Source organism: Vidua macroura, chromosome 12, assembly GCF_024509145.1.
Source record: "Vidua macroura isolate BioBank_ID:100142 chromosome 12, ASM2450914v1, whole genome shotgun sequence".
Lineage (NCBI taxonomy): Eukaryota > Metazoa > Chordata > Aves > Passeriformes > Viduidae > Vidua > Vidua macroura.
Window position 1 is genome coordinate 14174481 of NC_071582.1, and position 71558 is coordinate 14246038.

Here is a 71558-nt window from a genome sequence, read left to right on the forward strand (position 1 = left end):
TTTAAATTTTAATTTAAAAAGGAGGCTGCAAGCAGTAGGCACCAGCACCACGACATTTTCATGCAAATACACATTTGAAAAGGTAATAAAACTGTAGTAAAATTACTGAATTAGGGTTCAGAAACATGTTTTAATATCAATATTTATTGTGAACATATGAAAATTACTGAAATCCCATTACACATTCATTTCCCAATCATAATTTCCATCCAAAGATCTGGACTGCTTATAAATGAGGAAGCTATCGATATGCTGTACATTTGTATTTTTGTCTATTTTATAACTTTAAATATTTCAAAACAATTTGAAAGGGGAATAAAAACAAAAGTGCTCCCAGACCAGAACCCTGCATGTAAAACAAACTAAAGATGAGTTATTAACCTCCATGAAGAAGAATTTATAGTAGAAATACCAGTGTCCCTGCAGCCCTCTTTTATAGGATCATCAACAGAGGGGATATGGAAAAAGGGGGGTAAAATGATTTATTAAGAGAATACATTATCTTCTAAAGGAAAGGTATTTAATCTGTGGATCACAAACACCTGACCCAAGGCAAAGGTTACCAGCAGTACCATAAGAAGATACAGCCTTGATTTAAATAATGGAGAAGTCTAGGAGCAGATGCAGGGCTGATTTAAAAGATGGAGAAGCACAGAGGCAAGCACGCTCCTGGGAGAGCTGATGTAGAGGACTGCAAAGCTCCAAGGCACCCAGGTAACTTGTAACTGGTAAAGTGAGCTTGAATTTTGAAGTGATTTATTTTAAAAACATGAGATACATAAGCTTCTCTTGGAAAATCAAACAGCAAAGAATTTAAAAGCATACCTGTCTTTAAACTATTAATATCTTTAATGAATAGCTGCTTTTTTTTTGTTTGTTTGTTTTTTTTTAAGACACCTGAAGGAACTGGGCACCTATATCTCATCCATGCTCAGTAGAAACTCTCTACCTAAATCTTGTTCATATTTTGGAGTCATCAAGTGGGACTCTGGATGCTAAGCAAGGCTCAGATATGCCACTGAAATGCTGTCTCACCACATTTTGAGTATCGCCAGTGTCTAAAATAGGTTTAGGTGTTGAATGCCTGTCTCTCCTAGCAGCATTATGTTCGTGAAAAACACAGATCTGAACTAAAGCTGCTGGTCAATCATAAATGACTGTGCACATGTTCATCTGCCCCAGGAGAATGAACCAACACTCCAGACCACCCTTGACTTGTGACACTCTTGACTTGTGGGTGCCAGGGACATACAAAGTTTTGGTTATCATTTTGAGGCATGAGCTCTTGACTTCTTATTTCATGAATACTTAACAGCAGATTTTCATTTTTTCCCCTTCTGGGAGTATTTTCAGCCATAAAGGTGACTCCAGTGTTTCTGCTGGCATCTGCAAGAACTTACTAAGCTTCTACCAAGAATTGTTCACACTCCATTGTCTGGGAAGCTTAGGGACCTTTACATTTCTGTGGCTCACTGCTGACAATGATGACTATGTGTTCAAATTCTCATAATCCAAGATAAACATTTAGAAAGGCTTAGGAGAATGTAGAGCATGTGTCTGCACACATGCACGTGATGACACATGACACATGCACAGTGGAGAAGTATGTTTGGCTGCTCCTTGACTTATGGTGATGTCAGAGCCAGGGATTCAGAAGAAAACAGCCTCTGACTTGAGATGAGTTACCAGGGGAAGTGATGAGGCAGCAGCTGAATCCTGAATAACACAGCCAAAGCTGGCTGTTCCTACAGTTTCCTTGGGTCTCTGGAATGCTACAGAGGAGTCATAATGGGAGTTGAATGACCATCTTCTCATGTTTGAGCAATGGAGAACCATGCTACACCTCCATTTGATCCATCCCCTCAGCCTTTCCCGTGTGGTATTTTGGGAGCAGGAGAGAGCTTATGCCAAATTGTGCAGCCCTCAGTCATTCTAGATGTCACTGCAGCCCAACGGTGAGCTGGAACAGTTACTTGCTTTAGTTTATGCTGGGGACCACTTTGGCTTTAGCCCAGAATGCCTCAGTTGGCCCAAGAGGGTGCAAAACCAGCTGCATCCTCTCATCCTTTCTGGAGCTTGCCTTCAGTGCATGTCTGACACACAGAATGCAAGCTGGGTCACAGTCTCTCAGTTGCCACAGAATTTGAGATTCACGATCCTGATATTTTATCTTTATTCTAGAAACATTAGGAGATGGTCTTAAATGTTTTAAAGTTAACTGCTCCCCTAATTAATGGAGATGACCTTTCCATGCTTTGGACAGGAGACTTTGGTGCTTCCTGGGTGGCAGAATTCATAGAACCAGATAATCTGAATGGTCTGGGTTGGAAAGAACCTTAAAGATCACAAAGTCCCAACCCCCCTGATGTTGGCAAGAGCACCTTCTACTGGAACAGGCTGCTCAGAGCCCCATCCAACCTGGCCTTGAACACTTCCAGCGATGGAGCAGCCACAAGTTCTCTGGACAACTTGTTCCAGTGCCTCACCACGCTCACAGTAAAGATTTTTTACCTAATATCTAATCTACACCTACCCTCTTTCCATTCGAAGCCATCCCCCCTTGTCCTGTCACCCATGCCCCTGTAAACAGTGTCCCTCCACTTTTCCTGTAGGCACCCCTCAGGCTCTGCAAGGATGGAATTAGGTCAACCTGAAGCCTTCTCTTTTCCAGGCTGAACAATCCCGATTATCCCAGCCTTTCCTCATAGGAAAGATGATCCATCCATTTAATCAACTTAGTGGCTTCCTCTGGACCTGATCCAACAGGTCCATGTCCTTCCTGGGCTGGGGACCCCAGGGATGGACACAGCACTGCAGTGGGGTCCCAAGAGGGAGAATCCCTCCCTCACTCTGCTGCCCACGCTGCTTTGGCTGCAGCCCAGGGCTTCGGGAAACACAACATCACTTATTAACTTGGCTCATTAGCCGGGCTGCGTCCCAGTGCCAGGGGACTTCAGGTGTTCGCTGCAGAGAGAACCCCAAATCAGGGATGTGCGGCACAGCTCCCCGGGCGCTGCAGCGCGGCCGGCTGCGACTAGATGTCAGCACTCCACTGGGCAAGCGGCCCCAGCGCAGCGCCGCCGAGCGCAGCGGCATCCCTGGCAAGTGAAGGCCATCAAACCTGCCCAGGTCTCGTACCAGGCTGTGCGGGACAGCTGCAAAGCTACAAGTGAACCGAGCTGTTCTTTCGCAATGAAATCCAATACCACCCCCCCCCCAAAAAAAACCAAAAAAAAAACCAAAAAAAAAAAAAAAAATCACCGCGGTGCACACCTCAAAAAGAGAAGAAAAGGAGGGGGGGAAAAAAAATCTTCAATCATTTTCTTAAGGCCTTGGATTGTTCTTCCAGACCAAAAAAAAAAAAAAAAAAAAAAAAAAAAAAAACACCCAAAAAAAAAAAAAAAAAAAAAACCACAGTTCCCACAATCACCTGGAACTCTGGCACGGCAGATGCAGCACGGATAGCTCAGCAAAGCTTTTGTTATTTGGCTTGGTTTTGTCTCAAATGAGATGAGATAACATCGTCTCTCACAAGTCAGTTTTATGAGGATCTGTCAACTCAGTCCCCATCTGTTCTGGAAAAATAAGCCCTTTCAGGTTAGAGTACGATGTGGATTCAAATCCACCGGGCACAGATTTAAATCAAAGCATCTGAAGCCCCTTCTAATTGACAAGTAGTGAGGGGAGGGCTTGCATTTGAGCTTCTCTGTCAAGCTGGTTTCTGTTTCAAGCCTTTTATTAACAATTAACACTTAAAGTATATCCAGCAAAGAGGAAAACAAGGAAGAAGCAGTGCAGTCTATGGGAATGCAATCTATGCAGCACTGGGGAGACAGAGCAGGTAGGAAACAAGGTAGAGTTTCATTAATTCAGAGGTATTCACTTACAACTACAAAATGAGAATAAAGTCTGCTAGAAGCAAGCAAGACACTACCTAATGTAGAAAATGAGAATCAAAGCATTAGAGTGGCATGATACAAGAGATCCCAAAGCTGATTTCTTAGAGTGCTCAGAGTTGACCATTATCAACTTGTGTGTGTATATACATAAACTGTCATTGCTACTGAACATCCAACACTTGGAATGACACCCTGCACTGCACACTATTATAAACTTTGAAGGAGAGAGACCTGGGCCATTTTCAACAGCTCCATCCTGAGCTCTGGTCACCAGTGTCACAGCTGGCTGTTAGAGATCTCTGCTCAGAGCTGCCACTCCATTCTGGGAGCTGAGCCCTCAGCTTCACCTCAGAGCCCTTTAAGAAATCAAGAGTAAGTAGCAGCATTTGCGCTGAAATTGCCAAGGTATTACATTGATTTCTTTCAATAATGGTGACATATTCATAATCTTATTTCATCACCCTCCTCAGAATCCTAAACGCTCCACTAATGAAGAAACAGCTGCATCTGCTTGTGCTCTGCTACTGTCAATGATGAAGAAAACAAAACTGGTCTCCTTAGGTATTGTTCACTGTTCTCATATTCAACTATTTATTCTCAGAGAATACCAAAAACTTTTCATTAATCAATTACTAAGAAATTCAGGAGTGATCTATAATTTCACAGACTGTGCTATATTGGAAGAGGATTCTTGTGATGTCTGCTCTAGTACCTCTCTCAGCCTTGTTTACAGCAAAGCATCTGACAGGAGGAGAGCTGGCTGGGTGAACAATGACTTTCCTCTGCACCAAAAATTCCTGTCCAGTTGGAAAGAGTTAGGGACTGTTACATCCTTTTTTCCCCCTTTCCCCCCTCATTTGCATTCTTCATAAAATGATAGCATTTTGCTGAAATCACTGAACATAACAAAGGCAAAGTCAGCCTGACAGCTCTGCCAAAGCAACAGCTGCAGGTACTGGATAGGAAACACCTCTGAACTTTCAAAATGAGCTTTGGTAAGAACATGGGTGTATGAAAGAGGGGAGATCCAGCTTCCCATGCCCAGCTTGTTCCCAGTTCTGGCATCACATCCTTCCCTGGGGGTAACATCTAACACCGGAGCTTTTCAGCTTGCACTGCCCTCTGAAACACATTCTCTCCCAAAGGTGAACACAACACCAAGCTCCCTCTCTCTCTGCTTCCAAGAGAAAGTGAGGGATATAATCCTGAAGTGCTGGATGCTGTGCTGTGCTGGCTCCAGCTCGAGGTTTCAAGCCCTGCTATGATGGAAGATGACTGTGTCAGTCTCAGCCAGACTCACCACGTACAGAAATAACCTGAGCAGGAAGTGGAAACTACCCTGGTCTAGTCAATGGGTTTCTGCAAAAACTGTGATGTCAGAGCAGCAGCACATGCATTTTGGGCAGCTGGCTAGGGTTAGCAGTGTGTGACACCAGAGCTGTTTCACAGTCCAGACAGGCTTTCCCCAGTGCAATTAGGTGCCAGTGCTATCCTGACATCTGAGACTGCAGCTCTGCTCCTCTTCCATAAGTCTGAGCATCAGGGAGTGCCCAGGACTGGAAACAGGTTTACAGCCACTCCTGGGACAAAGAAAAGATGTTGGTGTGGGGTGCTGGGAGTGCCTTTTGCTTTCAAAGGAGGAAGAGCAGTGAAAGAAAGGTGGGTAAGAAGTAGAAGGATAAAGAAAGAAGGAGAAAGAGAGGGGTCTCCAGACATCAAACTGCTTGCTGCTCTTTGAAGCCTTTGCAATGGGGTGAAGTTCTCTATGGACATGTCCTGGCCCTTTAGCAAGATCAGATTGCCTCAGGAGAAGATGTTTGTAAGGAAAAAGCTGGCTAGATACCCCTGCCTCTTCTCCCAAAAATAACAGCTTGACAGAAGATTTGAATCTAAGAGCAATTGTAGGTCATGATATTTCTTTTTTACCTGTCCTAAAAGATTCAGGTGGTATCACACATCACTGACCCCATATTTTCCATCCCATGTTCTGACATGCTGCCTGCATTAGCATTGGCATTGTCTTTCATACTTATAACATCTTTTACAGCAGAGCTCCCCATGGGGGAAAGAAATCTTTGAAGCTTCCCATTCGAATCTTCAAAGAAGGACCTTGAGGAGCACTCAGAGAGATTGTGGGAAAGTCTGGAACAGGGATAATGCCATAAAGCTGACTTTCCCCTTTGTCCATCCACCATTGTACCACTGTTGTGCTCCCACTTTTTGCTCTTCTGTAAAACTCCCTGAGTGCTGAAGAAAATTTATCCATTCTTTCATCCTATTGGGAATGTCTGCCAGTTTCTTCATGAAGTGACCAGGAATAACCCATAAACCTGTAATACAGATTGCAGCCTTAACCCTAGCAATGAGGAGATTGGACTGGGGGTGCTCGGCGTCTGCATCTCCAGCAGCATGCACTTCTTGGGCATGTTTTTTCAAGCCAAATGCCTAACCTTTGCTAGCACACACCATTCTTGGAATTTTGCAAGCCAAATGCCAAACCTTTGCTAGTGGTATGTAGCAGAAGTCCCTAGAAAATGCCAAGTTATGCTGCTAAAGAATGTGGTAAAATCTGGTCGATTTTAGTTGCAGAATCACTCTATTTGGAGAAATAAATCACTCAAGACATAAAAGGAGATGCTTTTTCTTTCATTTCCTCTATGACATATTCCCCAACGCATGCCATTAAGTCACTACCTTTTACAGGAAATTCTGTGGTAAAACCAGAAAAGATTCCATCAAAACTGACAAAACAAAACTGTGTGCATGTCCTGTGGCTGCTCATTGCCGACCCTGACTGCGAGCAGTGAACTGCTCTCTGCATTTTGTATTGAATGGAAACTGCTGAGTTCTATTACGTTTATTACTTAGCTCAGGATTATCTGCAGTATGTGCTCCAGGAATCACACCTTGGGCCAGCCCAGACCAGGGTTGCTCATGTCTTGAGAACCATGGCATCCTCTCTGCAAGACCAAACCGAGGAGGCTGTCAGGCCACTCCTGGACAGGATTGACATCACCTCTGTAGCTGTTGCCAAGAGAATTTTCAATGGAGTCATGGATGAAAAGTTTGCTGATGGAAATACTAACTGGGGACGAATTATGACCATCTTTACGTTTGGAGGTCTTCTCACCAAGAAGCTTCAAGAGCATGGGGTTCAGCTGACTGCAGAGGAGAAGGAGGAGATCTCTTATTTCATTACAGAGTACATCATAAACAACAAAGCCGAATGGATTGATGCGAATGGTGGCTGGGTGAGTTTCTCATTTTCCACCAAAGTCTACATTAGGAGATTTCATTAATTATTGCTATAGACACTGTCAAAACCATTTTAGTCAGGGTTTCATTTGGTGGTTTAATATTTGGTGTCTGGAATGTCTCATTGAGACTTACAGTGTGAGTTTTGCTTCTGCTTTAAACAGAACAGTGATAAAAGACAACTTTATTTTTAAAAGGCACTTGCCAATTTTGAATGACAGGATCATACCATAATTCAGGTTGAGAATGACCTTAGAAAAGCATTTGGTCCAGCCTCCCACTCAAAGCAGGTTAAACCACAGATACCCTGAAATTTCCATTATTAAATCTAAAATTAAGTGGCATCCTAAGGTCAGTACAGTAATTTTGCTTTCATAGAGAAGTTGGTCCAAAAATACTTAAGTTCAAGGTAAGGAAAGAATGCACAGGTGTGATCCTCACAAATGAAGTCAGCGCTTTTGCTGTGGATTTCAACAAAGCCATTATTTAATCCCCCAAATCAGTTTTACTTACAACAAATGTACTGTTAAGTACAACTGGCATTAAATCTTTTCTGTTTGGACTGAGATAATACTAGAACGTCCATCTATGAATGGTCAGTGCTGAGAAAAATACTTGTTACTAAGTGGACTGTTTTGCCAAGCTGCTGAAATTCCCATTCTGCCAGTGAAAGGAAATATCATTTTGCTCTGCAAGGTTTCATCACACCAATACTTTTTTTTTTTTTTTTTCCCCAGTTGGGGGAATTTGAGAATCAGATTCCAGTGTCAGTTATTTCCTTGGTACTTTTTTCCTTTACTTATATGTAAATGTTACTGTCTCTTTCCACCCCCTCTCATCCCACTTCTCTCATACTTCCTACTACTTTTACACCCCTGATTTATTTTCTAGTGTCTTGCTTTTCCTTTTCTTACCTTTTTTTTTTCCTTTCTGCTTTTTTTTAATCCTTCTCTGTCTGTAGCAGCAAAAAAAGGTGATAGTGACTCTTGGCCCCTTGCATTGGATTTATTATAAAGGCTTATCTTTCCATCTCTTTCAAATAGATTCAATTTTATTTCAGAGAAGTATCAACTCCTGGCAACATTCTGTCATAATAGGTGGCTCATCACAGTAGAATCAGGAAGCTTAAAGGAAGATATTTCTGGGTGTATTACTACATCAGAAATATAGTACTTGTACCTTCCTGGAAGATGTGGGCTTAGATGATAGAGTTCATGTTTGTTTTTTTCTATTTACACAGGGAGGGCATAGCCTTGACTTGGAGATAAAACAAACATTCAGCAAGGTGCAGCTATTTTAAGCTACTATTTTTAAAGAGCTATTCATCTTTTGGAGGTAGAGCTCTGAAAAGCTGTCCCTCACTGCACAGTGCTGCAGCACTCTTAATCTGACTCTGAGAGTGCTGTGGTTTCCCTACCTGTTGTTTTTAAGCTGCCTCTAACTGTGTGTGTTCTTTTCCACAGGAAAATGGCTTCCTAACAAAGTTTGAAAGAAGATCACTACTGTCATTCTCCAAAATTACAGCCCTGTTCATAGCTCTTGTTTCCTTGTTCAGAGAGTACTACTGAAGTAAAAGGATCTGCCATTCATGTGTAATCCAGATATTGCCACAAACTTCACTTCTCAGCCTTCCTCCAAGCAATATCAACAAGAGTATAATTTCCTTCCATAATTTGTTTTTAATTTATTTGTATTTATTTTGACTAAATACAATGTTTAACATGCTATCCTAATTACCAAATCCAAAGATGAGATCCTTCCAAAGGGGAATCTGCACAACATCATGCAGCAATTCAAGTCCACCTTTCCAGGCAAGATTGCTTTGAGATCATTTTCCACATCCAGACAGCTCTTGGAATCTCTCTTGCATCTCCATGAAAGGACATTGTTTTAGTGAAATACAATCCAATGGGTTAAGAAACAAGTTTTTGTGTCATTTGTTTTGTAAATGAAATACTACTGTAATGCATTTTATTGCAACCTCTCTATGAGAAAAAGGGGGGGATTTTTGTGAAGAAAAAAGAAATGGGAACTCCAATATAGAAGTGGGTAGAAGTTACTGACACAGACTAAGCAATTTCTATGAGAAGAACTGTTTGTGAAAGCTAGCAACTTAAAAATGTGCACTCACTTACTGTTATAGCAATGGTATGTGTTTCTGTGCTGTATTTTTTAATAGCTCTCATCTACAATGAATGTTCTTTCATATTTGTGTGATGTAGTCATCTGGCTGAATGGTTTTTAAACTAGATGTTTAAAAATAGGCAAGTAAAAATATTTTTAAATGAGAAATTTGTGTAAATACACTAATATTTTGAGAAAATATTTTAAAGCCTGAAGATTGGTCTCATTTTTTCCAGAAAAATGGAGCATGGGAAAAGATCTGTCTGAGTAAGATAATCTTAAAAGAGCTATCAAAATGCTGCTGGAAAATCCAAGTAGTTTATGGATTTGACCTGAGGTCCATGGATGTCAAGACTTTCATTTTCTGTGGTACTTTTTAGGTACTATCTGATAGCTTGCATAAGAAACAGATATCTTGTGGCAAAATAAATGAACTGGATCAGTTCTGATGACAGTAGTGTTTTGGGATACATCATAAAACTCAGCAAATTCATAGAGCTTCCAGGCTTTTACAGTCTTGGGCAATTCATGTTTTTACTCAAACTCCATTTGCTTTCCAAGGCTAAACAGTAGTTGTTCAAGAATTCATTCTAGAAGAGTTTTCTTCAGCTGTAGTGATTTTCCATTAGGAAACTAAGGCTGGGTCTAAACACCCTTCCTTTTTTAAACATGTTGGGAGGTGAACCAAACTGAGCCAGCAGCTGCCTGTGGCACACAACACCACTGTTCTCTGAGACAGATCCTCTAGAAAATCCAGCTTTGTGACACTGAGAGAACACATCAGCCTCTTCTGGTAAAGGGCTCTCCATACTTCATCTCAACATAAGACTTTTGTTTGCAGCAAGAACAATTGTTTACTAGAACAACCTGCCCAGGGATGTGGTAGATTCCCCCTCCCTGGCAGTTTTCAGGATACAACTGAATAGGGCAGTAGATAGTTTCATCTAGGCTCCCTTTTCCGGGAAAGGTTAGACCACACAAGCTTTCAATGTCCCTTCCAGCCTGGATTGTTCTGTGATTCCATGGTCTATTTTGGTGGGTTTAACCACAGAACACAAACAGATGTTAATGTTTGTTAAAGCATGTATTTCTCCCTCTCCCTCCCCAGTGAAAACAAGAAATATTATTTAACATGCAGGCAGAATTTGTAGCAGGCAGAACTTTGTTGCTGTTGAAGAAAAGATGGCAGCGTTCAAAGGGCAAGGGGCAGCTAAAGGAAAATGCCCACCTCCAGAACACCTATGGCAGCACCTGTCAGAAATGACATTTTAAAACATGTTATGACATATGTCTTTATTAGTAGTCTAAGTCTTCATAGTAAGAAAAGTCATTCTTAGTCAGTTCCTTTTTGAGCATTACTGCAAGCCCCACACTATAGTGGCTAACACCAATCTATTAATACCACATCCACTTCCTTTTACACTGATCTAGTAACCTATTTTATACTCAGAAGTACAATTTTTTAGTTAAATATAAAGGATAACTGTGTCTTTTCAAAATGTAGGTGATACAATAATTTTAGAACTTGTCTTCGTGGTAAGGGCAGGTTTTAAACAAAAGAAGCCTGGATGGATCATTAACGGTCCAGTGGGTTCCTGGTTAACTTCAGTGGGACAAAACCTCCTTTTTTCAGTGCAGAGCAAGAAAAGCAGTGATGAGACATACCACCCCAATTCTCAGCACAGTAAAACACCTGAAAAGAGCAGGGCTAAGTTTTATAAAATAGTGTCCATGTAACTGTCATGAAGCTATCCATCCACGACACTGAGTAGTGCCAGGTCCTGGGGCACCGCTGCTTAAGGGATCCTTGGACCTGTCAGGGGAGAACAACGAGCTGCTTCTAGAGCAAAAGGTGAGGTCAAAGAGCTGCACAGGGGGACAGCTGATGACTTCATCCAGGCACGCAGCAGCTAAACTGAGATGTCATCAAAAGCCACACAGATTTATGAAAGCAGCTGTTCTCCTATAAAAATGTATCTTTCTGTGCTTAAAATCACAGAATCAGTTAGACTGGACAAAACCTCTGGCATCATCGAGTCCAACCTTCGACTAGTCACCACCTTGTACACTGGACCATGGCACTAAGTGCCACATCCAGTCATTTCCTGAACACTTCCAGGGACGGTGACTCCACCACCTGCCCGGGCAGTTACAGGTGTGCTGGACGCTGAGGCCTCCCGTGGGACGTGGCCGGCACATGTTCCCTGTGGGCACGGCTCCTGGGCTGGACACAGTGACCACCTGAGCCCGGGCACGGGGCCATCCTTCACACCATCCCCAGAGCGCACGGCCACCGCCAGATGCCACAGGGATATGAAACTGCTTGGCAGACGGGGCTACAGCATCCCGCCGAAATGTACTTTCCCTTCCTGCAGAAAAATTAGAGAAGGGGAAATTCTTTGCGATCTGCGCCAGAGGGGGGGAAAAAAAACCCAAAAAAACCCACAACCCTCAGCACGCGGGTGTTGGCAGGGGCCCTCCAGCACGGTGGGGCCGGTGCCAGCCGGGCTCGGAGCGGCGAGCGGGCGGTCCCGGGCCGCCCCCACGGCCCTGCCCGGCTCCGCCGCGGGCCCGCCCGGCGCACTCGCGCATGGAGCGGGCCGGGGACGGCGGCGCGATGGCGGCGGCGCTGAGGGCGGCCAAGCGGCAGCTGCGGGCGGAGCTGCGGCAGCGCCTGCGGGCGCTCGGCGCGGCCGAGAAGCAGCGCCAGTCCCGCCTGCTCGGGCGCAAGGTGGGTGCGGACACCCGGGCACCGCCGGGGCCGGGCCCGGCTCGCCGGGAAGCACGGCCGGGACTTTCCAGGCCCCGCCGGTGATCGAAACCGTGACTCAGGGGCCCTTCCGCCGAGCGGGGGTGAGCTCCGCCTCGGAACCTTCCCTCGTCCCTTCCTCGGCAGCGCCGGGGAGCGGGGCCGGTGGCGCCGGAACTGCTGGTGCTGGGGACACTTCACCCCGGAGCGGTGGTCACACATCGGCCCTGGGTGCTGGGGACACTTCACCCTGGAGCGGTGGTCACACATCGGCCCTGGGTGCTGGGGACACTTCACCCTGGAGCGGTGGTCACACATCGGCCCTAGAGTGGCATGGTGGTCACCCTTTGCCCCTGGGGTGCTGGGGACACTTCTCCCGTGGGTGAACACACTTCACCCGTGGATTTTGGGGACAATGGGGTAGACTGCCCCAAGCGTGGCTCCTTGAGGGTGGTGGCAGGTGTTTATCTCAGACATTTCACACCAGCCTGGTTCTGGCCATACATACAAAGCCCAGCCACTGGCCTCTTGTTTTACATGCTGTCATCCCCCTTCTGTATCATCCAGCGGTGTTTCTTCCGCACAGTTTTATTTTAATATAATTTTTACACTCTTTTAAAAGATATCAAGCAGGGTTTGCCTAACTGATATAGCACAGAGTGATATGCGTATGTACTTTTGAAATGTCCTGTTTGTGTTTGGATTACACAGTTTTTATATAGATGTATTTTATCATTTTAATAAACATAATAAAATTTTATTTTGCAGTCACTGCATGTAATGGAGCACAGTCCTCATTTTTTTTGCAGCACTAGCGGGTACTTCTAGATGATCTACATTTATATGGTTATTTTCCTGCCAGAGGCTCTCAAATCATTTTATAGACTTCATTTACTACTAATGTGTAGCCACTTCATGAGTGGGATGTGGCAGCACAGAAACTTTAAGTTGTAGGAAGTTTTAACTGGAATTTACATAACTTTTTTTTTTTTTCCTTGGGAATGCTTTTTAAAAACATATCTATATGCAGTGTCCTGCTCTCATGATAATGCATTTTAGTAATCAAGCATCCTAGACTTAAATCTCTTGAATTTTAGAAAATACAAGCATGCATGCCCTTCAAAAATTCAGAGTCCTCAGCCAACTTTTAAGCACCTAGCCCATGTAGTACTGAATTTTTAGGAGCCCTCAGCCTTTGTCTAACTGCTGCTGCTAAACACAGCAACAGAGCACTCATTTCTTCTAGTGAGAGCACTCTAAAAGAGACAGCCTTTGTTTTGCTTAAAAGAAGGTATCAGGAAATATGACATAAATGGATATTATCTTGCCATTTTCTTAATCTGACACAAATTGAAAATCTTGACCTTGCTTGAGACAGAGTGGCTCTGTGCAAGTTGCAGAAAGTAGAGTTGGCTTCCTCATGGGGGGTGGCTGATACATCAGGCAGGGAGGAATTTTGGAACAGACTGAGGAAATATTTGGAATTATATAAGGCCAAAAATGTAGCTTTGTAACATACATCAGTGCTTGTAGCTAATAAAAGTGAGCAGGTTATTTTATAACACCTAAGTAATATTTTTAGTGGAAAAATCTCATTTCAAAATAATCTTTAAATTCAAAATGAAATAGCTTCACAGGCTGACCTAGCCACCAGTATTTAATTAGTTTCTGGATGATTATTCTTTTTTAATGCTTATGTTCATCATTAAAGTCATACTATTTGCATGCTCTGATTCTGAAAAAATTGCCATCAGCTGGTGAACAAAGGACAGATAATATATATTAAGTGTGGAAATTTTTTCAGTTTTCTCAGAAACTGAGCATCTACACAATTCTGAGAACATCTGAAATTGTGTCTTCCTGCTGACATGTGAGTTCACATCTTCAACCTCATTTTTGTTCCTATACAGCCTAATTAATGTGTTACTGGATACATCAGAGCAGATGGGACCTCTGTGGTGCCCACAGCACACAGCCCTTGTCTCAAAGTGTCTCAGTTTCTCAGTTTCTCTCTTCACCAAACCCATGAGAGGTTTTGGCTCAACATGAGCCACAGCTATTTTCTGGAGTCTGCAGTTGGACTAAAGAGTCTGCTTTTTGCAGCAAAAGCAACAATGGAAATTTTGTTCTTTAAGAGCTTAATCGTGTGGAAAAATCCATGTGTAGGGTTAGGCAGATAGAAAAGGAAATAAAATATGGTTTGGAATTGTTAAGATGTTTCTGTGGCCAAGCAACACATACACCATTATTTAGTCTGGAGTGTTTCTCCTTTTTTCCCTTACAAAATTGCATCTGTCTTCTGAGTATTTCACCTGGGTTTTTAACTGCTGTGATGGAAAGAAAATAGAAAATGTAGTGGGAACCATATCTTGACTCAGATGTGGACATTTGTGTCTCAAAACAAGGCCAGGGCAAGGGCTAAACCTCGTAACAGTGAGTTACCCTGCAGCTATAGAAATGTTGAGCAGGGCATCTGGTGATCTCTGTTCTGTAGAGAGTTTCTCAATTGTCTGATATTTTAAACAGATTTTGTCCAAGTGTGTAAAATAAATCACATTTAAATTAGTAGGGGCACATTTATAATGTTTTATCCAAATGTAAGTGACAAAATATACAAGGTGCTAGAAAATGAGAAGACAAGCTTTTCAAAGCCTCCTTTCAGATTTGAATGTGGAATTCAGTCTAGAATGGGCAGAGCAAAGTGAGGTATGAGTCTGCTAACACTTTTTCACCATATAAGCATTTTTATTTTCCCTCCTATATTCAGCCTTTTATAAACCCAGCACAGAGTCTCATGAAAAGTAAAAAATGGCAAGGCCATCCTTCCTTCGAGCTTTGAAAAACATGCAGTAATAAGATCGCCTGTTAGAAGCAGGTGATGTTTGAAGTCATGTATCTCATCCTGCTGGAGGGATGACATTCAGGTTAACAAAAGAAAGAGGGGCCTGTTCTTGGAAGACTTTGTGCTCTGCAGTCATCTGCTCTGGTGCTGATTTTCCTTTGAGTTATTATCATTGAGGCGCTTCCTGTTCTGCCAGGCCCAGATGAGAGGTGCAGTCTGTAAAAAGGATGGAAGAAAAGGAATGCTAAACCCTCATGGCTTGCATAAGCTGTTAGTTCTGGCCTGCTGTATCTTTCTGCAGTAGGGCATTTGAGGATGTCTGCACTGTATGGTGCAGATCTTTAGGGGATTGGAAGATTGTCTGCAAAATTTTGTTTTGCTGGCCCAAACTTAGTTCACTAGATGCAAAAATTTGCCTATTTTGACTTTGCTGATGGTAGAAATGTTGGAGTAGGCAACAAAGTCAATTTATTCTGTTTATGATCCATCAAAGTTTGTATCTCTACCCTTCAATGAATATTTTGCTCCAGTTTTGTGTTAAATGAAAGTAAGTTGATCTTTCAAAAAACTTTTCATAAACCAATTGTGTCAATTTCCCATGTAGGTGATTGACCATCCCAAGTACCAAGAATCCAAAAGAATTGCAATCTTCCTGAGCATGCCAGATGAAGTCCAGACAGAAGAAATCATTAAGGACATTTTTAAGCAAGGCAAGGAGTGTTTCATCCCCCGTTACAAACCTCAGAGCAATCACATGGACATGCTGAAATTATCATCTGCTGAAGACATTTCTTCACTTGCTTTGACATCCTGGAATATTCTTCAGCCCAGTGATGATGACATTGCAAGAGAGGAAGCTCTTGCTGGTGGTGAGTATTTTCTTGCTGCATCATAGGATTGTTGAGCAGGAGTAGCCTGGAGGCCGGTAGGAAATACTTTGATAGCAAGAATGAAATTAAATGTTACACCTTCTTTTTATACATTGTAGAGAGATGCTCCTTTCTCTTGCCTGTTTTTCTCTACCCTGATGCCACCCCAATGACATGCCAGCAGAGCAGGAACACAACTGCACTGATCCAGCTGAAAGAAAACTCAGCCCTCCACATAAATCATCTTTTTGGTCAGATCCATGAACATCCTCAGCACAGTCTCAGCCGGCGTCATGTGGAGGCTTGTAAAACAAAGAGGGGCTTGCTGGGGGTAGCTTAAGCTGTCACTGGAAGTCACAGGGATTCACAGGTTTAGAATGTACCCTGAGAACTTTGGTTTATACTGCCTGAAAGGTTGGGAGCTTCTCAGGTGATGCCCATAGACTGAGAATTTTCTGAAATCTTTGATCCTGCAAATTGTGTTGAATGGATGAATCACAGTGCTGATATGGAGCCTGCCCTTGTAGAACAGCTCTCTGGACAGAGACCTTAGACTGAAAAGAAAAGGAATTTCTTGGTCTGCAGTCTTTTCTAGCATCATTCTCTCACATTTTTATTTTGGCCTTATAATGCTGTCTCAGACACTGGATTCTTCATAGGGTTGAGAAGGTACAAGTTAATTAGGATCAAACTTGTGTGTGTATGTTTTTATCCCCAAATAATGTCTCTCTTAACCTAAAGTTCTCCAACTCCTACTTGTAAACTAAGCTTGCTTTTTGTGTATTTGCATTCATTATTCATATTCTTTTTGTAAACACTTTAATGTCTTCTTGAATCATCTGCAGAATTGTTTAATCTTATAAATGGAAAATTCATATTGAGCTCATGCTTTAAACCTCAGCCTGGGAAGATTTTCTCCAGGTTGAAATTGACCATGCAGACAGCTCCCACACCTCACACACTTGCCAGCTTTTTAGTGCTTGATAAAGGAACATAGCATTTCTGTGACTTTGTTTGATTGAACTTGGGCTTGTATTTGCTTTGGGATGCCAATGTACTTTTCCAGAGCGCTTCACCGTGTTTGTTTCTCTTATTTTCGGTCATTACCTCTTTCCTAATTCAGAATCCTTTCTGTGTCTGCATATTAGCTAGCAAGGGATTTCACTGCTTCATACGATCATTCTTTACATTTAATATTTAGCACTGTTTGATGTTTTTCTAATGTTTGTCAAAAAATTGTGTATATTGGTGGGATTTAGGGACTTTTGAAGGTAAGCTAAAAAATATCCAGTGTTCTGTTGACTGAGCTTAGTTCAGGCACTCTGGACAAACTTTTGTACTACTGGTGAACTGCTGAATTTAGCAAGTCTGTTGTAGACATCACAGAGTAAACCCACAATTTGAGGTATGATGGGAGCAAGGACTTCCAGGTATCGAGTGCATTGAGATGTACCTGGGTGCCAGACAGTGAAATGGGGAGGGCAGGAACACATTTTGGTACCTGGCTAGTTCTGGAACTGCTGCTTCCTTCCTTCCACCAGGCTTTGGGCAGAGAGCAATGCCAGAAAAGCTCCTGTGCTCTACAGAGAGGTGCCAGAGGTGCCAGGAGACCAGCTGTAAGAACTGATGTATGTCCATGTCAGACTTGTTCTCCCTGAAACTCAGTATTAGTCTGTTTGTACTGTTTGTACAGTAATTTTGGAATAATGCCATTTGGATTGGGAGTCAAACCTTGGTCCTTTATCCTAGAACAGTTTTTGTAAATTAGAGAATTAGTTTCATTTTTTTCCACTGTTGCAGCATCAGACACACACTACTAATTTGTCCCCACAGAAACACACACTTAATCTCAGCATGTCTTTATATTCCTTTTGCTATATTTTTGTCACCTATTAAATTTTTTGAACTTTGGTACATTTGCAAGAATGCTAATTGCCTTGCTGCTACATCCATCCTCAATTGTTGGAATGATGCATGTATGGCACGTTTATCTCAGAGATGTTATCAAATACTTTGGTGATCTGAGGCATTTACATTGTTATAAGGAGATAACATAGTGTTACATTAGTAATGTTCCCATGGCTGGCATAAATTACTATGTAATTTCCAAGAAATAGCCTGCAGGTACATAAATAAGCCATGTCATTTTTGAGTGTATTCATTTTGCATGATAAAAAGCTTAAATTCACACTGTCCTTAAGACTTCAGGCATAGTTACTGTTAAGAATAGCTCAAATACAAGACTAGGTATAATGTTTGCATATTTTCCCAGTCTTTGGTAGCACTCATGGGCAGTGTTCAATAGACACAAACCCTCCTTTTTTCTCTTGGACCAGGGTTTACCTCTTTTCATCTTGGCAGTACTCACACACACCATGTTGGCATAAACAAAGATCACTGCTTTTGTGGTATGAGAAAGTCTGTCATCTTCTCTACCATGTGTGGGTGACTTATTGGCATGTGAAAATTTGCTTTTGTTAGGCTATATGGACACAATAACAGAAAGAACAAAGAAAGAAGTAGTTCAGATATTTTGGAGTAGGGGTGTGTGTAGGTGCATGACTTGGTTCATTTCCAGCTGTATCTATTGAAAAGACTTAGGCAACTTCTGGGGCAAGCCAGTGGTACATTCTCCTAATAGGTACCAATTCCCATTTTTATCCTTGCCCATCAGCAGTATACATGTGCACTGGTACTGGGTTTTGCCCAAGGTGATACTGCTGATGAAAGTCCAGGCAGGTTGCAGTATTTGTTTACAGAAGTACAGAAACCTTGCACAACTTTGGAAGGAGTAAATCAGATAAAACTGTATTCTGTGTTTGCTTTTTATCAGTACTCCTACAGAAGTTTAAAGAACATTTTGCCAGCAGCTTCATTTTCAGTGTGGTTTAGGGAGGTGTTGTGATTCACCAAGCTGGACATGGGTTTTCTCATTTGCAATGTTATTTATTATTACCTAGACCCACTCTGAGAACTGTGAAGGAAAAGCTAAGTTATTCCTCTGAAACAGAGATTATTCTTACTGGGACACACAAAACAAAACAAAACAAAACAAAACAAAACAAAACAAAACAAAAAAACCACAAAAAAAAAAAAAACACAACCAAAAAAAAAAAACCAAAAAAAAAAAAAAACCCAAAAAAAAACTAAGTTGACTGTTTCCATATGGTAAAATAATTCTTGGAGGCTTCTTTGAAGGGAGGCGTGTGGCCAGGGATCTCAGCTGGAAGGCTTGGACCTGAGCAAATATGCTTAAGTGTTCATAACTTAACTACTGACTGGTAGCTGAAGATGTGCAATAAATTATAAACATCTTTTCTAACATTCACCTGCATGGTGGAGAGAAGGGGGTTTGGCCTAGTTTTCTTGGCCAACAAATGAAATGTGATTAGAAATGATGGCTCTAAATTTGTTTACTTGAATGGATTGGGATGTGCTTTTCTAAGAAATGCAAGAAATGGGATTATGTGTCCAGACTTAATTCAGCCTCTTAATCTCTGTCAATTCTGCCCTGGTGTCACAGTACATTATGACACAGTCCTTGTCCCTCAGGTGTGAATTCCCTCAAAGATGTACCCAGGTGAAATGGTCTGGACTCTTTCAAAGAGGCAGAAGATGAACTCTGCTTGCATTAGAATGATTGTTCTAATGAGTATCTGCTCAGTGGTTTGTTTTCTCCCTGCCCAGGTTAGAGCTGCAGGCCTCTTTACTGTGCATTATTCAAACCTTGGGATGGAGATGGAGATCTGCATTTCTGTATGGGCTCTTCATCACTGCACCATTCAGTGACTCAAAGATATTAAGTGGTTTTGCTGATGGAGAAGCAGCAGCAGAGGTTCAGGATCCTGTTGCAGTCTGAGTTGTGCAGAGGAGCTGCCCCCAGTGAATACAGACTCTTTTGCTTGTTTTTCCAACATTAAGTTTTCTTCTCTCTTCCCTCCAAAACAATAATTTCCCAGATTTGTCTCAGCCTTGAACTAAACCTCTTTTTTCAAGCTTTAATTTCTCTACCACTATAATGTCACTTTCCATCCTTCTGCTCTTTGCTTGGCTTCTCTGAAACTCCCTCCTCAAGTGTCCTTCTCTGGCCTTTCTCACTGTGTTCCCCACTTCCTCCTGCTCTCAGTCCCAGCCTGTCATTTCAGGGACAGCTGGGCCAGCATAAATAGCTTATCCCTGCCAAAAGGGAGGAGGGTGTTTTGTCTTCTGTAACTTGTCTGCTTCCAGACATATAAGATTCTCTGTCCCAGTTTACTAATTTCCTTCCCCACTGTGCTGGTTTCCTTCTCTTTTGCCTTGTCTTAGAAAAACTTGTTTTATAGTACTTTCCCCACTAAATAGTACAAAAGACAGAGTTTTGTGATTGTTGCTTTTGGGCAGTGCCTGATTAAATAAGCTGCTGCCCTTTCTCCTCCTCTTGGTCCCCACCTGTCCTCTCCTGTGCTAGCACAGATGTCCCTGCAGCCACGTTGGGACCTATACTGGGAAGCCAGTCTTGGTTAGGAGTAACCCAGCACCAGCAGAAGTCTCTTCTCAGATAGAACCACCACACGAGTTTGGGCTGACGCAATTGAAGGAAGCTGATGGTGAGGGGTTGTGAAAATGGGTGCCATGCCAAAAAAAGTCTCAGTGAAACTTCAGTCATCATTTCCTTCTATGTTTCAGTTCCCAGTCTTGCCCCAGACAGCAGGAATAGCAGCAGTCAGTGAAATGAAAGTCCTTTGGAGTCCTCAGAGCTGAGATGGGTCTGGCAGGAAGAGCTGAGCCTGCAGCTCCATGTGCTCCATCTGTGCACCAATACCAGCTTAAGGAGTCTTCCCTCCTTGTGGTTTCAGCCTATTCTGCCTCTCTCTGGTGAGCTGGATCAACCTGCTGCTCTGGGTGAAGATTATTTCCCTCCTTTCCCCTCTCCTGTTTTTGCTGGGATTTTCTGAACCCAAATGAGTGGATCCAGTTTACCTTGTGGCCAGATCAGTGCCATGTGTGTGGGGAGGGTGGAATGAGGAGCCAGGATGGAGGGAATGTCTCCTGTGGCACAGGTTCCTAGAGAGAATCACCCATGGGGCCACCCATGCAGGTATGACTCCAGTAGTGATACGGGGAGGGGGCATCTTCAGAGAGCCCCAGAACTCACCCTGACACGTCTCTCCTAAGCCTGTGCCTATGGCAGCTTTTCACACATCTGCAGCATTGCATAAACCTGCCTCAAATGGGTTTGAACTGTGCTAAAGCCACATCATCACCAGTGAGGGTGCTACAAGCAAGATTTCAAGTTCTTGCTACAAGTCATGGAGCAACCGAGCTTCTCTCCTCTCCTTTTTCTTTTCTTTGTTTTTTGGTTTTTTTTTTTTTTTTGGTTTTTTTTTGTTTGTTTGTTTGTTTTTGTTTTTTTGTTTTTTTTTTTTTTTTTTTTTTTTGTTTGTTTGTTTGTTTTTTTACTAGCTGTGATCTTGGAAACCAGTGAACCATTTTGCTGGAATAAAACAAACATAACCCCTGCCTGTCACCCCGCCCCCATCTCAGTTTGGCCTAAGTACCCAAGCTGAAAAATGTCAGCTTTTGACAATATAGCATCTTATATGTAATGGGGAATGCTGAATTATCTGTTACTACTCAACTACAGCAGAATGCATTTTTGCTTTAAGAAATGAATGTATTAAGAACTTGAGTTGTATTTTTTAATTTAGTTTGGAGACTTCTGGCATTTTCAGCACTGAAAACTTTGGTGGCCTACTGATCACAGCATTTATGTTATAACTTCAAGATAATTAGTGAAATATTAACTAATTAATCAATGCTTTCAATGACAGTAAAAAAATCATTATTAATAAAAAGAAAAGATCCGAATTTGAAATAAAATAAGTACTGACATATGTCTAGCAGCAACTTCTTTTCAGCCTTGTTTTCATATAACCTTTTGAATGTTGGCTTTTAAGGTTAAGGTAGTTTTATCTTTCTGCCCTTTTAACTTCCAGAACACTGTGAGACTTGCTGTAGCATAAATTACAACAACATGCTGGTAGCAGAAACAGACAGGGACAGCTTACCTGTGTGGTGGCATTTAGTTTATAAGGGTTTATGCCAGGGAACATGATTCTCTTGCAAGGAAACTGCTGCCTACCTCTAGGCTACAGTTCCAAACCTCGAGTAGTTTGAAATTATTCCTGAGTGACCATTAACCCTATTTGAAACTTTGCCATTGGAATTTGCCCTGCAGAAGCATTTTTGTCTTCAGAAACTCTTTTTCACCTGTCTAAATTCCTGCTATTTATTCATGCATTCAAAGATTCTGCATTTGCTGCCAGGACTGATGGCCCTGTGATGCCATCAGTATTCTTAGTTATTCCAAATTTTAGCACAGTTCTTGAGAAGTGTGACTGAATTGATGGCAGCACAGTCTTAAGCGGAATAGGTTTGACTTAAAACTGCAAAATAAAATGGGATTTTAAAAAGGATAATGGGTTCCTCCCCCACCCCCCCAGAAATCATGCACCAGAAGTGAGAGGATTTTGAAAGATGAGGCACATTATAGAGTTTAGAAATAAAAAATACTTGTGAGTAGAAAATGCTGTGGCTTGAAGCATAGGGAAGGTCTATTATCCTACTTCAGCTGTCCATGAAGGCATAATGGGACCATACAAAATGATGCTAATCATTCTGAAAAAAGATATGTAGTAAACAATGCTCAGAGGTAACTGAGAATATTTAAATGAGCTATATGCAGATAGGAATGTATCAAGAATAAATGAAATATGGGTACATGAAAAGCAGAGATGTTAAATGTTTCTGCTTAGGAAAAAAAAAAAAAAACAAAAAAAATACTCTAAACAAGATTGTAAAGTGATTGAAGGTACTGTTAGATTTTCTTTTCCTCTGGGAGACTTGATTAAAACTTGCAGTACAAAATATGTCAAGGGACAGATTATAATTTAAAATCTTTTTACACTGGTCATAAAAAGAAAACCTGTGAGCATGGCACAATACAAAATTGAAAATCGAGGCTTAGCTGCTAATGTAATTTATTTTTTAATGAAATGATTTAAAGTTTGGAATGAACTTCTGTTTGGAGACAATGATCCATAGTATTTGTGATATGCAAAAGAAGAACAAAATTCAGTGCAAATGAGGCATTAACATTCTGGTCATGAATCTTGCTGTGGAGAGAGGATCCTTCCCCTCACAGTGCAAGATCTGGACATGCAATACTGCATCACATGTTTTACAGGAGTCAGGAAATCTCACAACTTGGAGCTGTGTAGCAATAACTGAAGGATATTCCTACCTTTGCAGCTGCAGTCCCCAGATGATCACCTTACAAACAGGTTCTGGTTTCTCTTTCCAGGAGGCATTTGGAGCATTCCTCTAAGCATCTCATTTTATTTGTACTAAGCCCTTGGCCCTGCTGCCTTCCAACAGCTGTGAGTTGTACTGGTTAGTTAGTTGTAATGTGAAATATTATGTTCCTTATTATGTTAATATTATATTATGCTCCTGCGACGTGAAATATTATGTTCCTTGTATTCATTTTAAATTTGCTGCTTTCAGTTCAAGGGATACTTCATTTTTCTATGATGAGAAGTAAATAAGGATGTTTGAATTACATCCTTTTAATATTCATTGTTTAGTTACACCTGTACTGTGAATACTATTGCATTCTTTTCTATCAAACTTTGACTGTTTTATTTTTCTTGTAGTAAAGCTTTTCTGTAGAAGTTCCAGCCATTGCTCTTTCAACATTTACAATCTCTCTGATGTTATTCTGGAAAAAAAGATGCCTGGGAGAAAATTTTATGCCCAGGTAAAGAAATACTGTAAAATGCATATACTGGCACTGGAGATGTGAATTCTTTCTGTATATGCCATAGCACTGCTTTTCAGATCAGCTCACTGGGCAGATCTCTTACTGGTTTCCACACCAGTATTCCACAATGATGCATCATTACAAAAGGCCCTGTTCCACTAGTAAAGATCTATAAAATAATTTTGTATTATTCCATCTAGCTTGTTCCTTAGCAGGTAGACCTAGGAAAATGCTTTCTTGGAAAGAAAAAAAATTCAGGTGATAGCAAGTTTTCCTCAGGGTTTTTCTGCATCCCACCCTTCAGCTGAAAGATGTGTGACTCCATCCTGGCTCTGGGGTTACACTCCCCTGGAGCTGGTCTCAGCCCTTCCCTTGAGGCCTGTACCAGCTTCCAGAACTCTCTGAAACAGCTCAATAATCAACACTTAATTTGCTAAGTGAAGGCTTTTACCTGAGTTTCTCCCAGTGCTTCTGTTCAGAAACGTATGACACAATACAGAGACCTTTTTTTTTAAGGTTTAAGAAAAATGCTCTGAAATGCAAAAGTTCATGTGTTTATATGGTGTTGCTTCGTAATGCCCTTTGGTGTCCTTATGTCCTGAATCTCCCTTGTGCAGACTAAACCATGGGCACCATGTGGTTTAATTTAATACCACCCATGCCACGGTATCCTGCAGTGAACCTGAAAGGCTGAGAACTCTGGAACACTACAGCTCTTTGCTTCCATAAAGATCATTAAGGCTTTAAAAGACTGTTTTTCCTTGTAATCATCTTAAGTGTCACATCCACATTTGCCTTCTTGCAGAAAACTCATCAAAACAACTGAAAAGATTACTTCTGCTGTAATCAATTAAAGTTTGAAGAGATGTGAAAGCAGCATGGGCAGGGGCCTTGAAGTCCCTGCAAGTGACTCTCAAGGGTTTTGTTTCAAAGGGCTAATTTTGCTCCAGTGAGTATGAACAGTAGCATTGTCATTTTTTTTTTCATACAGTTTCCTAGAGACAGGAGTCTTTGAAAGGTAGATAAGAGGTGAAATTCATTTCTGGAGTGTGGCAGGAGTCTGTTCAACTTATGCAGGGGAAATGCCAATGTGCAAGTATCTCTGGCTGCAGTAATTATCCAAACAGACGTCTTTGTCTCCCTTGTCTCCCTTTATTTTCATGTTTTGGAAGGGAAGACCCAGCACCAAGCTCATCTCTGTGCACACACTCTGGGGAACAGGAGAGGAAGCTTTTCCCTGCTGCCCACCTGTGTGGGGAATGTGGGTTGAAGATGTGGTTTGGTGAGAAGTGAGCCCTCCTTGCAGATGCCTGGTGCCAGAGGGGACAGTCCTGCTGCCTTTTCCTTGGGCCCAGCTCTGTGCTCCCCTCACCCCTCATCCCAGGTAGCATCTCTGATACTTGCTGCTGAGCAGATTCTGCTCATGAATCTGGCAGAAATTTGTGAGTTTTTTCCCCTTTCTTTTTCCTAGGATTGGTGTACTGCCAGCTTAGTGGGCTATTAAATCAGGTCAGCACTTTTCCAGCTACAAAAGATTTGTTTTTCTGGCACAGTTAATCCCTGCTGGTTTTGCTGAGATTCAAAACATGCAGTTATTCCCCTGGATGGTGGGAAACTCTTGGAATGGCCCAGAGCTGGAGACTCTGGAGCTGGAGAGCTTCAAGGAGCTGGAGACTCATGCTGCTGTTTGATGGTGTAAGGATAGCTCTGGATCTTCATGTTTGCTGTCATGCTGAACTCAGTCCCTGCTTGGGCTGGCTGTTGTGCATGTGAGATCGGAATGAGTTTTTGGGATGTAGGTGAGGGCAGATTCCTGTCCAGCACTGACATGAAGCCTTTTGCCGGCAGGTGTCAGCATTCCATTCATTTGCCATGGAGCATGGGTGTCATTTCGGCTGCTTTCCTATTATTAAAATCTCATCCAGGCATTGCTCTCACACACACAGGAGAGCAAATGCTCCAGCCTAATTTCCCATAAAAATTGGGGATTGAAGTGAGGGAGGGATAGAATTCCAGGGAGAACCGGATTTTTTAAACTGTGCAAGCTTATAAAATAAAAGAAAATCTTGTGATGGAAAAAGCAGGATTTCTCAGCTGTTGTGGTGTTAACACATTTGACAGCAACTGTGAAGGTGCCATCACCTCCCAGCCAGCTGTCTCTGCATGTACAATAAACCCTGCCTGTAAGCAGCCTGATATTCCCATCAAGTGGTGTCACTCCTTACAGGAGCCAGGTTTTCCACTGACTTGGAAGTTGTTGTTTCACCTGTTTATATTTCATGAGTAATTCTGCGTATTTTATGATAGGCTATCTTCTAAGTGAGTCAAAGGGTATTGGAAATATTGATAGTGATGCATAAAGTATTGAAAAACCCCAGATGATTCACCTCTGTCTTATTTTGACTTAAAAATACCCAGACAGAAGCGTGCAAAAGAGGACCAAGAGTGAAGATATGCACGTGTATCCAGTGGGAGTATTCAAATGAATGCTCAGGCAAACACCATGGAAGGATAGCTGATAAGACCATAAAGAAATTCCCATAAAAACACATAAAGATACACAAGGATCCTTGTATTTTAGGCTGAAGCAGTATTCCCACATAAACAGTTCAAGCATCAATGCCTTGTGAGTTTCTCTAAAGGAGCAAATTTGTAGCCAGCATTTGCTGATTTAACAAGATACGTTGATGTGCTGTAAAGTGGCTCTAATGCCATTTCTTCTTTCTTTGGAATTGCTCCTTGGTACATCTGGTTTCAGAGTATTTTGGTGGTTTAAAATCACAGGAGAATCCAGGTGCAAGCCTTGGAACCAAACATTTTTGATTGCCTATGTTTTCCCAATCAGACTGTGCTCACATATATGAATATCAGAAACAGATTAAGTCATTTTTCACAGACTGATGACTGGGAAGTCCTAAGCTATTTTTTCCTTTACTCTGAATTTGCAAAGCCAGACATTTTGTTGTTGGCATTGAGTGATCATGTTTTATTTACAGGGCTTACTCAGGCTTGATGAATAATAGTGGAAAAGAAAAATACTTTTCAAATTTTCTTTTAGGTGGAACTCTGAAAATGAGACTCTAGTCCCCAACTTACTGTAAGTTAAACCTCAGGGGAAATGAGTGTGATGGTTATAGCCTCACACAGCATTTGCACATTGTGAAAGCAGCCAGAAACACAAGTCTTAGCCTTGTACAGTAGCTTCTCTGGTGAAACATGAAAGGACATTTATCTGTGGAGCAGGAAAGGTTTGTTTGAGCAGGACTGACAAACTACTGCTGATGTTGTGCAGTGCACTTAGCTTGTCAGATGCATTGGCACTAAACCTGCAAGATTTTGGTTTAATTCAAAATCAGAGGTATTTATTTGAGCACAGCTCAGTAGCAGAGGAGCTGATCAAGCAGCTTTATTATGTGTTTTTGAGGTTTAATAACGGGCAAGTGGCTGCCACTCAATTGTTTTAAACCTTTATGACTGATGGCTATCATGTAACTTCTCAGGGAGGCAGATAAATATTTTATTATGCTGTAGTTCAGCAGGGCAAGTGTGAACTGTGAAGACCAATGTTTCATGCTGACACAAAGCACTGACATGGATGAGTAGACAGATAAACGCTGAGTTGCTCAGTGCTTGTTTGTAGATTCTGCTGATGGTTCTATTTTCTGCAAAATATTTTACTGAAGTAATAACAGAAGCTGTCTCTGTCATGCCAGCAGTGGGGGCGCTGGGATTGCAGGGGAGAGAGTCTGCTTGGCATCTGTATGGGTGTGCAAAATGTTCTTTGGAAGACAAAAGGAGACAGAACCTTCCTAGTGCCTGCAATTCCCATATACAAGAATGAAAATAAAACAATTACCCCGGTGCTAAGAGCATTTCTGCCGAAAAGAGTTGAGGTTTTGAGGACTTAATGGTGTGTCCCATAACAGGAGGCTGTGGGTGGAGCCTGTGAGATTTGGATGTGGTACTTTGACTTTTGATTCCTGTACTGTGTATCTCCTCTGGCTTCTTCTGAAGCAACACCCTGAGCATGGTGGTTGTGATGCCAAGGCTGTGTGTTCAATCCCTTTGTGGGCTGCTCACTTAAGAGCTGGACTCAATAATCCTTGTGGGTCCCTTCCAACTCAGAGTATCTGTGATTCTGTGACAACAGGTGTCTGTGAATAGGTAGAAAACAGTATGTCCTGCTGAAGTGATGTGGTCGTGCACAATTAAAGGTGTTCTCACAGGGGAAACACCTGGAGGAAAAGCTACTGACTGCAGTTTAAAATGAGCTGTTTTTTTAACTCTAATATGAAACACAACTTTTAGTCCTGTTAGGTATCTGTTTGGGATCTTAAGGAGGCTACTCAAAAGTGGGAACTCGGGGAGAGCTTTTTATGAACAACCAACACGATGTATCTACAAAATAAAAGATTTCATTCTTCTCAAATTCGTGTCAGTAATACAGGATAGTTTTCATGTAGTTCCCAAGGTGGGTGCAGAGAACAGTCAATGGGGCAATGTCAATTTAGAGCAACTGAGGATGTGGTCCTTTATGTTGTAACTTGAGTTTCCAAGGAAATGAGAATTCACACTGAGCTTCTGACAATGTATCATGTAAGCAAATAAGAATTATCAGTTAAAAGTTTCCTTTCTTTTTTAGGGATTGTATTTGTATTTTAGCAGACTGGCTTGGGTCAAGGCAAGCAATGTTGCTGTTTATGTCTGCAATCCTCTGAGTTACTGGATGTGCACCGCATTGAGTTTGGATGAATGCCTTTTTTTCAAATGTTTATGAGTTGTAGCAAAGGATAATGTTTTTGTCTCCTTAGGCATATAACACTGTCTGTCTTCTCCAGGGGTTTGTGGGGGAAAGAGCTTGTTTCCTCTGGAAGCAATCCGAGCCCTTTGGGAACCATGCACCTTGGTAGGGTCTGGATCAGGTCTGTAGTGAGCAAGATCTGGCATTTCCTCTTTTGATCTTACACCAAGAGATGTGTAAGAGCAGAGATGCTGTGCTCAAAACCCAGAGCAGGTTTTTTCCAAAGGGCAGAAACCTTTTTATCTGAAGGAAACAGTAAGTGTTGGTAACCTCAGGAGCAGTGCTGGGGCACCCAGGATGTTCTAGGAGAAACCATAAAAGGGAAGGGATTTGTTTTGCTGCAGCATAAGTGAAATACTTTTGTGGAGTTGTTTTTCCCGATATCTGATGATTAACTCTAACCACAGTGTTAGGTACTGTGTAAATACAGAACAAGATGGTGATCTGTGCCCTACAGAGCATGTGGTGAAAGCATACACCTACCCAAAAGGCCTAACTATGCTAATGCTGACAGTAATTAAAGTTGCAGTGATGACTCTGTCATTAATTAGAAATTTATGAGTTATTCCAATTCATTGGCTCACGCCCTGCTGGCTCACACCCCGCATGTCACCAAAACTGATACTTAGATATTAGGATCAAGTGATGGAGTTTTTTTTTTCCTCTTTGCCAGGGTAGCAGATTTGGGGGCAGCAGATGGTTACTGCACTCTTTTCATTCTGTAAAGTACGGTTTTCCTGAAACAGGGTTTGCCTTTTAATCCATTGTGGTCTTTGCTAGGTCAGAAAAGGACCAAAGTAAGTTTTCATTCCTTGTAATCAACAGCTTTCAATTACTCATGAGTTCAGCAGAGGTTTTGCACAGATCTGACATTATTTATGGTGTGCACAGCAACATGAACACTCTTTCCTTTAAACAGAAAGCTGTTCTTGGCCTGGTTCTTCTGCTCCTGCACCTTATGAAATCATTTACATCTGAGCAAAGCACAAGAGAGGTGTGTGTGGAGCAAAACCAACCACTGGAAAACTCATTCTTGCCTCAGGTACCAGATTGTGAGGATCCAGCCATCCTTGCGGTGATGGAGTAAACAATGCACAAACTTCTGTGCCTTCAGGGGAAGCTCAAACTGCACAGCTGCTGCTGTGAGGAGCAGCAGCAGTGACATGGAGCTGATCACTGTTGACCTCTTGTAGGCTCAGACAGCATCTGTGCTGTGAGCATTGCTCATGTGAGCACATTGCTGTTCTTCACAGGCACACAGGAGTTGCTGCAGCTCAGCCTCTGCCCCATCCTCTGTCTGTGCTTTTGAGGAGAGGATCAAAAGAGTCCTGGCTCCCACTTTGATGGGTCCCAGGTGCTTTGCTGTGCCCACAAAGCAAGTGGCAGCAAGGGATGAGAAGTTGGGATGACGGAGCATTTCAGTTTCAGCTTCCATTAGGACTGTCAAGCTGTGCAGGGGGAGATGAATGACCCCACACAGTGGGTGACAGTGGGCTGGTGGAGCCCCTTCGAACCTGGGAGGAGAGAGGCCATGCTGGCTGCTCCTTCTGAGGGCAGAACAAGTCCCCAGCAGTCTTTACATGACCTGTATCTGTGCAGTTTGATGGACCCTTCTATAATTAACCATTGTCAAGAACACTTCTGAAAATGCCGTCTGGCATTTCAAATAAGGAACATCAGATTAAGGAGAAGTGAGGTAATGAGGTGCAAGGAGAAAATCCTTCCCTGGGGAACAAATCAAACCTGATACCATCATGAAAGGTAATGAGAAATGCACTGCCAAACTGAGGTTCACTGCGGCTGCCTAGAGGAAATGAAACCATGTATTCTTATTTAAAACATTCAGGGGGGATGCTAACGCTTTGGTCTGCTGGCTATGTCAGGGCACGTGCAGCTTGCACACCTGCCTCTTGAATGTAGTTTTGCCACACATTTCTTGAGTCCTTGGGCCAGTTGTTTCACTTCTCTGTGACATAAGGTATGTCTGCATCATTGTAAAAGTGTCAGTGCAAACAGAGTGTGCCTGTACACCCACAGGACAGGTTCAGAAGCTGTGACTGCATCTACACTGCCAAACAATACAGGGCTAAGTGGCACAGATAAGTCCTGTCCACACTACACAGAACTTGGACTCTCTTCTTCTGTCTGAAGGAGTCAGACCTGTACCCTTCTGTCTTTATTGCACATGGCAGTCTTGTCCCTTGGAGCAGTCATGGGTGTCACCTGGTCTGGCAGTGCCAGACACTGTGCTGACAATTAAGGCATTGACCACCTGTGATCCTGTAAATCAATTTGTTTTCTGGCTGTGTTGCATTTAGCAGTATAAATGAAGGCTGTGTGGCCGTGTCAGCAAGGCTGTGTGCCCACACTGATAGATAAGTCAGGGTTATTATTTCACGCATGGTGCTACACAATTGGAGGAGCTGTAGCCACAAGAGCTTATGACATAGATACACTGAGTATTAGGTGACTGTCATCATAATTACTAACATTACTGGTATACCCAGTAGCTTAAAGTGTGCAAGAACCATGGATATTCTCTACATGGAAGCTGGAGCAAAATGTTGTTGCTTGAGACAGTGTTTTCAACCTTCACAAACCACGTGCAAGTTTTCCAGGAGAAGCACACCTCACCTGTAACAAAACTCTCTAGACTGTGGATGTGCTTTCCTGGGCTCCTGGCATGTGGTCACAGGACCCTTGGGGATCCAAGAACCACCAGTTAATGTCTACAGACACATGGGAGACAGTGGATACTGCAAGGAGATGGGCAGATGTCAAACGTGAGACTTCCCTTAACATGTTTGATGAGGCACTAGAACACCTGATGTGGTGTTTGATTTTCAAGTACCTGCTCTGTCTTTTCAGGGACAAGGAGGCCATTTCACACAGTGGGCTGTAAGAGCAAGAGCTGTAGGATGTGAGGACAGAGCAAGCCGCACTCCTGAGTGGCAGACAGTAGTCCAGCAGGGCTGGGAAAGCTGGGGAGCATGAGGACCCCATGCCACAAGGGGCATATTCTTATCCTCAGCTGCCATCCTGTTGATGTACCCTCAGTGCTGATAACAATCTTAAGTGTCTGCAATCTTGGTCTCATCTGTGTGTCACCTCTCTTCCTGTGACAGCTCTTCCCCCACACTGCCACAGAACCACAATAGGTTTTGTTGTTCCCCAAGTTACGTGTCAGGAAAACATTTACTCCATGCAGCTCTCTGCCATCCATTCTAGATCCTGATATAGGATTTGGGACTAATGCTGCTTGAGCTGCCCTTGGGCTTCATGCAGGGTTAGTTGTGCCATTTTTTTCTACCAGAAGTCTTGAAAGATATTTTACTTAAATCTTGTGCAGTGTGAGTTGCATGGATATCAGAGAACATGTTGTGAGTCAAAGCAAGGCAAATCAGTATTGCTGTGCTCCACAGAAGAAAAATGTAAGAGTAACTATTACAGTATTTACAGCATAATTCTTCATATTGAGATTTGCATAAGCTTGTTTGAGTTCTTCAGCATAAACCCCCCATCATTATAGAGAGCCAGCTTGTTAAAAGAGTCCCTGTTTCTTCAGAGAACCCAGAGGAAAACAGTGCTTTAATACATCTAAATTCACTTGAGGTGCCTGATGCTATCAATTAAAGTCCACAGAAAACATATTTCTTCCCTTCACTGTTTTTGCCATTTCCCTTTTTCCCTAGTGTTTCCCCTGACTTGTCTTCTTTGTGTGTCTAACACAAATGTAAGGAGAAATTGCACCTTTTTGCTCTGCAGATTTGCCCCGTGTGCATTCTTCCTGCCAGTAGCAGACTGCAAATGTTTCCTGCTTTTTGTCTTGAGAGGCACCTGGAGTGAAAACGGCTGAAGCAGAGTGTGAGGCAGAGTGTGTTTAGTTCTGTGCATCATGACTGATTGGGAATTACTGGTTCCTGGGCCACCTGAATACCTACACAAAGCTGATGGGAGGCAGGTTGTGGAAAAGATAAGTAGGAATGACCTGGGGAGGATTTGACCTGCAGAATCTATTCCTGACCTTGCTAACAGGGGGGCTGGTTTCTAGGTCCTAGTCCATAGGCCTGACAACTGACAAGAGCAAACTGAGGGGATTTGATGTGGTATGTCCAAAATTATGTACATGGTGGTACCATGAAATGGCATCTCTTTTCAGGGAGACCATAATTCTGCCTTTGGCCCTCTTTTTCTCTTTGTTTGCCATTTGCTATTTCACTCATTTCACTGTCCTATGTCCTACAAGTCAAAAGTTGACTGCAGTGTGGTAAAACACCCTGACTTCTTTTTAGTCCAACCAGTATTATTCTGTGGTCTGTCCTTTAGCTAATTCTCTCCTCTTACTCAACCCTGACCTCCAAGAAAAGCTGTGCTTCTTGGCTGTACAATGCTGGATTTGCAAGACTGATGTTCTCTAACATTTTGCACTGTGTTGACTTGCATATTTTATATCAATGTTCTAATTAAAACATCAGATCATGATGGATGAGTGTTCATGTCAGTGACTCTTCTCTGAGCAATGAAGAGTTGAAGGAAATCTCCGGGAGCCTGGGAAATGTGTGCAAATGAGTTGGTCTTACGTGAACTGTTAACATGCTTTTCCAGGTAGAGTTTGGAGTTGATATGTGATCTCAGATGGCATTCCCTCTAAACTGAAAAACTCTGCTTTGCTCTGGCTCTTCCAGTACATGCTCCCACACATCTCCTTCAGTGGTGGGCATCATCCCTCGGATGTACTAAAAGCAGCTCAGCCCAAAATGGCAGGAAGGATTAGGTGTGGACATGGAAAAAGCAGAAAAATACCTAACCAGGTCCAAGCTCTGGTGAAGGAGCAGAGTCTGGTCACAGAAAAGCTGCTCAAGGCTAAGCACTGTTCCTGTAAGAAGGCAGAAGCAGTGGACTGAGACTCTGTATTTTCTTTCTTTCTTTCCAGGCTCGTGTCAGCTGTCTTTTAGTCTGTGCTGCCTTTCCACTCCCTGCCCTTCTCTACTTAAGTGTCTGTCTGCTACAGCAGCAAGTAATAAAAGACTTCCTTTGCTTTGTGAAAGGAGTAAGTGGGATGTTCCTGGGTTCAGGAGTCAGCACCAGGCCAGGCCAGCTCATTTGTTTGGAGGATGTCCGTGCAAGACTTCTCACACTGAACGAGCCAGCCTTGCAGAAGTGACAGGGATGTGCAGCAGCCTCTGTGCCTGGTGGTCACTCCTCGTGGCAGACACTTTCAGTGATGTGAATCAGCTCCTGAAACAAGTGTGCAGCCAAGTGTAAATGGAGCTGGCTCCCTGGCATGGTGCCGATCCACATCCCCTGACAGGGCATGAGCAAAGCAAGAGCTCTTGCCTTTTTATCTGGAGCTGGTTGGTGGGGTCTTCTGTTGGAGTTTCACCAGCCAGTCCAGGCCATTAGCAGCTTATGCATCTTCTTTCAGCTTTTTGAGTTCCAATCAAGTGCAATCTGACAAGAATCCTGGAAGGAGGGATATTTAGGGCAGGCAAGCAGAATGTCTGTGTGTGCTGCTGGAACAACAGAGAAAATTGCTGGAGGCCGAGAAAGAAGGAACCTGACATCATGAAGGGACAAGCCTTCAAATCTTCATCTTGATATAGGAGGGCAAATTGCCACTTTCAGAATATATTGTATTCAAAGATTTTTGGGTTTGGAAGGTCAAGAGAAGGTTCATGTCATCTTACACTGGTGTCAAGATGTCTCCCCTCTCTCTTACATGTCTTCTTTTCATTCTTTTTTTCCTTTTCTATTTTTGTGTCTGATGTTAAAGTTCATTTGATTTTCTGATTCCTCCTGCATTTAATTTCCCTGAGTTCAGTCTCTGTCTGATTTAGAGTCATAATAATTTGTATTTGGAAGTGTGGGGTTAAAATGATAAAATGAATTTGTTAAAATGCAGTGGTTTTTTCCCATACAGTTTTTCAAGATCTAATTATTTTTCAGCTGAACTAGTATGCAATTGATAGATGAAAATGTAAATTTACAGGTTTAGTATTCAAAGTATTTTTCATCTGATCAAAGAAATGGAAGCATTTTACAAAACACAAAGCTTGCATTCTTGCAAATGTCTGAAGTTATGTGGTTGCAGTCAAGCCATCAGGAAATCCACAGGGCATCCACTAATGCTTATTTCATTTTTCTGCAGGAGGTCTTGACCTTATCTTCATGCCAGGCCTTGGGTTTGACAAAAAAGGCAACAGATTGGGAAGAGGGAAAGGATATTATGATACCTATCTTGAAAGATGTATGAAACATCCCCGTGGAAAGCCTTACACGATTGCTTTGGCTTTTAGAGAACAGATTTGTGAATCAGTGCCTGTGACAGAAAATGATGTTCCAATAGATGAAATCCTTTATGAAGACTGCTGAAAGTGTTTTGATACCAACCTACCTCCAGAGCAAGGAACCAAAAAAGATGCCATATCCATCAGTCATGGTTTTTTCTAATTGTCATGTATGACTTTGGGACCAATAAAATACACTATTTGTGTTTGGAGGAAAAAAAAACCCAAAAAACAGTGTAACTGTGGTAATAGTAGTAAGGATTGTGTTGATTTGCTTCTAATTAGCAAATGTCTGGTGTGAATTCTTTTTCTAGAATCAATACAAACAAGAATGAGTGACTGGTTATTACAGTAAGGACCATTTCTTCTAATAATATTTTTGAGGTACAAGCTTCTTGATACTTAACAGTTTTATTATTCTGGTTTAAAGGTGAGCTGTCTAGTAATGACAGTTCTAGATCCATTCTGGAATTAGATACTTGTAATGGTAAAAGTACTTAGTACTTAAATATTGTGTGCATCCGTGAGTAAAACAAGAAATTGATGGAGACATCTTAGAGTAAACTGGGAAAAAATGGTGATGGGGAAAAAAGCCTTAATTAATTTTAGTGTATGAGTAATTTTTACTGTTTGTTTGGCTCCTTGCAGTTGTCTTAAAATAAAGGGAGTACTTGTTAATAAAAAAAGGTTGATGTCCATAACTTTGGTATGTTCTTTCCTTTATCTGAATACAAGATTGTAATGTAGTCTAAAATGCGGTCAAGGAGTTCTCTATCTTGAGACAGCTCTTTTTTGGTAAAATAATATTCAAAATTACTTTAAGTTCTCTAATTTTGTACATAAGTCATTCATAATGTCCCAAAATACTGTGTGGTGCTGTGTTAAAAAATGAGGGATCCTGAGAATTGCAGAGAGCAGGTTTTATGGGTGGAATTAATTTTTGGGTGGAAGGTTCATTGTTCTCTGCTTCTCAAGACAATCATAGAAATCCAGAAGAAGAAAGTGAGTTTCCTCTGCACACTGTCCTTGTGGTATAAGAACACAATATTTCCAATCAGGATCAGTCAAACAGTCAGAATTTTGTGTTCCTTCTTCAGTGCTATCTCACCTTTTCCATGCATGTTTAACTCTTCCCTCAATCAATAAATCAGTGTGTTTATTTTCACCAAACTACTATGTGTCATTATTTTAAAAAATCCATAAATTCTCAAGGACCACCTCCAGAGTGGAAAGACCTTAAAGCTTCCTCAACAACTGGTTTTGTGAACAAAACCATGCCTGCAGTACCTGTGAACCTTTTCTTCTCAGAGTGTTTGCGTTTAGTATTTATTTTTATATTTATATTTATTGTTATATATATATAGTTATATTTATTTATATATATTATATAATATATATTATTGTTATATGTATTTATATATATTGTTTCCATTCTGGTATCACAGGAACTATTTAAACCCTCTGGCTCTGGGGTGAACATAAGTTTAGCAGCTGAGGTCTCTCTGGCCTGTGCTCCCTGGTGCTTCTCCATCCTCTGTTAGCCAAGGTCCATCTGGCTGGGCTGAAGATCCCTCTGGTGTTGCCCTGCTGGGCATCCCACCCGTGTGTGCAGGAAAGCTGCAGCCTGGGCAGGGCAGCTGGGAGCACTCTGCAATATGGGCTGCTCAGTAAAACAGTGGTGATCAGAGCTGGCCTTCCATCCTTCCTTGTCACACTGTGTCACCCCTGCAAACAAAAGGGGTGTCCATGGGTGCATAAAGGGCGGTGCAAGCAGAAATTGAGGTGACAGAATTGATGCTGGTGTTGGAGTGTCCCCCAGGTCCTCTCAGCTCTGAGCCCTGCCAGCTGTACTGCTCTCATGAGGGAGAGAGAATCCTGCCATTCCAGACCTCTGGGGGATAAAAGTGATGAGAAAATCAGACCTTTTTCTTTTAAAATCTCTGTCATGTCTGTATTTTAATCCCTTCATCACTTCTGAGCTTCCATTAGCACATGGAGAGCAACAAAACGAAACAATGGGGCAGGTTTGGTGTGTGGCAGGCCTGTTTCTGGGTTTGTCTGCAAAGCTGCTTGAGTTCACCTAGCACATTAGGCTCAGCACTGTGCCATATGGCACAGCCTGCCACCAACATCAACAAAGCCACGCTGAAGCCAGTGCTTGTCACAGCAGAAACCGGGAACCTGCATCTGATACGTGTTTTAAATGCATATATTAGGTCCAGTACTCTGCGGTCCTTTGGCTTAGCTTTTGATCTTGCTGTCTGAACTTTGATTTATTCACTAGAATTAGGGTTGCTTGGCTTGTAGGTATTTCACTAGGGATGATACCAGGTGAACAACTGTGTGCAGAAAGGCCAGCATATGGGGAAGAGGCTTCAGAGCCAGCACTAGCAGCTGTACAGAAACAAAGGGCTGAGAGACAAGGACTTGGTTTTGTTGTGTGAGAGCTCAAATTAGGAGGGGCAAAGTGAAAGACAAGATTTTGGATGCAAAATACAGGCCCTTATCCAGCACAGCCACAGACAGGCACCAAGCTTTGTCCTTGTGGGCTCACTGGAGTTGCTGGAACTAATTGGTGTAGAAAAAGCAAGCAAGCTTTGAAGGTTTTCAGGACTTGAGGCAATGAGTGTCCCCAAACTTCTTATGTCTCAAATCACTTTTCAGTCCCTGGTGCAGCCATTCTCTCCCACTTTCACTCCAAACTGCCCTTTTGGCTACAGCTGCAGAGGGAAAGGATGAGGAGACTATTTAATGTACTGTATCATTGGGAACAAGAGGAGCTGGTGCTTTTCCTTGCCAGCCTCTCCTGAGTCAGAAGTTGATCATTACAGGCTCATCAGCCAGGCTGGGGGAGCTGCAGGACCCTGGCTGATGCAGATAGCTGTTAACATTTAGCTGGTGGGGACAGTAAAACGATATTTATGTATATTGTCTTGAGAATCACGGAGCTAAATAAACGTGGCAGTTTTCATTTGACATTCCCAGCCTTGCTGCTGTCGCTCAGGGTTTTTCTTTTGCCACAGAACATGAAATCACTGTCAGTTTGATAGTATATAGCAGTGTTCCTGAAGCACAAAGGTTAGGGGGGTGGGGGGCGCGTCAGGATTATTTACGTTTGCTATGCATGAAGTGGCACTCGGGGAGCGAGGCAGGCTGCCAAGACTGAGAGGAATCGGGGCTGTCTGGTTGCTCTCTTGTATCTCTCCATGCTGGATTGTCAGGGTAGGATTTATAAAAATTGCTTCAAAACAGTATCATCTTTCCTCAAATGGACGTGCCCCCGTCTGGCGCAGTGATTGCCATTATTGCTGTTCTCATGACAAAGTGTCTATCAATCTCTACTTTGTTTATAAACAAATCTGCCTGCCCTGCATAAGAAATAGATAGACTAAGGAAAAACACCATTACCAAAGGAATAAGTTAATTATATTTCAGGATCTCAGTGGGGAATGCTATCTCAGACTATTCAGTAAGATCTGACCAGTGGAGTTATAATTAAAAAATGTCCCCAGGGAGAAACTTGTAAATTATTTACTGTAAGGGGCTTTTCCAGGCTCTTTTAGTTTAATTACACACTCTGGAAGAGAAAGGCCTCAGAACTAAATTAACTAAGATGTTGGAATGGCTTTGTTAAAATCATGTTTACAGCTAAGCAAGTGGGTGACTGTGAGCAAGGTTCAAATATAGGACAAATCTTTGAAAGCTGACATTACTCATGATTTAAAAATCATACGGAAAGCACCAAAAAGTCTGTGCCTAGGAAATGCAATGGTTTTGTCCAGTATTTCCACTGGCCTCAGAAGGCTTAGTATAAGCCCAGATCTGACAGTGCCTCATGGCCGTTTCCTTTGTGGGAAGGGAACTGACTTGTATGGGCTTTTCTGTAGGGTAAAGAGGGAACTGGTTGGACTTGATGTTCTTACAGGTCTTTTCCAGCCTGAACAATTCTGTGAGTTCATGATTCTAAGCCCTAACAGCAGGAGATGAAAGATTAGAGGTGATGGAGAGACAGAATATGAGGATGCTGGGACGGTCTGAATTTTCCATCACTCTCTCACCATCTAGGGCATTTTAACTCTAAACAGCCTGGTTAACCCTTAGTGGAAGGTGGGCTGAGTGTGTCCCTTGGTGCTGAGGGACAGGCAGATGTTGTAACCTTTTCAAATGTGCGGGTGTAGACAGCTGGCATGATCTCTGGTCACATGTGGAGAATGGAAGTCAAGAAAGCTCCCCCTTCATCTCAACCACTGACTCATTGCTTGGCCAAGAAGGAGGCATTATCTAATATCTGTTTGCTAAGGCATAAGACAGCCAGGAATGCTCTGCCTGCCTGTTGATGCCAAATTCTATGTAATGGCCTTTCAGCTGCAGTTGCCCTTGAATGTGTTTATTTCTGAAAAGCCCCACGTCTGCTGTGGCACCTTCACCACAGAGCCAAGGGCTGCACAGAGCAGCCAGCCAGGCAGGGCTGCTGGGACCCATATACATTTATGGGCACTCTTTACCCTGGGGCTCCTTTTTTTATCAAATTTATTGCACTTACATGTCTTGCTTAGATGGAAGCTGCCCCAGAGTTAGGAATTTCTCCACCCCCTGCATGTGTACAGTCTCCAGCAGTTGCCATGTGATTGTAGCTTGGGGGTACCATTATCACATCCTAAGCAATAAGTTCTCCACCTTCAGGCAAACTATCTGCAAATCTGGAGCTGAAAGCTGCTTTAGTCGTTCATCAGGCAGATGAGATCTCAGCTTTTATTTTGTTATACTGTAAATCTGCTACTTAGTTTTCTACTCTCTCTGCAAACTACTGAATCATAAAAATGCTTGTAGCAAATGCCAGCTTGTCTGTCACCAGTATAATGCATTTTAAATGGCTTATCAACTCCAAGAGAAGACTACAATACTGTAGAAATTATTTGGATATATAGTTAGGGAACAAAATATGTTGTCAGCTTTCGAATTATCTTGATCAGTAGATTTTACTTTGTATTTTACTATAGTGTATCCAGTAGTACTTTAGGAAAAATCCCTAAATTTCTGCAAATGTAGCCTTTTGATGGGGAAAACCACAGAAGAAGAGTGGAGTAGGACAGAAGATAAACCAAAGGATTCTTTTTGAAAGGGCAGGACTGTAAGGTTTGAATATTCTGAGCAGAAGTACTGCTATTTAATTATTAGGAATGGTGAGTCCATATTAACCTTTATGGAGAAGTCCTGCAGGCTATAATAAAGCTGTGCGCCTGGCTCTCGGCGGCCACGGGCGGAGGCTCCCGGCTCGCTGTGCCGCTGCTGGCCGCAGGGCTCACACGGGAGCGGCCGCCCCGAGGCTCTGCCGAGGCTGCACTGCTGCGGGGGGCGGTGATCGCTGCGGCGTGCGCAGCACAGCAGAGGCACGGGGAACGAGGAAAGCGAGGCACAGGAATAAGGGACGGACACTTGTCTGAGTCTCCAAAGACCTAATCTCAGAGCGGGGCAGAGCAAGTGACAAATCTGAACCTGAACAGATTACTTTTATAGGGATGGGGGAACACGGGGAGGACACAACTCTGACCAATAGCAGGGCATTAGGGGAGGGGTGCAGGGTAAGGGCTCCCCAATAGAAGCCAACACGGGGAGGGAGCAAACCTTACTGCCCAATTCTGCTTCGAGGAGGGGATGACAGACAGGGAACACTCCAGAACCAAAGGAGTGTGCTATCTTTGACACACAGGGGTAAGACGAGGGAACAAGGGAGGAATACAGGTGGATTGACACACATTTTGGCAGGGAAAACTGTGGTAAACAGCTTAGGACTGAACCATTAGGAAGCCAAATGGGGTGTATAGACAGAACCATTACAGACTTATAACAAGGAATATCAAAACATACTACAGAAGAACAAACTGTAAAATAACAGACTACCACAAAGCTGAATACCTTTCTATAGCCTTTTGTTATCACCTTGTCAAATTTAATAAAATATTACTAACAAAGAAGTTCTATTAGGATGGCTAAAAAAAAAGTACTGGAAAGGATCATTTCCTATTAAATTGTTTTGATTCACCATTTCCCTCACAGTATATGAGTGTCCAAGTGGTGGAGCAGGTCACTGATCATTTCCCTTTGAATTATGGAGACTTCATTTTGCTCCTTATCCCTGATTTCCAGCTCAGGGGGCTGGGTACCTGCTGAACAACTGGTCTCACTATTAGAGACCAAGGCAAAGAAGGTCTAATTAGCTACCTCAACTTTTTCCTCATCCTCTGTCACTAAGTTTCTCCTACCATCCAATAAAGGATGGACACTCCCCTTAGCCCTCCTTTTATCTATAATGTATTTATAGAAACATTTTATAGCACCTTCCACAGCAATAGCTGGGTTAGGCTCTAGCTGGGCTTTGGCCCCTCTGATTTTCTCCCTCTATAGCCTCACAACACCCTTGTAGTTCAGCCAGGCCAGTCTTCCCCACTGGCTCATCTTTTGGCACATGGAGACGGCCTGTTCTACACATTTAGGGTTTCTTTCTTGAAAGATATCCAGCCTTCCTGAGCTCTTCTGCCCTTCAGGAACTGCCTCCCAAGGGACTGTCAGCCAGGCTCCTAAAAACAGGCCTGAGTCTAACGCAGCCATTCTGCTGACCACCCTCCTTCCCCAAGAATTAGGAAAATAATTTTCTGATCGCTTTTCCCAAGGAAGATTTGAACCATCACATCCCCACTTTTGTAATTCCTGGGGTGCGAAAAGCCTCTGGTCCCCTGGGAACACCACTTTTGGAACCTACCAGCCCTTTAATACAGGCAAAAGTGAAAAACATAGCAAGAAAAACCAGGTAAATGTAACAGAAAGCTGGAGCTGAGGTGGGAATTTGGGGAGGTTTAGATACAATCAAGTCATGCTGAAAAAAGGGAAAGAGAGATTAGCCTCTGAGGACTGGATTGCAATGACTTGGTGGGAGATGAAAGGGCTTAGCTCAGACTTCAGCAGTTTTGCAGCCACCCTCCTGGGGACACCTTGCAGGAGTCAGTGACCAAACTGTCCCTTTACAGCCCTGATAAATGCTCTGCAAAGGCTAAAAAAAAAGCAACCTCCACTTTACAAAGGCTGAAAAAGCAACTTTGCAACTTGTTATCTGGGAGACACTTGCTTCCCTGGGACTTCTCCTGCCTGCACCGGCAGGACTTTGGCAGACCTCCTGTGCTGTAACACTGCTGGCCACGCTGCCCTGCCCCTGGCGTGGGACACTCATGCATGAACACCGGTGTTATCCTCAATTAAGAGCACTGGGGAAGGCCTGGAGGTTGGCCATAAATCTGGAGGTAAGCTCTGGCGAGCAGCAGGGGCTGGGCTGTGCATCATTAATAAAGATGTTGAGGAGGCACAGGCTGTGCTGCTGGGGATGTTGTTGTTCAGGGCTCCACCACAGCACAGCTGAGATTTGATACACACAGGGCTATCAGTCAAAGACTCTTTGCTGGATTAAAAACGATCCAGGTTACTGTTGGTAGAAGCTGTTCTTGGTGATGAAGTTCTTGTTTTACTTTTATTTAAAGGAAGAAAAAAGTCTATCTCCATTTTTCAACATAACACAAATTCCTTGCTTATTGAACAGAATTCCCCAGCTTATTGAACAGTGCTGTGAACACTTTGTTTTGGATAATTTGCACCAAAATTAAAGTGAGGTTTAAAGCTCTGTGTGACACAGGTCTTGGCTTTGTAAGCACAATCTGCAGCACAACAGGCCTCTGGCTGGGATTAGTCCCAGCACAATGCAGATTATTCAAGAGCAAAAATAAAGAGGTAAGAGGAGGGGATTATAGTGCAGTAGGCTTAAATCTGGTTTTGGGTAAGGGCTGGGGAGCAGCAGCAGGACCAGCCAGGCTATTTTCTCACCACTTGAATACTTCAAATCCAGGCTGGATGTATAATTTTCTGACTTTGCCTCTATTTTCCCTGACAGGTATACAAATTTTTGGAACAAGCATCTTCCTTCAACATTTATAGGACACTCTATGGTGCATGGACAGAAGCCATAAGGGGCACAGCACCTGTCTTGCTTGTTGTGGCACCCAGAAATGAAATGTTTCTCCCTGAAGACAGCAGGGAGAGGGCTGCAGCTGTCTGGGCATCACGGAGGAGGGGAAAGAGGAGCAGAAAGGGTGAATGGCCAAGGAGGAGGAAAGAGAGCAGCCCTTCACTGGGGGCTGTCACAGACTCACCTTCTATCATTTGGGAAAGTTTTAATACAGAGCCTTGGGAACACAAGTACTTGTAGATTTTTTTTTTTTTTTTTGAAAACAAAATGTAAATTGGATTTTAAAGCAAGCATTTATCTAAAATTAGAATCCATGGGCCTGAGATGCTGTGGAGTGTGACAGGAGAAGGGCCTAATTGCAAGCAACCCTCTTGATTATTTTTGTAACACAGAGATTGTTAACATGATGTTCTAAACATTAAATAAATTGTTTAAATATTAAACTAACAAGTCCTTTTTGTGATCTCTAAGTCACTGCCTAAAGTAGGTGTGATGAGTGTGTAAAAAAAGGGGTTTGGGCTCTGCCCCCATCTGATGCTGTTGCTCCCTGTCAACATGGTGACTCCTGCCAGGAGGCTGCAAAATAGCATTTTCAATCTTTTGCTTTCTTTGTGTGTGCATTTAATAGCTGATCCCACATGTTCTTCTGCCAGCCCTTGTGTGGGTATGAAGGCTGCTGCCTCCTATGGTGCTCCCTCACCTTCTGGTATCCAGCACAACAGGCCCTGCCTGGAGATTTAGAGCATTTGAATCAAGGGAGGTGGGGAAGGAGAGAGGCAATTTGCCAAATGGCATTTCTGTGGCTTTGGGAAGATGCCCAAGTGCCAGGTTATGTGCTTTCAAACTGCTGTCTTCAGGCACAGGAAGAGGAAGAGGAGGTGGCCACCATGAAGAGCCTCCTGATGCAGGAGGAGAGTTGGAAAGGTGCCCAAGTTCTACACTATTTTCCCATTTTCTTAGCCCGTGGAACAGCACAGACATCCCTTTGGTGTTTAAAATACCAAGTGCAGTAAAGCACTTCCCAGAGAGGAAGAATTTGCCTGCAGCTGAGCACCCTGCTTCTTGTCAAGGTATCCACTATGCTGGTGCCCATGAAGTGACCCCTGTTTGGTGTCACCTGAAAGATGGGTCAAGAGCAGTGTAAGCACACTAAAATCCCATCACTTACCCTTCTGCCCTGTTGAATTTTATTTCTCAAATAGCTGTTGTGCCATGCAAGAGGTAGTGTACAAAGAAGACCCAGTATAGGAGCTGTTTTGCAAGAGAACAATGCTATTGGGAGACAAATACAAGCATATTAATGATATGCAGACAAAAAAAAATATATAACAGCTAATATTAAAAAACTTCTAACTCATTTTAAGTCTGGTTTTGGGATGTGTAAGACACAGATCTACTTATCCTCACTCCATTATTCTGCATATTATTCTGACAGCAGGTAGTGTTTGAGGCAACGCTGAAAAACACTATTGAAGGCAATGAGCCCAGAGCATTTATTAAAGCAACTATTTGTTCAAGGAGGAGAGTCTTAACAGCTTTGGCTTCGTGGCTTCCTTCCTGTGTAACACTTTGGAGCACAGGAAGGCAGATCTTGACTTCATGGGTTATAGCTCTGTCTGCTGAAGAGCTTGAGGAGGATCAATGCAAAATGAATCCTAACACAGCCTATCCCCAGGAGCACAGCAAAATTAATCCACCACTAGTTTCTCTTTGTCTGGAGCTGGAAAATACAAACAGAAAGTGAAATTTGTGCTGATAATTACTTTGGCAGCTGTCACATGTGCATGGTGTAAAGGATCAGCACAGACACAGCTTCCAATATGATGATAGCCTGTGGTAATGGCTATGATTAAGAGGAAGCTAATTAGAATATTTTACATATTCAGTCCCCACAGTACACTGCTCTTTAAGTAAATTTGCATTTGGGAAGAGAGCCTTATTTTTGATGTACATGGCTAGTGTTCCCTGCAGACTCCCATGGATTTACACCATTTGTACCAGGGCATTTTCTTTGGTAGCTCACCAAACATTACAGCTTTCTTCCCCACAGCAACACAACTCAGAAGAGATTTGTCCTACTTCTTCTTACAAACAAGCAGGTACAAATACATGAAGAAATCATACAACAGAGATTTTTAAGGTTACCTAAAGAATTTAATCTAATGCTTCTTCTTCAGTGTTGCTTCAAACACTACCTACTGTCAGAATAACATGTGAGGAATAATGGAGTGAGGATAACTAGACCTGTTTCTCACACACGTGTCCCAAAACCAGATCCAGAATGAGTGAGAAGCTTTTGAATAGTACTTTGATTTCTAAGTCACGTAAGTGTTTGCAGTTTTATGCAGGATGGAGTTGCACATGCAAACAGACTGGTTTCAAACAGCATGAGCATACTCAAATGCTTTTGTGTTGGAGGTATTAATCCACATATGGGTATTCAACTGCTATCAGAACAAGCTGTGCCACTGCACTAGAATCAGATAAAAATATGCAAAGCAGGTAGCTTGAGGCTCATTTCTACTAAAATTCCTCTAGCTGTTTGAAGAGACTTTGTAATGTCAGCATACTCCCACTTGAGCATATTCTTTATTGTGAGCATTGTAAAGTGTCCTTCCTGGATGCAAAACTGGGACCTGAGTACATTTACTTCAAGGATGCAAACTTTTTTTTTCTTCTTCTTAAGTAAAAAAATGACCAGAGTTAAACTAACCTAATTTCTTTCTTTCTCTCTTTCTCTCTTTCTCTCTTTCTCTCTTTCTCTCTTTCTCTCTTTCTCACTCTTTCTCTCTCTTTCTTGAAATTATTTATTATAGAGTGAGAATTGGGAAAAATATATAAAAATCTGGGTTATCCCCCTCTTATTTCTCCTGCTCATCTTTTATCCTTTCCTGTCCTTGTCATTGCTCCTCTCTCTCCCCCTCACAGTTATCATCCCTGCTATCCTTATCAGCATTATTCCTTTAGTTGGCATCCAATTCAAAAGCCCTCCATCCCATCACAGGTTTATATTTTCAGATGCAGGAGAGAGGCTTTGGATAGAATCCCACCTTTTGGGGGTCCTTGGAGACGCATGGTGGAGAAAAGGCAGATAAGAGCAGCAAGTCTATAAATCTCCACATCTATAAATCTTAAAATGGGTTACTGATGACAGTGACTCTTTAATGGAAAGAGTGACAGTCCATGTAGACAAAAGGCAGTGTAATTCATGGAGGCTATTAAATTTGAGAGGCCTTTTCATTCTCATTTGTCTTTCAGTGTTATGTGTTGATCGCAGGGAGATTATTCTCTGGGGAGAGATGTGCCCTACTCACCAGGGCCTGAGGAGTGCCTGTGTTTGTCTGTCTGGCATTTGCTGTGGTGAGTAATATATTTGCTCCTCCTGCACCAGAGAAGAAAACCCACAGTGCTGGTAGGGGATGGAGAAAACAACTGGCTGCTCTGCTTGTGATATTTGAGAGCATCCTGGTTGCAGTCACTGTGTTTTTAGGGTTAGAAGTATCCAGAAACTAAACACAGAGCAGTACAGGGGTCATGGTCAAGTTCTCCCCATCTTTTGATCAGCTGGGATGTGGCTGTACCCAGGCAACCCCTTCACATCACAGCAAGACTGTCACAGGACAGAGGCCACCTTCTCTGGGTGGGATGTGACTGTGGGGCTGTTTTCCAGGAACAAGAATGAGGTCGGAGAGGTCAAGCCACGATGGAAAAAGCAAAAAGCACCCAGCAAAAGCAGCTTGTGGTTTATAAATACTGATGCATCAGAATAAGGGTTCAGAACAGTAAGCAGGCACCAGGGGAATTTACATCTAAAAGCACTCACTTTGCCAAGGTAGCATTCCTTCATTTTGGTCAGGGACTCCAGAGCTACCGTGCAAAATAAAGCCCAGCTGAGTTCAGTCTAGAAATGAGTCACGTCTTTGACTTGGGACAGGTTGGGAGCAGGATGGTTTCACTCCAGGGTGCAGATGGATTTACTGTAACACAGTCATTTCCTGCAGGTGATGGACTGTTCCAGTACCCGTGGCAGTCTGGGATGTGCTGTCCTTGCTGTTGGTGCAATTGTTCATTCCAGGACTGCGGCACTCCGGCACATCCAATTCCTCCCCGCGCGGGCGGGTGCCATCCCATCAGAATCAATGGACTGGAGTCACACCCTGCACCTTCAGTTGCTAAGGAAAGAAAAATCAGTGCTGCTCATGAGAGGACCACTGGTGCAGAAAGTCACTTAGCACCAGCAGCTGCTTTATGGCAGCAGAGATTCAGAGATGCCAGCAGAGGCTGAAGCGGGATCTTGTGTTACACTGGAGTCCTGGGGACATGCACAGGAAAAAACCTTGAGTAGAGCATTGCTCCTTGTCTGTGTGTGGAAAATTCCCATTTGTTTCTGAAGGAAAGCACGTGTGCGTAGTTTATTTATGCACTTATTTACACAGCTAAAAAGATCAAGGACATTGCTGTCAAACTACAGAGATATGGATCCTCACTCTCTCACTGCAGCCAGGGACCTGACAGTGGCTTCAGTGTTCTAAATTACTTATTGGCTAATTAGCCATTTTCTATTAATTATTACCTTATTACTATTAGCTAATTGGCCCCTGGCTGGCCACTGCAGCAGCCCCATCACCTGCAGAGATGACAATGCTCTCACTGCCAGCTCTGTGTCCAGCCCGGTCAGGCTTGGCCTCCCAAAGTTGCTGCCCTTTCCTGCAGCGAGTGGGTGGGTTGGTCTCAGCCCAAGCACTGGTGTGTGGCACCTTTGTCACAAGACCCCGCTGGCATTTTGGCAGCCTTGCCATTGTGTTGGGGATGAGTCAGAGGAGCTGCGCTCTCTGCTCGGGGCTGGGAGAGGCTCAGTTTCAGTGCTGAGTCACTGGCAGAGCAGTGTGGGCAGCCTGGGGCTGTGGTTCCTATCCTCCTACTTTGTAAAGGACTTTTACTTATTTTTGCCCATTTAAAAGGTCACTCATCCCTAAGCATCTCTCTCTGGACATTCCTCCAGCACATCTAGCCAAGGATGGGTTTGCTTGTTCATGGTCCTCACTGTTTAACATGAGGGTTTCACCATGGTGCAATAATAACCCTCATCCACATTGTGTCTGCCTCCAACACAGCACTGACACAAAGGCAGATCCCACTTCTTCCAAATATTGTTATTGTGATGTATTATTTATACCATGGAAAAATATTGAGGAGACAAAGTGGGAAAAATCAGCTCATTCTTTCTAAAATCTGCAAGCAGATGAAAGACAAAGAATACAGAATTTAAAACAAAAACAAACCCAAACCCTCAGCTAATTTTGGAGCATGTTTCATCTTCACAAGAGACACTCATTTTCTAGATAACTCTTTGTAAACCTTTATTCCTTTTGTTTCAAGTTTGGTATAATTTTACATTATACCAAGTTCAGTGGAAGAAAAAAAAAAAAAAAAGGCTTGATGGTTTGAATTATTCCCCATCCCCCCATCCCACAAGAAAACCCAGGTTTGAACTTCACTTTTTAATATGCAAGGACCCAGCCAAGGACGCCCTTGCTAATCTTTCAAAATGCAGCATTTTGCTCCTTCAAAGTCTTAAAAGCTGCTTGGATTTTAACTGAACATGTAACCCTGTATTAAACTTCTAATGGCTAATGAGACAGAACTTGGTTATGAGGACTAAAGTACAGAAAATATAAATCAGTAGCCTAGAATGAGTACTCATCCTCCTTTAGTTTCATTAAATCCATTTTAAACAAACTTTGCCATGTATCTTTCGTGAGATTTTCATTACTTTCCCATCCGTTGAGGACAAGATGGAACAAGCAGTTTTATTGTTCATTTGTCTAATTTTTGCTTCACTGTGGGTTATTCAGGCATTTGAGTGTGATATTTCACTGCCAGCCCAAGCTGGTGTTTTAATCTGTGCTGTCCCTTCTCCTCCTCCTGTTCTCTGCCTTTCTTCCAGTTGGAAGGACAAAATGTGCAACTTCAAAAAAGAAAAAAAAATTAAAAATCTCTTTCAGTGGTGTTCTAAGCTGGAACAAATCATGGAAATGCTAAAAGTAGCTTTTGTCAGCTCTGTTCTCCTCTAGACATTAGCATCCCTAGTCCATACAGATTTTTCCTAGCATGGGGTGATCTCCTGGATCACTTTCCCAGCAGAACTGCTGTTTTGGATGTCCCTTGGGTTACCATTTTTGCACAGTCTATAAGAAAGTTGAAGCTGTGTCTGTCAAGTGGTGTTTCACTGGCTAAATCCTTCTTACTGTGGGCCAAATATGTGGCAGCAGTTACCTGGGCTTTGTCTCACATGAATGAATAGCAAGGTCTGATTTGGTAGTCAGTGAAGTTTCTGACTTTGGCCTACCTCTGAATCTTTAATTTTGTTGATGCATACCTATGGATTCCCTCACAACAATGGCTCCTGTTGTCTAGAAAACATTTGAAGAACAGTGGGGTCAATTGCACAGTTATTTGTGGGGACTGCACTGTAACTCTGCTGAAATAATGGCAATTCTGCAGTTACTCATGTCAGCAGAGCTGTGATACCCCTGATTGCTCCCCAGTTAACTTGTGCCACTGCAGCAGCCCAGGAAGGGAGCAGGCAGGACACATTGTTAAGGGATCCAGGCATTTCGAAGGGGTTCCCTTATGGCCACCAGCCCCCAAAGAGCTGGGGCTGGATCAGCACTGGCAGTGAGGATCCAAGGCTGTTTTTTGGAGCGAAGCTCTCATTATTGATGGGGTCGTGTGTGAGGGAGGCTTACACGAAGGGAAGAGTAATGGCATAAAGAGAGGGAATGGCAAATTGGCTGGCTGAGAAATGACCTGTGCTCAGCCCTGCTGAGTGGAGCGCTGGCAGCTCGGGGCTGGCTGGAAGGGCAAAGGCACAACAACACAGCTGTTAGGTGAAAATAGGGGAAAAGCCATTGTTAGTGAAAATAGAAATAATGATAGGACTTAAAAAGAGCAGGTCAAGGGATGTAGGCTGTTCCCTCTGAGGTGGGGTTGGATAGAGGGTAATGATTTGTTATTTCATCTTTAAGGAGTTTTATTAATTATTGGGGAACAGATGCCTCTGATTGAAGCACTAAGAGGCAAAACCAACGGGGCACATGGGCCTTGGGAGCCACTCCTCATTTGAGCACTGGGGGAATTTACAAGTGATCCCTTCATAGGGCACAGGTTTGGTTTAGGCAAAGCATGGCAGGAAGGCCAGATTTGCTGGATGTTATTACCAGCAATAATTCCACTCCTGTCACCTCCCTTGGCAATAACCAACTGCTGGAGCAGAGCAGAGGAGAGTGACATGTGGCAGGGACAGCAGGTTGAGTCTTGGGCCTGGGGGACAGAAATCAGGACAGACAGCTCCCAGCAGGAGCCGTGGTGGCTTTCTAAAGCCATTTCTGGGCTCTTAGGTAGACAGAAATCAGGTCAGACGGGTGCAAGGAAAGCAGATGATGCTGTTTCTTAGAAAACAGATGTGTGCTCCCAATGTATGCTCTTGTCTCTGTCCCAACAGCTGGATCTCATCCTCATTCCTATCGCTCACTATTACTGCTCTGAGCTATTGCACATTTAATATAAGGATTTTGATTCATTTTATGGCAAGTCTCACCCATCTGCATATGTTGGTGTTGAGCTGGCTTCTGTACAGAGCTCCAGTGCTGAATGTGGATGGAGAAATCTAGGATGAAAGGTTGGGCCCCTCAGGGACACCTCATGGATAACAAGGTGTGGGCTTTTCAGTCCAATGAACAAGGAATAATTCAGTTCATTTTCAAGCTTGGCAGCTTGTTTCTTATAATTCCTTGAGAGGTGGTAATTAAATGTCATTGCATTAGAACCAATATGTCCCAAGCAGAGAACAAACTCATACTCATAATTATGTAGCCATCACATTAAACAAACAAGATGCTCATTAAAAATAGATGCAAAAGATTCAATTAGATCTAATGCTGTATTAAGGATTTGATGACATGCTGGCTTTATCTCCATTGGTTCTAGGCAATAATGAAGCAGCTTTTCAGAGTGACCCAAGAGGAATATGTTTCTTTTTTAAATACCCATTTTCTTTCTTAATCTTAAAACTACTATTAAGCACCTCTTCCTCTAAGAGGGAAGGGGGAAAAAAAAGGAAAAGGAGCTTTATTGTTTTCTAGCATTCCATCTGGGTTTAGAGGCATAAAAGAATGAGGGAGCCCAATCTATATTCTGCGTGCGACCTCTAATATGATTCAGAATAATGTAATAGGAAATCAAGTCTCTGTAAAGGAGATTATTGAGTGTACAGAAAAGGATGATTATTGAATGTACAGAATTTCTTCTAAGCATTATCTGCCTCCCCTGTATGAACACCTCTCCTGTATGCCTTAGCAGCAGTGGAGCTGTGTGATGGTCGCAGTGATCTGTTCCTCATGATTAATCCACTGCCTTTGGTCCATCCTCACCACCCAGCTGGGCACTGGCTGCAGCTCCCACTGAGCTTTAGATCTTTCTCTCACAAGCTGGTTTTATTTAAACCCCTGTCTGTGGCCCTGCCCCTTGTGTTTTGGAAGCACGTTACATTTTGCCAAGCGATCAGGACTGCACTGTTCCATCGCTGCTTTCTTTTCTCTGAAAAGTCTGCCCAGGAGACAGAGCTGTAAATTGTATCCCTGCTCCATCTTAATCCATCACTTGGACCAAGCAGCAGAATATTTGCAAAGACTGAAACAAAATCAGTGCTTTTTCCTTGACTCTCTTGCCTAGCTTGCAATACAGACACTGTCAACTTTTAATTATGTGTGGGCAGATTATCCAGTTGCAAATGAACCCTGTTACACTAAAAATAAAACACTTTTATTCCCCTCGTTGACCTTTCCTACACCATCGCACCAGTTTTTGCTAAGATTAATATAGAAAATAAAGCCTTTATTTCCACAGTCTGATTTACATCAGTTTTGTTCAAATGTGCTTCACTTTATTTGGGTTATTTCAGCTCCCTCCCCGAGTCTGGATAATCACAAGTTGACTGACTATAGTGAGGAAAGACATATTAAAACTTACAGTTATCAAATAGCCTGATGCAGTGTCTGCTGTAGATGGCAAAATAGATTGGAATGATTGGGCATTTGTCTCTGAAACAGAGGGTGGTTTTGATGTGTGTGCACAATTTGTAAGAGAATTTGCTTCTCCATAGCAGTGCTGTGGTTGATGCAGCATAATTAAGAATTTCATCACCAATCTGAAAAGTGCCCTTTGGTTTTGAATGCAGTTTGATTTCACAGAGAAATCACTTTCTGGGCATGATGTATTTGGAACCCCAAGAATCCCACTACCTCTAGGGTAATTGCTATGATGGAAATTTAAGAGATGTGTGCTTGTGAATGATATTGTTATAACAACCAATTTCTTTACTCCACCTTGTAAATCAGCATATTCCAGCAAAGGGCACAAGCCTGAAAAGTTGTAGATTGGCGTGTCCATGTTAATCTATAAGAAATAGGAATAAAGGAATATATTGGATAGGTTTTCAGTTCAACTTCATCTCTTTCTGCTGTGTCCAGTCTAAAGATAGCTGTGAAATCTCTCTTGCATTCCGAGGTGAGGTACAGTGTGGGAAATAACTCTGCAGTGCTGCCAGTGCAGAACAGGAGATGGTGGTGGGGAAGGTGGGATGGCTTCTCCAGCCTGGTGCTTGCTGTGTTTTCAAGTTCTCAGGGAGATACAGGCTCTTCAGAGTGTAACAGTTGCTGTTTTGGTCTGTAAAACAGATAAACTTGTGCTTTCTGGTAGAAAACTGCAAACTGGAAAAAACCAGACTGTCGGTCTCTGCTGAAATATGAAGAAAGTATTTTTTTTTCCACTTTTGCTGACATACTTTTCCCTAGTCAGCTTATTTTCCTTTTAAAGTATTTTCCCGCCTTTTTTCTTTTTTTTTTCTTTTTTTTTTTCCAAATGAGGAAACAAAAACAACACCTTGGGTGCCATTTCACTGTCAACTCCAAGTGCCATTTCAACTCCTCCAAGGAAGAAGTTGCCATGAAAGGAGTAGAAGAAGTCTATGGGAGCCTTTCTCCTGATAAGGGCAAAATTGTGACCATCCTGGGCCACTGTTGGGCATTTCCCTTCACACCACTCTCTGAAAGCTCTTGACCAGAGGAAAAGGATATGCAAAAGGTGAGGTTTTCTTTACACTTATAGAGCCTTTCATCCCCCAACAACTGAATTCATTTCATCCAAAAAAAAACAAGAGCCTCGAAGGATCCCACCCTGTTGTGAATGGGATTGGTTAATTTGTATTCTGCTGCTGGTTCTGTAAGATAACAAATACAGGAAGAGAACATCAATCCTGATTTCTTTTCTTTCTTTATCTCCCCTCCTGTTCTCTGTTGTGCCACGACTGCTAATAACATTCTGGTTTAGTGGTGGATGTAATAAGATATGGATGCTGGATATTGTTTTTTTATACCTGTTGCACCTATAAGAATGTGGATGGCAGACTTCCCTCCTCCTCACCTGCTTCTCTCTGAATTGAATTCATTTACCTCAAAATTACAGAGCTGTAGTCACAAATCCATCAGGTCAGAGAGATACTTAGAAGAAAGATGTAGTCCACTCTATGTGCCCTTACATTGTTATCAATCCCTCAACACTCTCTTCTCTTTTTTTTTCTGAAAAAGAGGGAGAAATACTCCATTTTTTCACTTAAATTTCAGATGATTTGCTAAAGTCATTTTGTGTAACCAACTTTAATTATTGATAAAGGTGAGACTTTCTGTACTTGTAATAAATTTCTATATTCATAAAAAGCCAGGGATTCATAACAGCCAGATCTAAATTATTTATCAGTAAGAAGGAAAGCTGGATCCACAGTACAGGACATTGCTAAGGACCTCAGCTGACCAGAGGGGTCACCTGCTTCGGGTATGACCTTGCTCTTTCTGCTCCCTAGACATTTCCTAACAGAGGAAAGTGGTGGGCATTATTCTAGCATTGATAAGACCTTGAAATTTATGCATTTACTGGGAAAAATGCATGGGGACATGATGTGAAAGTTGGGTACTGGATGTCTGTCCCTCATCCATGAAATGCAAAGAGTGAAGGTGATCATCAGAGCCCCTCTGGGCTGTGGTGCAGGGCAGCACCTTCTGCTGCTCCTCACACTTTGCCCAAACCCCCAGACTCAGCTGGCTCTGAGCCACCTGAGCTCAGGTGATGTCACCTGTCCATGCTCCACCACGGCGTGGTGGGTGTCGAAAGGCACCCAGGGGTGCTGGATTTGGGCTTCAAAATGTGGGTTTGGAGAGGCAGTGGGTGCAGATTCACCCCCACAGTCACCAAACTGGTGTCCCCAGCGGGCCAGTCTCCACCCCCAGTCTCACACAGGCAGATCCCTGATAACATTTCACCACCCCACATGTTTTTCACCCATTGTATGTGCTACCCCAGAGTTCATCTTCCTTCACAGCAGTGACATAACCTGGAGCTACAGCCCAGAGCCTTCGCCCATGCAGAATCTGTTTTTTTTTCATTCTATTGATGAAATTGCAAGAAAAAAAAAATTTCCACCTGTGCCCAGGAAAACAGAACTGAGAAAAAAAACAGGACAAAAAGCAGACAGAAGATTAAATTTCCACTTACCAAAGCTGTTAGTTGAACCTCATCACACATTCATAACTCTGTCTTCTGCCAGCAGCAGGGCTTCAGGAAAAACATCTCCACAGCAGACAGCAGCACAGGTGAACTAGTGCAGAGAATCAAGGGCAGGAAGTTTCCCTAAGATTTGTACTTGTATAAGTAACTGAGACTTTCCAGTTTATTTGCACGATGAAGGAAGTGAGCAGGAAAAAAGAATCCCAGCTCCTTCCATTATGAAATACTTATTGTGGCAGAATGCTGCATGCCTTGTGTCAAAGGATCCATAGTATTGATTTCTTGAAATGAAAAATAAGTTTAAGGTGGAGTGCTTGGGAAAAAAAAAATCGATAAAATTTCAAGTGACTGAATAGAACTATCAATTGTAATGACAGCAATCAAAAAGCCTTATCCAGTTCCATAACATTTTGGTGTCTGGACCTTTATTTTCATTAAATTTGTCATTGACAGAATGCTGACCTTACCTTACCAACCTGTCTGAAATTAGATTAAAATTAGTGTGTCTGAAAATGCTTGATTTCATTCCTCATAATGCGTGTAAGCAGAAACTGGAAAATATGGAGCACAAGTGTAAATGTCTGCAATGCAAATTGGGATGCAACAACCCAGTCAACTCAGAAGAATATTGGAAATATCTCCTGAGATTTAAGAAGGAGCCTCAGCCCCCAGCAGCTCTCACTGAAACCATCTCCCAGGGTGTTAGCCGGAGGGCCAGAACAAGAGAACCTGTGTCTCTTCCAAAACCCCTCCTTTTCTTTTGGTTACTTTTCCCTTTCATTCCCACAACACTCAATGAATAATCAGTTTGTGTGGGACCAAGGGCTTCAACTCTCTGGGGAGGTTTCTCCCTGTTCTCAGACTCAGGATGAGGGACTTGCATCTGCCCATCACCATCAATCATCACCACCATCACCACCATCACCACCATCACCATCATCACCACCATCACCACCATCACAGGGCTCCCCAGCAGCTCTCCAGGACTCAAGGCTGTGCCATCCCTGGGCACTCTGCTCTAAGGGCTGTCATGTTTGTGCCCCAGTTAACATGTGTAGGAATTAATTTCTCATTGCTATAAATCACCTCATCTCACTATAAATCACATAAACAGCATCATCCTTTTCCAGAGGGGATGTTCCCCACTTGAGTCACCTCTGTAACCCTTGTGTGACTGAGGCAGTGGCTTTGCTGGTGCCTGGGGTAGAGCCAAGGCCAGGCAGGGATGGGTGGGTCTTCTCCCTGCTGGTTGCTTCAGAGCCTTGCTCTCTCCTTCATGCTTCTCCCTGCTCAGTTCAGGGCTGCTTTCCCTGCTCCTCCCCCTCTGTTCAGTAGAACGGGGCTGTGGCTCAGCAGCTCCCAGGGGACACACGTGGCAGCTCCCCGCAGCTCACCCTGACCACAGCTCACTCTTCACCACACTTGGCTGCCGTGTGGTTATCCCTGGTCACCTCCTTGTTGCTCCACCAGAGAGAGCAGGGACAGAGACAGCCTGTGCTGCTTTATTCTCAAAATCTTCAGCCTCTCTATTTTTTGTCTTCTTTCTTCAGATTTCCTACTCTCTTTTTTTCTCCCTGTGATTTTGGAGGTTTTGCTGTTAAAGCTTCCCAAAGCACTCCTGGAGCCACCTAATCCTCTACAGCCCCAGAGTGCCAGGCTCACAGATGCTGCTGGCCTTCCCTGCTGAGAATGACTCTCCCAGTGGACATCAGAAGCTCAGACCTCCCAGGATGGATTCTTCTCCTACTTAGGGCTAGAAAAAACCTCCTCAGGATTAGACAAGAGAACGTGTCCTTGCATTTCTTGGCCAAGAGCTGTTCTTTGTGTCTCTCTGAGGTCCAGGGTGTGCATCTTGCAGCTGCTGGGCACAGAAGGTGCCATCTATACAAACCTTCCGGGATAAAGCACCCTGAGTCACAGGATCCATGGCTATGGCTGAGCACCATGCCAGGGATAGAATGTAGAAAGCCTACATTTTCCAAACCTCTTTTTTTTTTATTTGTGGCTCTAGGCTGGATTCTGGTTTGACTGCACAAATGGTTTCAATGCAAAGTACTTGCTTTTCTTTTCTATTATTTCAAGACCATTCTTAAAAGGCACAACCACAAGGAGCTGCCCCTCAATGTCTGTGGCAGTGCCTCTGATTTGGATTACACCAGACACTCTTCTCTTGGTTGCCATCAAAGGTATCCTGTCCTCCAGCATCTAGAGGTTGAACTGTGCTCTCTGATGGAGATTTTTTTCCTTCTTTTGTTCCAAATGATGACACTGAATTTGTACCATTTTCCTGGAAATATTTCTTTGTACTTAAAGAAAAATAAAACCAAGACTAAATAAGAAGCTGGCAAGTGATTCTATCTTTCCTAAAGCCTTTTGAACTTTTCAGACCTCGAAGTGTTTGATTTACTTTGCTGTTCAGGTGTCATCTTAGGCTGATTATTTTCAAGACTCGTTCTCTTGTCCCAGGTCATTGAGTTATGCACTTGATCTTCAAGAGCACCTTGGCTTCAGCTATTTCCTTGGGAATACACAGGCTTGTTTTCACCTGCAGGGAGAGCAACCTGCACTAAAACTACTGGAGTTGATTTACAGGAAAAGGGCCAATTTTTTCCTTTATCACTTCTACTGTTGCAGAGAGATGAATTCTCCATGGCATAATAGCAGAACAAAAATAGATTGCTTCTGTAATACTCTATACAACAGCCTGGAATACATCAGCCTTTTCCCTCAACAGTTCTTTGACAAATGAAACTTTATCTAACCATGTTCACCATGTTATTCTCCTTCTCCTTTTTGCTCAATTTTTCCAGATTCCTGCAAGTGCCAAAATGGTGACACAGCTGCTGTGGTGCTGCTCAGAGATATGCAGAGGGACTCAGTGACATTGTGAGCACTGAATTTCATGCTGGATGGACAGAGGTTTCCATTTATGATAGTGCCAATGAAGACTGGCAGTGCTTGGGCTCTGGGTTGGGTACTGGTCAGGTTTCCCTTTATTTTGGGCTGTATTTGTTGTCTTGGATAGCCCTCAGCAATTTTTGCAGCAAGTTTCCCATTCTGTTCAGTCTCGATGCAGGAAAAGTATCAGGGAAATGTCCTTGTCTGTAGAAAACCTTTTAATTAAAACAACTGCTTGGCTCTGTGCTATTGAAAGCAAACAACTCTGAGGGGAGCATTTGTTTTATCTGTATGTGGAGAAGAGGCTATAAATGCTCACAATCTGGCTAAAAATAGATCCCAAAGTGAATTCCCTATTTTCAGGTCTAAAAAAACCTAAAATCTTTGTTATAAAATTATGCTATTTGTCAAACACATTCAGACTCTGAGGAAAAGCCATTTCTTTTAATTTGAGTGAAATGTTCCATTCAAATTGAGGACTTTATGGTTTCATCCTCCCCCAGCACCTCAGCCCAGTGTCTCTGCAGAAAAGGGTATTAAATGAGATTAGCAGGAAGCCAGTTCCTCCATAAATTAGGATTTTGTATCAAGTATGTGTGCTTTGGCCACTTTTTCTTTAATTTGACTTATAACAATCCCCATTACTTCAGCAAGTCCTTATGGATGCTTTCAGGGCTTCATGCTGCAGGCTGCAAACCCAGCCAGCCCCAGGAGAAAATGGATCTGTTCCTGTCCCACCTCCTTTCTGCTACTGCCCAAGGACTTTTGCTATCAAATTCCAAGGAATGACCCATAATTGCAACATTATATAAATGTATTTGGAGAGCCTGGGTTCAGGGACTGCTGTGCAGTGTGACAGGCACTGCACTCCCAGCACTCCTGGTGCTGCCTGGGGCCAGCACAGACCCAAGCAATGCAAACAAAATGTTCTAGCAGGAAAATGGGTATTTTCTGATGGGTGAGGCTGACAGCTGGGTGGTGCAGTGAATCTCAGCAGATTTCAAGAGATTTCACATAGATAGAACAGGCAAAACTTCTTCAGAGCCATTTCATGCAAACTTTCTTCTTGGGGTAACAGCTAAGAGGTACTGCAGGGCTGTGTGCCCTGAGCAGTGTTAGGGTATTCCCTGCATCCCTTCTTTATCATCCCTGGGAGTGCTGAAAACACGTCCTCAGATATTTCATGAACAAACCACAGCAGCCCAGCTGCATTCCCAGAGAACAGTGACAGCCCAGCTCTGGCCCGTGCCACGCCAGGGTCCCCCCTGGGTTCCCATCCTCATGGTGGCATATGGGGTTTGTCCCAGCTGGGGACAGGTATGCAGAGGTGCTTGTGGGAAACTGCTGCTTACATCCAAGACTGACAAGCTCCAAATAAAGCAAATGGTGGTATTTGGCCTCATTGTAGGGCACTGCTGCTCCAACAGGTCCTGCCCATCACCCTGTGCCTCGAGCAGGAGCCTCGCTGGGTGCTTTGGGTGAGGTCTGCCAGAGTTTGGGTGAGGGCTGCAGATGGCAGGCACAGTTTGTGAGCTCACTTTGCTGCCCTGGGGCCTGCTGGGCAGGATTGATTGCACGGCTCAGGAAGAGGCATTAGCAGATGTTATTGATGTGGGGCTGGCATTATCCACAGCACATGCTGTCCATGGAGAGAAAAAACCACAGATGGCATGATTTTTTAAAACCCCTCTGCCAAAATCTTTTAAAACAAAACTTGCCATTTCTGCTTGAATTGATCCTCCTTTCCTGCTATTGATTTTTGCTCTTTGCCATCACTGATGTGAGGAATGGGGATGAACGAGGAGCAGGCACTGCCGCGCCAGCACGTGGATGAAGGAAATCATCTTCAGCAGCCCTGTGTTTGGGGGGGTTTCTTGTTTTGATTGGGGTTGGGTTTTTGGTTTTGCTCGACTCTTACTGCTCTATTTAACATCGAAATAACAGGGCTGTTAGACTGGCTAGGAAGTCCCCTGATGCCCATAAGGAGAACTTGGTGCTGTATTTATGTGATGGCTGTACCATAAAAATGGATCAGGAAATGCTTCAAGCCAAGAGTTTGGCTTGAGCAGAGTGACCTGACATGAGCTGGAGCTGAGGAAGGATTTCAGAAGCTGCTGAAATAATTACAGCTGTACCTGTACCAGAAGTATGCAGTTCTGATGAGAGCTTCCATATTTCAGTCCTCAGCTACCTGGACAACGAAATCTGGTATAGGGACCGAAAGGCCAAATCTCTCCCCCTTTTTCTTCTTAATGAGCAAACCTTCAGGATTGAAAAATAAGATGATCCGAGAAATGCAGATGCCTGGGAGCAGCAGCATTAAATGAAGACCATAAAGATTTTGTATGTTTTCAGCACTATTACATTTGCAAGAACAGACTTCTGCTTGCATCATATTCACATGAAGGTTTGTGTCAAACAGCAGATAATGGAAGTCATCCAGGTTCCGATTACTTTGGTGGCAACCTGCCTTGAATTCAGTTCTGGGCCACCTCATTACTAGGAAAATACCAAATTGCAGACAATTCAAAGAGCAGCTAAAATGATTTTGGGGTTGAAAAGACTGATTTATGAGAAAAGATGATGAGCTAAATATATATACCTTCACTCAGTAATGACTTGTGTTACGGTTACTGTGTTCAGGCAGACAGAAAAGTTATTTTGTGTGTACAAAAATGTGATGCTGGAGAGCACGATAAAAATGATAGAAGGGAAAGTCTGAGCTAAGAAACAGTACAAAATCTCTGTGAAATAATCTCCTAAAAGGGATGGAAAAAGCTCCCATCTCCTTATTGACATTTTAAAAAATACAGAGAAAAATAGAGATGATACAGTTATTAATCCAATTTATCCTATAGTTTTTTTATAAATCTTTAACCCCCAAAAAAGTAAAAAAACAAAAAAGGGATTGCTTTCTTGTATCCTCAGTATTCCTTAAAAATACAAATTGATACTTTCTTGTCAAAAGTATGATGGAGAAGAAATTTGTTCAGACTGTAACTCCCTGTGGGAGATCTGGATTTTGTAACCTTGGCAGTTCTCAGCACACAATAAATACTCCCTCACACAGAGGACAACATTTCTAACCTAATTCCCCTGTGGGGTTTGGGGTTTTATTGTGATTATTGCACACTGCAGGACCCGGAGTATCTGTTCCTGGGTTCACAACCATGCCTGGAGTGGAGCCAGTGCCAGAGCTGCCACCCACCACCCTCTTCCCACCTGGTCTCACAGGACCCTCCCAAGGGAAAAACCACAATGAAAAACAAGTCCTGCCTCCAATCTGCTCTTCTGACATTGCCAAACACCTCCCCGTGTTTGCCAGCAGTGCAGGACTGCTCACCTGGCCCAAGTGTGCAGGGGGCATTCCAGCAGAATGGACACTGATAACTGCATGATGTTGACAAAAGGGACAAAATCCTTTTATCTGCTGTCTACAGAGAATGTTCAAAACTGAGGAGAAAACACATGGAGGGTGAGATGAGGTATTTTAACCATTTTCCATACAGAAATGCTATGGTTTGAGAAAAACTGCTTTGGTCTGGCCCATCCAAATTCATTATTATCACTAACCCTGGAGGAGCTGCACAAAACACTGCTGTTGATGCTGTATCCAGCTGAGAGTTTCATGAAGGAAATCTGCGCTTTTAAAATCAGCTAATCATCAGAATAGCTAAGGAAGTAGTTCTTTCCTCTGGATCACAACAGTGCCAGCACTTTGCACAGCAAAGGCTGTAAAAGAAGAAGCATGCAACATTAAGTGACATAAGTGAATGTGTCATTAAAGAACCAAAGAGCTAATTTTTTTCTAAATATGTCATTAAAAAAAATAAAGATGCCTCATTTAAACTGATCGAAAAGCTGTTAAACCAATTTAACACTTTGCTGTTTGCTCCTGAAAGATGTTGAGAGCTTATCTCCTCCTACCACTGTTCAAGGCTAATCAGAATATATTAATTCATCTCTTTTCCATTGCAATAGACCAGTAAAATGAATGTAGAGATTTCTGTGAACTCTGTTTACCAAAGATCTATTCCTTTTCTTGTCCTAAGTGAATATTGTGGTTAAGAGTCTGGAAGGGAGGAAGGGACAGAGAAGCACTGGATGGCACAGGCTCATATTCATGGAAATGAACTACATAAAATCTTAATGGGAAAAAAATGGTAGCTGAAAACAAGCTTTAAAATGACTCAGGCTGTCCCAAGTAGGGACAGCTTTCCAAAATCTAACCATCATCAGGCTAGGGAAAAATTCTCTCTCCCTCCTCCCCAAAATTAACTCTATTTGCCAAAGGGGAAAGTAGCAGTCCAATAATAAAACCATCAGTTATCTGCTAGCAGTGCAGGTTGCCTCCTCCTGCAGAGCTCTGGATCAAGGGCAGTGGTGAAAGGCTTTGATATAGAGCACACATCAGGACTTGGCTTTATTTTGTTTGCTCTCCCCGCTTAGAGGGGGAGAAGCAAACCCAGCACATTTCCATCCTTGGCTTTCCCTATGCAAGAGGCTGGGAGGGAGAAAATTTCAGGAAGAACAGGTGAGACTGTAGAAAATTCTGGGAGATAAAAATGAATGAGTAACAGGAAAAAGAGTGGACAGCATAGTGCAAAGGATCTGGAGATTTGCTTGAGGCATATGGTTGGAAAATTGTTCTCTTTCTCAGCACCAAACAGATATTAAAAAAAAAAAAAAAAGAAAGAAAAAAGCACAAGCATGGTTTACCAAGGGTCAACAGATTTATGGTTAGCTTTAAATCAGTTCAACTTCACTGGGAGGTTTAGTTTTGGGTGTATTCAGGATGGGGAATAAGCATATGAATTATTCTGGTAGAGTGGTAGTAAATAGTCTGGCAGTCTCAGACCAATTTCTGTGGTGCCATATCTCATAAAGTCTGATAAATCCAGTATGTGCAGCTGCTGAGGACTTTTGGCAGTAGAAAAAAGCCTATACAGCAGTAAGTATCTATATAGCAGAGAATCACTGACCGTGTACCAGCCCTGGCAGCTTGCTTTTGTGATGCTGAGATTTTGCTACTGCCTCAATCTCCTGTGTTTTGGGTGAGAAATGAGAGTAGTACTGGGGAGTGCAGAGCAGCTATGGATGAGCTTGCTGGACTGTGTCTGACTGAATTCCCCAGGCTGGTAGCAAAGTGCTTCATGTCTGGATCTCTCGTTTATGAGTTCATCACACTTAGAGCAGGTCCAGCAGGTCCAGATATTTTGGAGGTTGGTGCTTACTGGCCTCTCAAAGTTCCCTTTCCTATCCAGTAGAAGTGATTTGAATACTCTGGAAGAAAAAGAGAGGAAAAGGATCTCCTATTTACTAGTTTTGGGAAATTTTATATATTCCACATATATTTCTTTCTGACCAAAAAAATCCTTTTCCACTTCATTACTCCCTTAGCTTAAACATCTAAACTAAATTCTGTCCTTCTATTCCTTATTATTTGTGCAGGAGATTCAGCTTTACATGCAAAACACCCTACAGCCTTTTACTCTGAAGCATAAATATGATCCTTCTCATTACAAAGTTGATATTTATATTTGACAAAAGAGTATTGGAAAGAAAACCTGTTGCCATGTTAGATAACAACTTAAACTACCTGTGCAGATGAAAGAGTGACTCTTGTGCCCACTACTAGAAATTAAAAACAGAATTGTTAAAACATTGCTGTGGATAATTTCAGGCCAGAAATACTGAGCAGCTTTTATGAATGTTCCTGTTTTCATTTCCTGGCAGAACTGTATCCCTCTTCACTGGGAAAAGGGGGGTTTAACATGTTTAGGAGGCTTGGAGAGCTGTCTGAAAGCAGTCAATCAGTCTGCACTGTAATAGTCTGGGTCTGACTCTATTTTGTTTAAAAAGCAGAGGTAAATATCACCTGAGGAAATATAAAAAACTGAGACAAAATTCTGCCTATGGAAGGCCAGCTGTCAGTTATCCAAAATGTATTAAATATTGGCAAATGAGTCTCCAAAATCACCTTCAATCAATTTTCTCCTTATTTCCTTTTCCTCCAGCCACACACAGTTTTATTCCATCGGGGCACCCAGAGAGAGCAGAAGGTCTCTGAGGAGAACCCTCACCACCATGAGGTTGGTTAGACCAGCCCAAGTCGAACAAAGCCAGGAGCACACCTTGTGTGGGACACACGGCTGGTGAAAGCTGGGTGTCTTGGGCAGCACTGAATCCTGCACCCCTCTGCAGCACAGCAATGCACAGTGCATTCAGAATCCAGCCTTGCAGACCTCCCTCTCAGTTAACTGGAACCCTCCTGCCTCTGGGGAGGTGGGATCCCTGCACCAACGTGCTGCCATTTGCCTTTCAATCGACAAGGTGGAAACCCATGGAAAGCTGCCTTCCAAATCCTAACCTAACTCTCCTCAGATGGGTAAAACAGCAGGATTATCCTGTCTGCAGTGCAACATACAGCTGAGGCTTTATTTGCTGAGTGCATTTGAGATGTGCCATCCTCTTCAGGCCTGCTGGTTGCTGTGTATATGTGGGTGGTGGTGGCTTTTGCCAGGGCACTTTGGTTTTAGCAGCAGAGGTTTTCAGTTCAGCAGTTGCTGGATATTGCCCCTTGCTCAGGAGAGCTCCTCTGTTTCCTCATTTCCCTTGCAGCTATTGCTGTGCCTCTCCATGGTGCTTTTAGCACCAGGTAAGCTGTGCCAGCACATCCTATTTTTACACACTGGGAAGTGGCAACCCTGTAATGAAATACGGGCTGGAAAGCAAGCGGTGCAGTGGGTGGTGCACAGTGCTCTCCGTGCAGGTGAGTACATAAAACAGCACTGTGTGCAACATCCCTGGGCCCTGCTAGATTCTGGCAGCCCATTTCCTTCTGCTTAGTGCAGTCTGCAGAGACTTGAACACATTTGCTTTGGGCTGCTTGTCTGAAATATCTACCTCTATCCTGAGCCTTGCAGAGCAGTCAGCATCAGATGGGGTTTTTAGGCATCTGTTCTGGGAAAGAGCCCTGTAGGGCTGATGCCACTGAGTCCACAGGATACAGATATGTTTATTTCCCTGACACTGGGTCCTAACAGTTGTCTGGTGTGCAGAAAGTTGTTTTTCCAAGCTGCAGATTTGATGAAGGCAATAGCCAAAGGATCAGGGGACTCGTGGCCCCAGCCAGAGAAAATTACCATCCTGCATGGAGAATTGTGCTGGAAGAGAAATCTGAGATTCCTGATTGCCTGCTGATGGGCATCATCTGCAGCTCCCTCCCATTACTGCACATCGGCCGTTAGAGGCAGTGAGAAACCATCTCAAATTTGTGGGCAACCAGAAATCTGACTGAGGATATTCTGGCATTTGTGAGGGCTTTGCTGCCTTTCCCCAGGCAGGCAAAGGGCACCTGATGGAGCATTAGGGTCAGCCAGACTATTTAGCTGCTTCTATAATGTCCATTGCTACATGAAAGGTGGCAAAGTTGGGCTATAGAAACCCCCCTGGCTTTTGGTGGTGGGTTTTTTTTTTTTCTCTGGCCTTGTCCTTTTTTCCCCTCAGCAGAGGGGAAAAAACACACACTGTAGAACATAATTCTCCAAGAAAATCCAAATCACCTGAAGCCACAGTTTAGCTGCTTGTGAAGATCTGAAAACCTGTGTGAGATAAGTCCTTCAGGGAAGTAAGAAATGCCCATCCCATGGGTTTGTCTAGAAGTTGGGCTCCCCCAGCTGCAATTGGGGCAAAGTTGGGCAGTTATGGATATGTGGGCAGCAAGAGAGAGAGAGGGGAGGAGAAGGGTGGCAATTTGTCTGGCCAGAGCCAGTGGGATATTTGGAGGCTCAATGCCTGGGTAAATCAGCCCCAGGGGCTCACCAGCAAGAATAACAAAGACAATTTTTCTTAAGTTTATCCACTTAACATTTGTGCTTTTCCCTCTGATGATGGGAACAGGCAGCAGGGAAAGCATCTGCAGTTTTCAACTGGAAATATTTGCAAAACCTTCTCTGACCTGGGTAGAGCAGCTGAGACAAGAGCATACCGTGTGGTTCAGGTTTCTGCTTTCACAGCCCAGATTTGACCACTCTGAAGGCTGGACTTTGTGCTGGGTTAGGGCTCTTGTGCACCTTCATCTTCCCTCATCAGTGCTCAACAGCCTGTGGAGAGGAAAAGGCTTTGTTTTAGTGGGAGCAGGTGTTTGATTACCTTGCCTCTCTCTTTTTATATTAAACTTATCCCTGGTTCACCTCTCTAGGAGGGATAAACTCATGTTTGCAAAAGTGGCGAGGGAAATCATTTGAAAGGCACCATCAGAGGTCGGCTGCCTGCACTGATGGCTGGATGAAACAAAAGAGCAAATAAGCAAAAGAAAAGCATTCAAAGTATTTTCTGCCTGTGGAGCATGGCTCAGAGCAGTGCTGCAGGGCTGCCTGCCTCTACCCCAGGGGGCTGCCTGAGCCTGCACACATGTAGGTTTACAAAGAAAAGGGGACAAATTCATTCTTCCCCATCCATCCCCAGTGCTGCCTCCCTGCTCGGGGGCTGGGCTGGTGGCAGGTGCTCTCCTCCCCTTGGACAAAGGAGCTGTGGCATCCCCTCGCAGGACAGCATCCAAGGACAGCAAAGGCATCCCTGAAGGGAACATGAGCTCTGTTAGTGCCCAGGCCAGGCCAGGCACAGCAGCTGTGTCCTTGGCACCTGAGCTGTCCTTGGCCTGAGCACCAGGCTCATGGTGCCAGCACCAAGAGGGATGGTGGGCTGGAAACAGCAACTCATTCAGGATGGACCCATGGGCCAGCATTTTTGGATGTAGAGACAGAACCAGGGGGACCCTGCCTGGTTTCAGAGCACCCCATGTGCACCTCCATCTGCTGGACTCGGGCCCCACTAAGTGAAGGAGCAGAGAAGGGAGAGCTACGTTACATCTTTGTTTCCAGATGAAATTGAGGCATGTCTGGGTGAGGAGAAGCCCACTGCTGTGCTGTAACCATCTGTCAGGCTCCCTGCCATGGTGTCTGTGTGTTTGCTCAGGCGTGGGTAGGGAATTACCCACCTCATGTCACGGCAGATTGCCTTTCGCCTTCTCACTACTCCATTCTCCTCCTGAATATTTTGGATCTTTGCCTCCAGTGGCTCAAATGCAGGTGTTGGATTATAGCCATGGAGAGCCAGGGACAGAGAATAAAGAAATTCTTGAGTGTCTTTGGATGAAGATGAGGTTGGAAGGAATCTGAATCAGCTCTTCCAGAGTTTTCAGCTCCCAGGAGAGCACTGGGATCAAAAAAGCCATTGTTCCCCTTGGCACGATGCTGGAGGATGTTATCAGAGACTGGTCCAGAGTACAGACTCATGGCCAAACTGGAAATGCTTGCCCATTGGAAACATCTGCTGTTCTCCTCTGCTTCTCGTACAATTTGCCAAAATATATTTCTTGTACTTTTTCAGCTCAGCTTTTTCAGTTCAGCTTGTTATGAGGCTTAATTCATGATGTGTAATCTTGTGACACATTACTGCCTGATGAGGTAGGACATGCAGATGAAGAAGGAGTGTAAAGGCATCAGAAGAAGTGCTGTGCCCAGCTTGGAAGCTGTATAAAGTATCTTCAAAAGCACTATCTAGCTTTGCTGTTATTAGTCCTAAGAGCCAGGGAGAAAGTTACTGCAGTCAAAGATAAAAGAGTTTTCAACAAATGTGCCTCACAATTGAATGTCCTGCTGGAATTTCCAAGGTTCCTCTGATCTCTTGATGTGAAAAAGAGTGTACTGCACTGGTATTTAAGCCCCTCACTCCATGTGTGGACATCAAAATATCCTCAGGATCTCTGTGCACTTAGATGCCCTTCAAACCACAATTCTCCCCTCACAGAGTCGTGTGCCTCCCCTGTCCTGGCTAAATGCTGTAGCTCCATCCAACTCTTCACTTTAAGCATATCCTCAAGTGTTTTTCTGGATCAGAGCAGCCTTCAGTGCCAGGAAGGGTGGGGATGCTCTCACTTCACCCCAGCTCTCTGGAGTTCTCCAGGTTGCCCATCCCAGAGGAAGAGAGTGCTTCAACCCATTCTGATTCTGGATCTGAAATCAAGGGGTTCAGTCTGTTTTGCTCTGATAGTGCCATGGTGTCTCCTCCAACAGGAATGAGAACACAGAACAATTTAGCAAGACAGTGTTTAGACAGAGAAAGTGCCCCCCATCCAAATGAATCTGGGACTAGGTGCATATCTTCAGGTCCTTCAGCCAAAGTGGTGTGGATGCTCCAGAAACTTGTTTCTTACTGATTTTTGTGATTGATTGTACTTAAAGGTCAAATACATTATCATTACAGTCATGCTGTATATGAAACATGAGTATTTAATACTTTATAAAGGGCTAATGAACAATTAATAGTTGTTTCAAGAAATGGATAATCAAATGTTATGGATTGCTATACAGTCTGGCAGGTCAATATGTTGCTTATGACCACAGCTGATTGATGCCAATAACACTTTGAGTGATGTGAATTTGCCCAGCTTTAACACAAGATGTTTGTGTTAAATCTGTGTGTGCAGCAGCCATTAACCCTCTCTCCACTGTTCTAGAAATAGAGCCCCTCCCAGAGCATGTCCAGGATTAATGGGTTATGATACGAACATAAGGCTGTGGGTTGTTGAGTAAGACATTTGTAGCTCCAGAACTTGATTATAGATGAGCAGAAAGGAGTAGAGACAGATGAATGCAGACTGCAAACAACAAAAAACATCTGCTGACTGCACAGGGAAAGCTCCGAGTGCCAGAACTGTACATCCAGAAATCCACAAGCAGTGGGGCTTTTTAATGTGTGCTGGGGGGCTTGGGGAGGATCCTGGAAATTCTTTTAAGGTTTAGTGGCATGTTTAGCTGTCTCTCCTACTGTTTTTAAATTACAGCTCACAGAGCAGGTCATCTAACTACCCCACATGGGTCTGTGCAAGAGAAATTGCTCCTTCATGATCTCAGCCTTGCTACTATACAATCAATTCTGCTTTTAAGTAGTAAAGAAGCTCACTGGAGTTGCCAGTTCTGATTACAGCGTGAAACATCTAACCTTGGTTTACAGCAACCAAAATTGTGTCTCTTGCAGGCTGAGATTTACTTGGGCTGAGGTGGCGCTGGGTGCAGGAGGAAAAACAACCGAGCTGAAACCTTCCTGGAGGCAGAGAGACAAAACACAGCTGATGTGAGCGCAGCACGGGCTCACTCCACAACTGCCCTCCTGAAATGCAGCCCCTCGTGCTGAGTGCTGCACAGAACATTGACACAGATGCTGCTTGTTTGTCCTTGGAGCCCCGAGGAACCTCTCGAGTGGCAGGGAAGCATTTCACACCTCAGTGAGCTCATCCTCCCCAGGGATTTCTGATCCCAACGTTGTTGTGCTCGCTGACAGGTTTGTGGCACCGTGCTCACTCCAGTTCAGAGCTACACTCTGCCTAACAGAAGAACAGACCTTGTTTTCCTCGCTTTTACAGTGGTTTTGTAATCAGTGTAACTTCAATGACCCTCTGCTTTTGTACCAGAAATACCACTGGGGAAATCAGATTTAAGAGGAGCAAGGCATCCAGTGCTGCTATTGTAGGAAGGCAAAGATAGAGAGAGACATTTCCAGCTCCTTCTGATTCAGGCATGGGCCAAAGGCCAAATGTGCCACAAGCACAAAGTGAAACAGCCATCAGACTGCTTTAAATGGCTTTGGTTTGCAAAAGCTCCTAGAGACTTACGATACCTGTGGTTTTCTCATCACCATATGCATCCTCCTCCAAAACAGGAGTAGAACTGCTGTCTGAGTGATGTATAAGCTGGCCATTCGAGCTCTGAAGCTGGTTTAAAGCTTCTTCCATTTTGCTGGTTTAAAGCCCATCCATATCAGTCCAGACTCAGAGAGACACTAATACGAGCCTCACTCTGTCCCAAAGAATGTCAAAGGAAAGATTCACTGTTTTCAGGTCTCTGGCTCAATTTTTTCTGTCTGCTCTCAATTATTCTTCCACCTGCTGAGTGTTTGATGCTTGATCAGTCTGTCAGAACATGCAAATATTAATATTATTCTCCATAAGTGCTGACATATTTTGTCAGGAGGTGCAGAAATCAGGAGATGCTGCTGGTTCCCAGGGGGCCAGCATGAACCCCCTCGTGTCTGTGACCTTCAGAGCAGCTTCCCCTCCCCTTGTGTTTATTTGCTGGAAGGACAGCCCACAGGGAAAGGACAAGGCAAGGGGGAGCTGGAGGTGGGAATTGGCTGCATTCCTGACAGAATTTCAGAGTATCTTCAGCATTCAGGAGAACATGCTTTGCAGCAAATGAATACCCCTCAGGTGCTCGTGGAGAGAAAACCCCATTCCAACCAACACTTGTGCACAACAGTAGTGGCCAAGTCATTACTGGGTTTTTTTTCTTCATCTTTTTAAATAGTGATCTCATCCTTGACCATTTCACTGTGGACATTTGGGGTTTGTCCTCTTCTTCCACATGAATGTAGGCAGGAATGGGATAGGGAAGGAAACCTTTTCACTTGTGCTGGTGATACAAAAGTTTCCACATCTCTGCTTTGGCAGCATGTCCATGGGAAGTTTCTGCCTTCCTCATCCCTGCAGCTGTGTCTCAAGTCAAGGGCACACCGTTGTGGTGGGCTCCCATCCTCATTCCATTCCCAGGACATCTTCCCAGCTGGCTGAAGCTTATCTAATAAGGGAAGGTGATAAATAAACCTTGTTAACTTGTCAGTGCCTCCTGGATGGGCTGTGCAGCCTAGAAAGAGCAAGGTGTCTGCCACGCTTGTCCTGGACAATGAAAGGAATAAATCAATTCATACCTGAAAGTGGGAACTTCTGAGTTGATGGATGGCACTCAGTGAATAATAAACTCCCTTTCTAGTGGATGGATGTTCTGCAGCCAGACAAATTTTGTCCTTTCTGGGTTCAGGTGAGGGTGCTGCAGCAAGCCATGGCAGTTGCTGAGGACTGGAAGAGAGAGCACCTGCCCGAGGCAAGTTTCTGCAGCACTTGCAGAAGCAGCAGTCTCTGCTTTAAGAGAAGCTTCAATACAACTTAAGGCTGAAATCAGTAACTCTTAAACAGTTGAAAACAGCTGCCCTTCAGCAGGGATCTCATTAGGGGGTTTATTTATCTATCCCTTGAAATTCATAAAAAAGGAAATAGACTTAGTCTGTTGGATCCACCAAACAGCACACATGATGCAGGTTCTCATTTTGGGTTTCCCAGGAGATCAGGTTCCAGTCCTCCTCCTTTTTTCCCATGACAAGTGATAATACCAGCTTTTATCTGTTAATAAAATAGCATGGGAATTCCCGTACATTCCTGTTTTTAAACAGAGAGAAGCATGTGATCTGCTTCACCCCCTCAGCTTACACTGCTCCCTCTCAGTGGTGAAGAGGACAGGTTCTTCTCTAGGGAAAGATGATCCATGTGCCTGCCTGGTCCCAAGGGCTGCAGGACCATGTGTGAAGCAAGGGGGTGTCCCAAAGACACTGAGGGATTAGCTGCTTTTTTCTAAAAACTGGCATGGATTGGAAGCAGAAAACATTAAACCACCATGACCAAGGCAAGAAAGTAAAGGTGAATGATGGAAAGGAGGTTGGACCTCCTCAGAGGTTCCTTGATCTAGCAGCTGCCCACAGCAGAGGCAACTCCAGCAAAACTACTCCAAAAAAAAATTCTCAAGCTATGTCCTAAAAAAAATCTCCCTGGGCAATCAGTACAAGTAGTCCAGTACCCAAATATCCAGAAAGCTTGCCAGAAAGTATCTCACCTCAGAGCTCATTGCACGGTCTCTCCTCCAGAAGCATCAGGCATTAGCTGATTAGAACTGAGGACTCAGCCTTTCAAGTACAAAACTGAAAAAAAGTCTTAAATATCAGCATATTATACACTCCATGCAGCAGGCATGGAAAGGCTCTGGGAAGGATGGAGCGTTTATAGTTTCCACAGAAAGAACTTAAAGGAGATGAAGACAAGCATTAACTTCTAAAATAAGGTCTGTTATTTCAAATAGCTTTCATTATCTGTCGCTGCTGGCATGAGTGGTGTCAGTCGAGGGGATTTGTGGGCTCCTAATCTGAGCTGTTCTGCTTGTTATTACCCAGCCATTACCAAAGTGCTCCTCTGTCACTTGTGAAGTGGCAAAGGCTCATTCCCATTGTTATTTCCTTTCCAAGCCTCCCAGAGCCTTTGGGACTCCAGGAAGGTCTGACCCAAAGACAGAGGGAGTCCAAGGGAAGATTTCCAGCAAAGAGAAAATCCCTGCAGAGAAGACACCACAGTTTCACTTCCTTCAGCTGGGTTTTGTGGCCAGTGGTGACACAACTGGAGAGCACCAGGACAGGACTGGACTTTCTATACTCAGAAACTGTACTTTTCAATTTACTTTCACTTCTGTATATTTTCAGCATAGGAGAAGAATTAGAGAGGAAAAATTGCTGTCCCAAGCT

The 71558-nt window shown here is 43.3% G+C and overlaps 2 protein-coding genes across 3 annotated transcripts; both read left to right on the plus strand.

Moving 5' to 3' along the window:
* Positions 1-6730: 6730 nt before the first annotated feature.
* BCL2A1 (BCL2 related protein A1) lies at positions 6731-8722 on the plus strand. Its single transcript, XM_053988797.1, has 2 exons — positions 6731-7150; positions 8618-8722. Exons 1-2 carry the CDS (start codon positions 6731-6733, stop codon positions 8720-8722), a joined length of 525 nt encoding a protein of 174 aa, XP_053844772.1.
* A 3146-nt stretch (positions 8723-11868) lies between these two features.
* MTHFS (methenyltetrahydrofolate synthetase) lies at positions 11869-35791 on the plus strand. Of its 2 annotated transcripts, none has more exons than XM_053988916.1 (3): positions 11869-12009; positions 15474-15738; positions 34489-35791. In XM_053988916.1, exons 1-3 carry the CDS (start codon positions 11869-11871, stop codon positions 34710-34712), a joined length of 630 nt encoding a protein of 209 aa, XP_053844891.1. In that variant the 3' UTR covers positions 34713-35791. The 2 variants fall into 2 exon arrangements, with proteins under 2 accessions (XP_053844891.1, XP_053844892.1); XM_053988917.1 differs by lacking the exon at positions 34489-35791 and adding an exon at positions 15858-16505 and having other exon boundaries at positions 11884-12009.
* Positions 35792-71558: the final 35767 nt, after the last annotated feature.

Excerpts from the sequence above, each read along its gene's own strand:
- BCL2A1 (XM_053988797.1), top strand. The coding sequence starts at position 6,731 with ATGGAAACTGCTGAGTTCTATTACGTTTATTACTTAGCTCAGGATTAT. Across the intron at positions 7,151-8,617 it reads TTGATGCGAATGGTGGCTGG|GAAAATGGCTTCCTAACAAA; the intron begins GTGAGTTTCTCA and ends TCTTTTCCACAG.
- MTHFS (XM_053988916.1), top strand. The coding sequence starts at position 11,869 with ATGGAGCGGGCCGGGGACGGCGGCGCGATGGCGGCGGCGCTGAGGGCG. Across the intron at positions 12,010-15,473 it reads CCCGCCTGCTCGGGCGCAAG|GTGATTGACCATCCCAAGTA; the intron begins GTGGGTGCGGAC and ends TTTCCCATGTAG. Across the intron at positions 15,739-34,488 it reads AGAGGAAGCTCTTGCTGGTG|GAGGTCTTGACCTTATCTTC; the intron begins GTGAGTATTTTC and ends ATTTTTCTGCAG.